This window comes from Phocoena sinus, chromosome 1, assembly GCF_008692025.1.
Source record: "Phocoena sinus isolate mPhoSin1 chromosome 1, mPhoSin1.pri, whole genome shotgun sequence".
In the NCBI taxonomy this organism is placed as follows: Eukaryota; Metazoa; Chordata; class Mammalia; order Artiodactyla; family Phocoenidae; genus Phocoena; species Phocoena sinus.
The window spans coordinates 75,521,291-75,593,379 of NC_045763.1; the positions used below are offsets into that span (position 1 = coordinate 75,521,291).

General features: G+C 40.4%; 2 protein-coding genes across 3 annotated transcripts in view; one reads left to right on the plus strand and one right to left on the minus strand.

The window, feature by feature from the left end:
* Nucleotides 1-3,441: 3,441 nt before the first annotated feature.
* Nucleotides 3,442-31,078, minus strand: MCOLN3 (mucolipin 3). Of its 2 annotated transcripts, XM_032645425.1 has the most exons (12): nucleotides 30,851-31,078; nucleotides 26,959-27,126; nucleotides 20,818-20,971; nucleotides 19,590-19,671; nucleotides 19,417-19,513; nucleotides 13,530-13,629; nucleotides 10,343-10,455; nucleotides 10,110-10,259; nucleotides 6,856-6,957; nucleotides 6,625-6,747; nucleotides 5,516-5,722; nucleotides 3,442-3,823 (listed from the first exon to the last, which is right to left on the minus strand). In XM_032645425.1, the coding sequence occupies exons 1-12, from the start codon at nucleotides 31,076-31,078 to the stop codon at nucleotides 3,689-3,691; spliced, it is 1,659 nt and encodes a 552-aa protein (XP_032501316.1). In that variant the 3' UTR covers nucleotides 3,442-3,688. The 2 variants fall into 2 exon arrangements, with proteins under 2 accessions (XP_032501316.1, XP_032501324.1); XM_032645433.1 differs by lacking the exon at nucleotides 26,959-27,126.
* A 16,417-nt stretch (nucleotides 31,079-47,495) lies between these two features.
* WDR63 (WD repeat domain 63) overlaps nucleotides 47,496-72,089 on the plus strand; it is an 84,400-nt gene continuing 59,806 nt past the window's right edge. Inside the window, exons 1-4 of the mRNA XM_032640918.1 lie at nucleotides 47,496-47,669; nucleotides 58,183-58,260; nucleotides 58,667-58,705; nucleotides 71,475-71,656. Coding sequence (XP_032496809.1) covers nucleotides 58,197-58,260; nucleotides 58,667-58,705; nucleotides 71,475-71,656 — 285 coding nt within the window. The 5' untranslated portion in view covers nucleotides 47,496-47,669; nucleotides 58,183-58,196. The remainder of the gene's footprint in view (nucleotides 47,670-58,182; nucleotides 58,261-58,666; nucleotides 58,706-71,474; nucleotides 71,657-72,089) is intronic.

Here is a 72,089-nt window from a genome sequence, read left to right on the forward strand (position 1 = left end):
GCCACTGCTGCTCTTCCCTTCCGGAACTTCAAAGGAAGACGCCTGTCGGAAACGGGACATGAATCTTAGAGATGAGGGTCGCGGTCACTTACCCAAATGCCACTTTCAGCTGTGGGTGATGTTGACTTGGAAGTTCCGACGAGCCAATAGCCTCTTTTCCAGGGAGGCCTATTCCTATTGGTGGCAGCAGCAGCAGCAAAGTCCGCAGAGTTCCAGGCTGTTTCAATCAGCAAATGTTTAAAAGTTCTCTGGGTTTAACAAGGCAAAGAATATTCTGCCAGGTAATTATTTTAATATGCATCTCCAGGTAGAAGCAGTTGGAAATACATAAGGTATATAAAAGCATACATAACTGACACCCCTGTCCACTGAAAGACAAACACACGACTCAAAAGTTGTGAGTTAAGTTTTATTCAAGGATCTTACTGAGGACTAAAGCCCTGCAAACAGTCCATCAGATAGCTCCCAGTAGCTGATGCGAGGTAAGGGAGGAGCCAGGATATGCCTGAATTTTTTTGCTGTGGGAAAAAACAAAACAAAACAAAAACATGTCCTGGAACATCCAAAGATTACTGCTAATCACAAAGAACAGACATATCAAGTTAATGATTTTAGTGCTTTTCTATGTATGAAAAGAATCTGGGGTCACTGAAATTTTCCCTTAGATATGCATCTTAACTATCTAGGTGCAAAGCCCAGAATGCTCCCTAGTTTTCTCCATCCTGAATTCCCCTCAGGGGGCACTGCCCATGGGCCACTGTAGTGGCTAATGGCTTGATCCTTGTAAAACTGAAATGGCAGGCAACATTTTTTTCTTTTCTTTTTTTAAGATTTATTTTTTTTAATTAATTTATTTATTTTGGCTGTGCTGGGTCTTCGTTGCCACATGCAGGATCTTTTTAGTTGCGGCATGTGGACTTCTTAGTTGCATGCATGCGGGATCTAGTTCCCTGACCAACAATCAAACCCTGGCCCCCTGCATTGGAAGCGCGGAGCCTTACCCACTGGACCACCTGGGAAGTCCCAACATATTTTTTCTTTACGCCCCCTTTTGAAAGTCACTTCCAGTAGGCTATTAGGCAAATGCCTTATTTTAGAGTCCATTTCATCAGAGATGCCCACTGGGTACAGACAGGCTTGGAAGTTCCCGTTTGTGTAGTCACAGTCCCTGCAGGTGGGTGCCACGGTGGCATGGCTCCTTTTTAGAAGAAAAGGAGAGGAAATGTTACAGCACTGTTCTTGTGGGAAGGATGTGGACTCTGGTGTAAAGAGGCAAACTGTGACTTCATTGGAGAGTGTTGGAGGAAGCATAAGAAATACTATATTTATACATATAGTATATATAGATACTATATATATTATACATATAGTATCTATATATACAATTTTAATGCTAAAGAATTTTTAAGCCTTTTTAATTCAAAGAAAAGCCACTATAAAGGGACAACCCTTAACTTCAAAATACTAGGACTCCACTAGGGACCACAGTCCCTTTAGAAGGGGATTGTAAACTGGGATAACATTTTTTTGTATCAGCAAACTTCTCGTTATAAGTGTTTTTTAAAGGCAGGGCAATTCTACTGAATAACTTACCAGTGGGTAGTTAAAAGGAAAATCCATTGTCAACGTTGCATTTATTAAGAACATCTACCATGTACAAGGACCCTGTGCCTGAGCCCCACTAGGTACCAAGGTTGATTTATACGTTATCTCACTGAATGCTCAGCGTTCTGTGTACTGTCATCTCCCTATCAAAATGAGGACATGGGTTCAGAGAGGTTTAAGTTACTTCCCTGAGGTCACCCATAGAATATGTAGTAGGTCCTAGATCTGTATTCAATCTTTCAGTTTCCTAAGCCTTTATTCTCACCACACCACTACACTGCTAAGACATGATCTCTAACCACTGCTACACTTCAGTAGCTCTCCTAATTTGGAGCAGTTTCTGTAAACATTTTCACATCTGTAATAATCTACAACTAGTTTCGCAAAGTAGAGAAGAGATACGTGTACATAAATAACTGTAATTGGTGATGCATATATTGTTGATAGACATAAAAGTATCATTTAAAAAATAAACCGTAGGTAAGTTCTTATAAAACACTATAGAGGGAGAAATAGTTGTAAAAGGCAGCTCTAAGTATCTCAGATTTGAATGTGCACATGAAACGCCAGGGGATGGTATTGAAACGCACTCTGATTCAGTGGGTCTGGAATGGGACTTGAGGGCTTGCATTTCTAACTAGAAGATGTTGCCGGTACTGCTGGTCCACTCACCACTCTTTAAATAGCAAGGCTCTAGGAAAGATTTCACCTGCATGTTTGAGGGAACTGGGGATGGGGAAGAGGGGAGGAGTATGAGACTTAAGGATAGTTGAAGTCAGATCGTTGAAATTTGTGAATATCACACATACTAAGATATGAATTATAGTTTCTAGGCACCAAATCTAACAATTCTAAATTAGTAAATTAATTCACAATAGGTATTATGTTTCTCACTTTCAAAAAATCATTTGTTTATGTCAAAGATCCTGGCTCATTTCTCACTGGGTGGTAATAGTCATTGTTTTGTGCTGTGCTTTGTTCCTTTCAAATGTCTATGTTCTGTTCTGTACATGACAGTACAAAGAGTTCTGTACCCTGATTCACATTTATAATGACCAATAACCAAATAACAGAAGAATCTTTTGCTCAATAATGTACTCTAACATGGAAGTTTAAACTTACAAAGCTTTTTCTTGAATTTCTCTAGCAGGTTGCCTTCATATAAAACTTTCACTGATTTACGATGTTAAAGGGGATTTTTTTAAGTAGTCTAGAAAACATGAGACAGGCTAATAGTAAAAATGCAACAATTTTCTGGGATAGGCAGACAAGAACAATATTCACAGTGAAGTTTATGTGGAGGAAAAAAATGCTACCCTTTTCTGTGAGACTGAATGTGCCTAGGAGGGGCACAGCACATCATGCACTTTTCACAAGGCAGTGCAAGTACTAATAAAACAATCCTTGTGGGATCGAATATGCATTTGGTATGCAGTTTAGTTTTCATAGGTGTATAGAATACTCCTTCAACTTTGTCCTTTAACACTAAAGGAAAAGAGAAAACTTATACTAAAAAACCTGATCTTCTCCAGAACTAAAAGTAGTATCAAATAACAGTTGTCCTTCATAGCCAAATACAAGACTGTTAGCTGGTGATGGTTTTTTCTTTCTTATTCTTTCCTTTAAGAGATTTTACAATGCAATGATTACTGGATATACAGCAATCATCCTCTCTCTCAAGGACAGCCCCTGAGAATGGTCCAGGCCAGGGTTGGTGAGTTTTCTGAGGTCAGATCAGGCATTGTTTCCACTGATGACACAGTCAGCACAGTTAGAATAACTGGAAGCAAGGGTAGAGAAGGGTATGGAAAACACATTCTAAAGCTATGGCAAAAATAAACAGGACAAGAATCCAACAGTTTCCCTCATCAAAGTTAGGTTTAAAAAATAAAAATAAGCCCAGCCTAAAGCTGCAAAGACATTATGCTTTAAAATATAAACACAGTTCTTGATGAATTACAGCCATCAATTTGCTCAAAATAGTAGTCTTCAAACATACTACATCTGATCTTAAAATATCCATTTTGTCTCCCAACTCAGCTACACATTATAGTTCCCTCCAGGGCATAGATTAGCCTAATAGCTATTTTTTACAACAGCAGAATATAGATACTGCAGGGTCTTCTTCTAATCTGTACTTTCCAGAATTGGGCAGATCTTTGCACTCTGATATAAATATACGAAGTTCAGTCTCAGGGAAGCCATCTTGTTGGTAATGCTGTACAGAATAATAAAAAAAAGTTTTCATTAATAAGTCCCTTGAAAACACCTTTATTTCAAATTCAAAGTAGATCATTTGGCTACACAGGTGGGGATTTTTCTAAAGGGATAGTTCACTTGCTTCCAAGTATTTTCATGGGGATGTAGCCTCTAGAGCCAGTCTTAGGTTTGACTAAGGAAAAGTGGGTCTAGGATTCTGCAGTGCCTTTCTGGGCTCTCTTTTGTGGGTCTGATTCAACCCCAAATGGGCATGTTGAATCTGAGAGCTCCTTCCAGGTAAAATCCAGCCTGCACACCCTTATGGAGTCTGTCTTCCAGACAGACAGATTTATTTAAAGGCCTAATATTTATATCAGCTTGGGGGTCTAAGATCTCTAGAATGGGCCCTGACCAGCAAGGATCAGAAAGGACTCGCCCATCTGACAAGTGCTCTGAGACCATGGCAGCAGGTTAACATCTAAACTACGAGTTTTAGGCTTGTGTCATCCAGAGCTGTCAACTCATGTTATTTTTTGAGACCTCTGATGTCACCCTCTAATAATATACATATATAGCTCTCTGCATGCAGAGTTGAAGGTAGTGAATTTTTAGAGCACCATGGAAAGGGATTTGTACAGGTACAACTACATTCTTTCCCAGTCTCCTTGGTGACTCTAAGCAAGTCTGCCAAGCAAGTATTGAGGACAGTCGGTTCCTGACATCTGCTTCGGTAAGAATGAAGTCAGAACCCTGGCTTCGTGAGCAAGGTATTTGTAATTATCAATACATAATCCACCAACTCCTGATGGCCTTTCTCCTTATCCATTCGCATGGCATCATGTTTCATTACCCCTTTCATTGTCAGAAAGAAAAGTCCCCAAGTGGAAGTGTCTATGCCAATAGTATACCTAACAGTATAAAGTTATTAGAAATTTAAATACATATGAATATTTACTCTGCCTTTCCATATTTCAAAGGGCTCAAACTGATTTTTAAATATTCAATGTGGAGCGACAGTATGAATGATAACAGCTTTTCAAATCATGCCCTTGACTGTGTAACACACACAGGGCTCGTACTTGACACATTAATCCCCTGACTGTCCTGGAGACCAGGCCTCTGGGGTAGTCCCATGCAAGGGTTCATTCCAAATGAAGAGGTCAATTTTTCTTTATGAAAAGTGGATTTTAAAAGCTCCCACAAAATTTTGACTGTTGTTTCACTCACTCAGTATCTACTGATCCTTATAATTCTAATAAACGATTTGAAACCCTGTCTGAAAAAGCACAATTACTCAGAGACAAAACTTTCAACATTCTAGAAATTCTATTTCTCTTTCATTTCTGTTTTTAGTATCTAAAATTGAGATCCTTCTTCTCTACCCTGAAGAAAGTACCATTCCATTGATCCCCTCCCCCTCAGGTACTGTATTTTTTTTTTTTTTTTGCAGTACGCGGGCCTCTCACTGTTGTGGCCTCTCCCATCGCGGAGCACAGGCTCCAGACGCGCAGGCTCAGCGGCCATGGCTCACGGGCCCAGCCACTCCGCGGCATGTGGGATCTTCCCGGACCGGGGCACGAACCCGTGTCCCCTGCATCGGCAGGCGGACTCTCAACCACTGCGCCACCAGAGGAGCCCCAGGTACTGTATTTTATTGCCACTCTGCAAGTTCTAGGAAAATGCTGCTCCTCCTTGTTCTTGATGAACCTACCTTAATTGTTTCATACGTATCAGTGATCAGTGCAATAAAAAGACTTAAAATCATGTATATAAAGAGGCTGATGAATGAGTAGAGGTAAATCCTGCTAAAGAGCCAGACCAAGTAACTCTTCTGCTGCATGTTTGCAAATGTGGCAAACATATCATCTCCATTTATCAGCGAGAAAAGGCACTCAGAGACCATGTTCAGAGAACGGAACTGGAAAAACAAAAAAGAAAAGTTCACTTTCCTAGGTGTTCCTTCCCATTGGAGACTTTGATCATGACACCATATTAAAAATAGTGGGACTAGATATCTCAAGTTACCCCTTCAAACAAATAACCTGGGGTAACCACAAGCATTTTTTTTTAACAAGAGAAAATCACACCAAAGTTTGATAACATGTACACATTGGAGACACCCAGGAAAATGGAGTCATTCCTCCAGGCATTTGTCTTGTGATGTACCTAACATGTACATGCCCACTGTTTTTCTTGGAACAAGCAGCTCCTTCAGATGCTCCTTTTAATAGGAGCAGCCTGAACTGGAGATAGGAGAGCTGGTCTGCACCTTCAGTGCTTTTCTGAGTCAAGCTTTACCCTCCCATTTACCTTGGTAGAAAGAGATCCTTGAAATGCTTCTGTGAGAAGCGCAGGTCCCAACCATGCACACTCATGCTTCTCATTTTAAAGTTCATGCCATTTAAGGTGATGGCATTACACTCAAGACTATAACTCTGGTGAACAAAATATTCAATATTTCTTCAAGTTTCTCCCTATACTACTTTTTAAAATAAAGTCAAACTTCAATAAGACGTAACTAAATAGCCCACTCTAGTATATATCGATGAATCAAATTGGCAAGTTTGACTTCGCTGACGGTAAGAAAGACTTAATTATCTGACATATCCCACAAAAGGAGTTGAGGCAGTCAAGTGAATCAGTTATCCTCTCAAGGTCGTCTTACCTTACCAATTTATAAACTTGGCGATAGATACATTACCTACAACATTTTAAGGCTGAGCCAAAAAGTAAAAGGAGCTTATTTTAAAAGGATAACAAGCCACTGGCACTACTCTGAGAGCTTAATAACAACAAGAAAAAAAAATTGTTTCTCAGTACCTTATCGTGGTAAGGCCCCAGCACAATCCATCCACAGAAGCAGTAGCCTAAATAGATCATGGCTGCACAGCAGCAGAACCTGATGACGTTGGGCAGCGCTGCCTGAAGGGTGAGAATTAGGAGCTGGGAAAGTAAGAGACGTCATTAGATTCCCTTTGGCCTTTAGACAAAGCGGTGCAATAACTTTGAAAGAGAAATACCAGCAGCTTGGAGAACTGTGGAATTCCTTACATTGTATTTCTGAAAGAAACCAAGGTATCGGATGACTCCTAGCCACACCAGCATGGTAGAGGTACCAAGAAGTATGCTACAGACATCATAACTTGTCAGACTCTAAAACAGAGTGGAAAAAAATAATCAGTTATGTAGCAGAAATTCATTTGGGGCAAAAATTATTTGTTGAGTAGCAATGAGTCGGCACTGTTCTAGATGCTAAGGACAAAGCAGTGAACAAACAAAATTCCCTGCCCTCGTGAAGCTTATATTCTAGGGTGGAGAGAGAGATGATAGAAATAAATTAGCAAAACCCTCAGTACATTAGCTGATGGTAAGTGCTGAGGAGACAATTCAGGGGAGGGGATGAGGGAAGGCTGTATGTTGCATTTCAAATAGCGTGGACTGATCACTGAACAGGTGGCCTTTGAGTAAAGACATGAAGGGAGTGAGGGAGCAAGCCAAGCAAAAATCTTGTGGAAGATTTCCAGGCACAGGGACCTGTAAGGGCAGAGGCCCCAAAGCAGGAGGGCGCCTCGCAAGATAGTGAGTCTGGCTGGAGTGAGCTATGGGGGAGAGTGTGCAGTCACAGAGGTGAGGGGGCAGGTAGTTTCGGGCCTCACGAGTGTAATTTTAAAATTTGACCTTTTATTCTGAATAGACTGGGGAGATTGAGGCTCTGAACAGGAGTGATATGTTGGGAGCAGATTGTTGGAAGAGTGAGACGGTTACTGCAATAATGCAGATGAGAGCTGACGGTGCCTTGGACCAGGATGGCAACAGTGAAGGTGATGAGGTGATTTTTTTAAGGGAGACAAATAGGATTTCCTCTTGGATGAGATATGGAGGAGAGGGGATTAGTGAAAGAGAGGAGTTGAGGATGAGGAGTTGAGGCTTTTGTCTTGAGCAACGGAAAAGAGTTGCCATTAACTGAGCTTAGAAAGGCCATGGAGAAGCAGGTTTGGACTGTGGAGGTGGAGATTTCAGGAGTTCTGTTTCAGGTATGTTAAATTTGTGAGGCCAGGTAGACATCCAAGTGAAGATGTGGAATAGACAGTTGGATATTTGAGACTGGAGTTCAGGGAATAATTCCAAGCTGGAGATAGAGATTTGAAAATCACTGGAAAATAGACACTATTTAACACAAGGGGACAGGATGAGATCACCAAGACAGTGGCAGAAAAAGAAGGTGTCCAAGCACCGTGCCTTGAAATACTGTCACTTTCATAGGTTGGTGAGATGAGAAGGAACCAACAATGGAAAGTCAGAAGACCAGCCAGTGATTTAGGAGGAAAACCAGGTAAGTGACAGCCAGTGAAAAAGTTCATCAACAAAGAGGGTGTGCTTGCAGTGCTAAAAACTGCTGATTGGTCAAAATGAGGATAAGTAATTGATTATTGAATGTAGCAACATGAGAGGTCATTGGAACATTGCCCTGGAGTGGCAGGGCAGCCTGACTGGAACAGATACAAGAGGGAATGGGAAGCGCAGAGTCAGAAACAGGATTAAATACTCTTTTGAGGTCTTTTGCTGTATAAAGGGAAGCAGAGAAATGGGGAAGTAGCTGGAGGGGGAATAGGTTGAGATTTTGCCTTTTTAGAAAGGAGAAAAAAAAAAAACACGCTGATGGAAATGTCGTGGTAGAGAATGAGAAATTGAGGATGCATGAGAAAAGGAGGAAGAATAGCTTGACCCATGCCCTGGAGTAAGCAAGCAGGGACGGCGTCTGAAAGGCAGGAGGTGGAGAAGTTGGTCTTGGATAGTAACCTAAATAATATATCTACAGTAGCAGAGAAAAAGCAAAGCATATGGGCACTGATGCTGGCAGGCATATAAGTGAAGTGGGAATTTGTGGAATTCCTATTTTGTTTCCATTATTTTGTGAAATAGGAAGTGAGGTCATCAGCTGAGAGTGAGGATGGGGCAGGGAGTATTACAAGCTTCAAAAGAGAAGAAATATGAAATGATCAGCTAGAAGACAGGGGGAATGAATAGCTTAGAAAAATGCAGAAAGATTGTTGGACACCATTAAAGGCTCATTGAAGTTAATGGTAGGTGAGGTTGGTAAAAATAAAGATTTGCTGCAAATCTCCCCCTACTCCTCCTTTTTTGGTCCCTACAGTTAAACATCTATTCTAATGATATATACTACATTGACATATAGTGACAGCTGCTCCATGGCCTCCTAAACCCATTCTCTCTTTCTGAGGTACATGCCTGGGCTATCTCCCCCAGTTCCCTTGCCGTTAGATGTGACTAAATTCTATCCAGTAGGACTGAACAGAAATGAAGGCTGCCATTCTGAGCCAGGTTATAAGACTGTGAGAGACCTACTACCATACCAGGTTTTCCCTTCCATGGGTTGCAATCTGTTCGTGAGGCAACCCAGCATCAATCATGCAGTCTGGGTGAGCCCTTAATGGTCGGCAGAGAAAAAGATGGGACAAACTTGGATTCCTGAATGGTGTGGAGCTGAGCAACTTGCCAGCACGTAAAATCCACCCTGACTATTACATAAGGGAGAAATAAACTCCTGTCTTAACTGAGTCATTGCATTTGGGGTCTCTGCCCAGGAATCTGAACCGTAAGAGGCTCCCCACGTGGATCATACTCATATTTAGTTGTAGTCAGGCTAGAAAAATATAAATTTGAACAATATTAGTTTGAACAGTATTCGTTTTGTTTTGTCTTGTTTTTGATTTTTGTTTTGGGGGAGGGTTGATATCCAGGCTGGATTAGTCCTAACTTAAAATGGAAAACCTTGTAGTACATAAATAGGAAAAGTAGGAAAATGGGAATATTCTCAATTTAAATGGACAAAGGGAACAACGGCAAGGACTCACACAATAGTAGTTTGGCCTCACTTCCCTCCACCTACCCCCAGCCAACTCTTTTTTTGAAGATTCTGGTATTTCTTGTAAGAACAACAAAAAACACCTTTTACTTTAGTTACCTTGGAGTGTGTATGACTTTTGGTGTGTGTAAGAATTCACAGGCCCCACCCCCAGAGTTCACATTCAGTAGGTCTAACTTGGGGTATTTACCAACTACCCAAATGATCCTGATGCAGAGGACTGTGAATCACACTTTGGAAAACTCAGCCTAAAAGGTTTCTGGACTAGAATTTTACAAGTTACTGTTATTTCAGGTTTACTCAATAAAATGTTTGAAAGAAATAATTTACTCTGTGAATTCTTAACGTTTTGGAAAAAATAAATGATCATTAATGCAAATCTGATACTAACAATGACATAAATAGGAAAAAATTTTACCTTAGCTTGGATTTCCATTTTCAGAATTGATCCAGTAATGGTTAATATGTCACTAATAATAATCATAATATACCATCCATTGACGAATTCCATTCGATCAGAAACAGAAACTTCCTTCTTATAATGGAGGAGGAAAAAATTGACAAATTCCTTTCGGGAAAAGAAGGGAGGCACGGTGAATTTCTCTATCAATAAAAATGTCCATCACATTCCTAGAAAGCAGAGATCCCTACCTGCTGAAGCTGAAGTCCTTTCACCACAGATCGAACACACAGGATTAACGAAGCCAGGCATATCAGAATAACGAAGGCATCAAAGATCATCATGTAATGAGTGTTCTTCTGAACTGGAAGGAAAGTGGATTACTTGCTAATGCAGTGAAACATTAATATGGTGACATATACTTCTTTTTTTTCTTTTCATTTTTAGCCTCATTTATTTTAACGGCTGCATTGCATACTTCAGTATAGATGTACAATACTGTATTTGTAAAGACACTTGGATTGGAATCTGGTTTTCCCTGCTACAAAACATTCTCCGGGTCCTCTTTGTGCACAGGTGCAAGTGATCCCTTAAGTGGATGAATATCTAAAGATGGATTGTTGGGGCAAGGCATATGCATCTTTCTAAAAGAAAATCTAAGAAATTGTTCTCCAAAAAGATCATGAAAGTTTACATACCTACACATACCTCCACATCTGCTCCATATTCTTTAATTTTTGCCAACTAAAAGAGCAAATGATTTGAAATGCCGTCTTTACCATGTACCACATGGCCGTTTGTATTCAAGTACCATATCTTACCCTTCTGACGTTTTCGTGTGTTGTAACGCCTAAGAAAAATACCTCTCATTACTCTTTCCTAGAATTTCTGCTGGCTAGTCTTGCTTGTTATATTTCCATATATTCTTCAGGGCCAGATAAAAATCCTACAGGTAATTTTGGGGGAGAATCACGTTGAATTTATAGATTAATTTAGGAAGACTTGACATATTCATCATGTTGAATCACTTGTCCAAAACCATAGTGTGCCTTTTAATTGATTCAAGTCTTCTTTCTGCATCCTTCAGAAGCATTTTCAAGTTTTATACGGATCCTTCACACTCATGTTTAGAATAATTTAAATAATTCAAGCATTCTTGGCACAGAGACAACAAAGAGAAAAGGCTCTGATACAGATTCTTCCATGAGTATTTAAAGGAGACTAAAAGTCCTTCTTTTAAAAATCATCACAACCATCCATCAAAGATCTTTATTTATCAACTTGTAGTCTTTTGTTCTTAATACCATTAGGGTTCCTGCATATCCTATTTAAATATACTTACCTAGGTATAAAATACTTATTAAGCATCAGGTGTGTTTCTACATGTTGAGAGTATAATGGGTGAACAAGACAGACGAAGCCCCTGACCTTGTGGAACTTCTATTCTACTCCAGCAATATAAGAGAAAAAAGTGAACAAGTAAATGAACTAATTATTTTCTGACAGGAGTAAGTGATATGAAGAAAGTAAATCCAAATAGCTAACATGTATTGAGTGCATTTCCTGCCCGGCATAGTTCTAAGAATTTTATAGGTTTTAACTCACTTGCACCTCACAGCAACACCCACGAGGTAGATGTGATTATCCCACTTTGCAGGTGAAAACTGAAGCACAGAGAGGTCACAGAACTTGCCCAAGGTTCCACGGCCAGTAAGTGGCAAAGTCAGGATTCAAATCTTTGCACTCTGTCTCCAGCAACCATCACTCTGCGTTAGTGGCTCTTAGCAACCCTTGAGAACTTGTTAGGAATGCACATTCTCCTGCCTTACTCTAGACCCAGTGAGTCGGAAACTGTGTTTTCCTAAGCTCTCTAGGTAACACTAAATTTTGACCACCATTGCTGAGGGAGCTTTGGGTGGGGGAATGGGGAAAGGAAAGGTTCACTTATACCGCACAATGAAGGAAGGCCTCACCAAAGAGGCAGTGGGTTTTAGCTGAGACCTGAGTGACAAGGCAGAGTCACCCATGCAGAGCTTCTGGGAATCAGTCCTCCCAGGATGAGCAGAGCCAGGTGAAGAGAGGTGGGCAGAGGGCTGGCCGTCACATGCTCTCTTACAGAGCGTGTCTTTACTTAACAAGTTGTACTGCTCTATGCTGATAGAAAGAACTCAAGACTATTCTGAAATGAAGCATCCCGTAATTTTGTCAAGAGGCATCTAATTGTTACACGAAGGACTAAATCTACTTCAGAAAAACTTAAAATTCAAGAACCAAACATTTGAGAGAAAGCCTATGTTCCAGGCACCTTCATATGCTCTCATTTTCCCTATTCTCAAGTTTGTGGAGAAGTATTACAATGTTTACAGGTGACAAAACAGGCTTGTGTTTCAAATAAACAACTTTGTGATTGAAATAAAAGTTTGTGATTCAAGATCTTCATATATTTGAAGTTACCTATTAGTGAAAAGAATAGTAGAATGAACAAATTTTATTTTATTTAATTTACTCATGCTATCTCATTACTACATCTGAACTTCGTGAATCCATTAGTAGGAAACCCTAAAGCAATTATTATACAAGTATGGTCTGAATAAGGATTCCCTGCACATTCCTGGGTCTCACCCCCAGACCTACAGACGGTCTTGTATGAAGCTGGAGAAACTGTATCTTAGCAGGTACTTAGAATAATGCTTCTTTCCAATAGAATCTGAGACCCTCTGACCTAATCATTAAAGTCTAGCACAACACACCACTACATATCACTACAAGGGACTAGGAAATTAGATCAATTCTTCCCAGTCAGTTTTATCCAGTTCAGCTCCAAAATTCTCATTGATACTCAGTTTATACCTGAGTTTGTGTCCATATTTCCAGGAATGCACCCTTTCCTTATTTCGTCTACTTTTTTGACCTAGATAGAAGATAATTATAAGGTGTGGGATACTTCAGGGTCAAATCCTACCTGACTTCTCCCTGGCTGTAGGACCCCATGCACACCAAAATTCACTGAGCCTTAGTTTCTTCATCTGTAAAAATAGGGATGTTACCTATCTCAAAGATATTTTAAAATATTGAAGTGAGGAAGATGTAGGTGGAAGTATTATACTTATGCAATAAGCACTCGATGAACATTGGTTTGAGTATATGTGATTTTCTTTTTGCTGGGGGGATTATAAGCATTTTTTTCTTTTTGGTAAGGAGTGGGCCAGTGAGGGCACAGGGAGAAGGCAGGAAAAGCCATTGTGATTACCAATAACTTGGGAATTACTTGGAACGTCAGACAACTACAATGAATTGATCTACTTGCAGAGAATTAGGGACTTGGGTATGGTCCAATTCTTTCATTTAATGTTCCACACATCCTTGGGACAAGTCATTTAATAACCATTTAATATTATTTAATAACCACCTTTAAAACTAGTAAAATTCATCACTTACTTGATCCAGATACGTGCCAGTCTTTACATTCTCTGATGGAAATGTCATTATCTAAACTTATCTTAATTCTTCCACTGTGGGCTTTGTTGTCAAATGTTATCTGTGAAGAACAGGAAAAGGGTAAAAAACATACCTATAGTTTTTTGTTTGTTTGTTTGTTTTTATTTTATATTTTGCTGTACGCAGGCCTCTCACTGTTGTGGCCTCTCCCGTTGCGGAGCACAGGCTCCGGACGCGCAGGCTCAGTGGCCATGGCTCACGGGACTAGCCGCTCCGCGGCATGTGGGATCTTCCTGGACCGGGGCACGAACCCGTGTCCCCTGCATCGGCAGGCGGACTCTCAATCACTGCACCACCAGGGAAGCCCATAACTATAGTTTTTAAAGCCAAGATGCCTCTATGCATTAATTAGGAAACAATTCTTCCAAAGTTACAGGAGACCCAGACTCTCATCTTTGACCTGTCGCTAACCCTGCTCAACCTTGGGAAGTTCTTTTTATTTCTCTGTGAGCTGAGAAAGTTGAACTAGATCTTCCATAGAGAACATTTAGTCTCTACAATCCTGCTTCCAGGACAGTATTCAAGCCCTGAACCACTTATAAAACAAAAGAATTTCCCCCTCCTTCCCATTCTAAGCACCTCTAGATGCCCTCTTACAATGGGCAAGAGCGAGTACAAGTATGCTTTCCTCCGCCTTCCAGCAGGGCCTCAGCTAGGGATAGACTTTTTTTTTTTTTTTTTTTTAGGGATAGACTTTTAATGTTGTTGTAATTCTTACTAACACAGATGCTCATTATTTCTGTCTTGAAACATTTCAAATGGAGCTTTTTTGATTTTCCTTCTAGGACCAGATTTCTTCATCACTATAGAACCATATGTATTACAAAAGGTGTAGTCACAGGGAACCAACAGCATGTCTGGCTTCAATGATAAGCATTTTGGGACACCAGGCACCAAAGGGGACAAAGCCATACCAGAACACCTTTCATAGTTCTTCCATTGTCTTCCCCTTCTAGCTCCTTCCACTTTCCCCTTGCATACACCAAGAAGGCAAGCTAAGGAAATGAGTCTGGTTTAGGGGTTTTGTTTTTGTTTTGGGTGCCTCTCCTCTCTCAAGTCCTAAAGAAAAAGAAAAGTTCTTTTAAAGTCTGTCATTTAAATGAGTTTTATTGAAAATCTTCGTGTGGGGTAATCAGATACCACTTCAGAGTTTAGTTACTCTGTTTCTCCTCATGTTGGACTCTAAGTTTCTTCCCTTGACAAGCAACCAAGGACATTGCTAGTGTCTGCCCTTCTCCATAGCTGCTGAGGGAACCAGCCCACAGCCTCACATAAGGAAGATGCTCAGTATTATTTGAATGAGTCAGAAATCCTTGCCAAGGAAAAAACATGCTTTTCCCACACAAAAAGCCTCAGGGTCTTACAAATAGTAGGTGCTTATTAAATAAATTTTGGCTTAATGTCAATCACATCTAAGTAAGGTTTAGAAGAAGCTGAATTCTTTCAATGAAGAAGAAAAAATACTGGGTATAATAACAACAGATTAGATAGTACAGAAAAATAAAAGATTGATGAATTTGAAAACACAGCAATAAAACTATTCAAAATGAAAGAAAGAGAAAAAAAGACTGAAAAAAAAAAAAAGAAAGAAAGAGAGCTGTGGGACAACTTCAAGTGCCCAAATATGCATATTATTGGAATCTCTGAAGAGTGGGGGGAAAGAGACAGAAAAATATTTGAAGAAATAACACTGAGTAAAGGTCAAATATAATGAAAACTATAAACCCATAGATCCAAGATACTCAATGAACCCCAAATACAAAAAACATGAAGAAAACTACATCAAGCCATATCAGAATCAAATTGTTAAAATCAGAGATGAAGAGAAAAATTTTAAAGCAGCCAGAGGGGGCAAAATACATCCCACACAGAAGAACAAAGATGAAGAAGACAGCAGATTTCTTAGCAGCGACAACAGTTTGTATTGTTTGTATTTTTAGTTTGTAAAAGAGCAACATCTTTAAAGTACGGGGGAAAAAACAGTCAAACTAGAGTTCTATACCTAGTGACACAATCTTTAAAAAATAAAGGTGAAATACTTTTTTCAGACATACAGAAGCTGAAAGAACTTATTACCAGCAGATCTGCATTATAAGAAATGTTAAAGGAAGCCCTTCGTGCAGAAGGAAAATGATACCAGATGGAAACCTGGAGCTACACCAAGGAATGAAGCACTTGGAATGATAACTACATGGGCAAATATAAAGACTTTTAATTATTTAAGTTGCTTTAAAAGATAACTGACTGTTTAAAGTGAAAATAATAACAATGTATTGTTCCAGTTTACATCTGGAAGTAAACTGTATGACAACAATAACGCAAAGGCCAAGATGGGAGAAATGGAAATGGGAGAAATGTCAGGTTTTTATGCTATACATGTAGTGGTATACCATCACTTGAAGGTAGGCTGTAATAAGTTACATATGTGTACTAGAAACCCTAAAATAATAAAACAAAGAGTTATAGTTAATAAGGTAACATATGAGATAGAATGGAATCCTAAAAAATACTCAATCCAAAAGAAGGCAGAAAAAGAGAGGAATCATATTAAAAATCATATGAAATTTAAATGATGTAATAAGCACCTTAATTAAAAGGTAGAGATTTTTAGGTTGGACAAAAGAAGCAAGACTCAACTATATGCTGCCTAACAAGAAACCAACTTTAAATATGACACAAATAAGTTTAAAAGGGTGGAAAAAGATATGCCATACTAACAGTAATCAAAAGAAAGCTGGAATGGCTATATTAACATCAGACAAAGTAAATTTTTCAGCAAAGAATATGACTAGGGTTAATGAGTGCCATTTCACAATGATGAAAGAGTCAGCTCAAGTGAACACAGAATCCTAGATGTTTATACACCCAATAAAGAGCTTCAAAACACAGGATGAAAGAATTTATCAAACTACTATGAATGAATGCTAATGCACTACTTTTACATTATAAATCCAACTGGGCACACACAGGATAGGCTTAATAAACAGCTGTTGAATGAATCAAATATCTACTACATGCCATATACTTTGGTAGGTCCTTCATATATGTTATCTTCTATCTCAACAACAATTTTGTCAGGTAGGTAGGCATTAATTCTGTTTGACAAATGAGAAAACTGAGGCTCAAACCAATTAAGTAATTTGCCTAAAGTTACATAGCTACTTACTGATGAGCTGACATTAAAATCTAGGCTTGTCTGACTCCAAAGACCTTGCATTTTATATCAGGCATGCTGTCCCAGTTCATGTTTACTTACGGCAATGAAGTTGCACTAATAGCTTTTATTATCAAACTACCTGATAGGATATAAGTTCCACCACAGTTCTGTGAGATGCACTGCTAAATCCACACTGCACAGATATAGCTTGGGATAATTCTACAAGAATGGCAAAAATATGACATTTGCATGTGGCTAAAGGCCAAGTTGCTTTTACTGATGTAGTGAGTCATGACAAAGGATCTAGTGTTTTGTTTACTCAATCAACAAATATTTGAGTCACCTACTATGTTCTCTGAGGGATGAAAAGATAAAATGGTTCTGCCTTCAGGGAGCTTTCAGTCTAGAAGAGTTGATGATAAAGACCTACAAAATTCTAAAACAAAGGAAAGGCGGTAAGACATACAAAATACAAAAATGAAAACAAAATCTGGGAGTTCAGAACACAGAATGTATTGCTAACTGAGGAATCACAAAAGGGTCCATGAAGGAGCTGTGAGTTGACCAAAGCCTTTAAAGATTATAAGACTTCTGAAAAGTATCATTTTCCATGAGAGACAGAGAGAAAGAGAGAGGCAGACAGACAGACAGAGATACAGAGAGAGAAGAGAGAGGACTGTGTATAATAGCTCAATTTTTTAAAAATCAAGTAATTTTGAAAATTCATAACTTGCTGGTTAATATTAAGATCAAAATCTGTAGCCCAAATAAAAACAGTCTTATAGAATTAGTGCTTTTTCTTATTAAGTAATATGCATAATTATTACATTGTCCTATATTCTGAAAATATTTTTAACCCCCATTTCTGAAAACTTGATTTCTTACAGCCAATCAGTTGAGTATCGTGGACATAACTTTTGATACAAACTACTGCTGAAGTAATAGAAATTTGGACCACATGAAGGCAAGCTGTTATCAAATGCTGTCCTGCATATGCCGATACAGCATTGTGTTACTACTAACTCAGATCCTCGTGAAGTGATGAACTCACATGAGGGGCATCTTGTGCTGCCTAGAGAGCATCAAAAGCTCCATCTGCAACTGGAAGACAGAGAACATAGATGTGATAGGATAGGCTGAAGGCGAGGAAGCTAACCAGAGCATTAGAGGCAGCACAAGGGAGGCACTGTGAGCAAAACCCAAAGGCTACAAACATCCACAGTGAGGAAACTCGGTAGCAAGAACCCTTGGCAATGACCTTAAGCAGACTGCCACCGACTGCTGAGAGCTGACCATACAGAGCCTACAAACCTCTGTTCCTTTTGTATTTGAACACCTACTCTGTGCCAGGCACTGATCTTGGTACTAAAGACACAGCAGTGAACAAGACAAGGTCCCTGCCCTCGGAGAACTTACAATGAGGTACAGAAGACAGATAATTAACAAGTAAACAAGTTAGTACAGTAGCCACCCCTTATCCATAGGGGATATATTCCAAGACCCCTAGTGGATGCCTGGAACCGCAGATAATACCAAACCTTATATACAATGTTTTTTTCCTATACATACATACCTATAATAAAGTTTAATTTATAAACTAGGCACAGTAAAAGAGTAACAACAATAACTAGTAATAAAATAGAACAATTATAACATATACTATAATAAAAGTTATGTGAATGTGGTCTCTCTCTCTCTCTCAAAATATCTTGTACAGGGCTTCCCTGGTGGCGCAGTGGTTGGGAGTCCGCCTGCTGATGCAGGGGACACGGGTTCGTGCCCCGGTCCGGGAAGATCCCATATGCCGCGGAGTGGCTGGGCCCGTGAGCCATGGCTGCTGAGCCTGTGCGTCTGGAGCCTGTGCTCCACAAGGGGAGAGGTCACAACAGTGAGAGGCCCGCATACCACAAAAAAAAAAAAAAAAAAAAAAAAAAAAAAAATATCTTGTACAAATTAAGTGCCTTTTTCCATCTTAACCACACACTTATCACATACTTTGGACATAATTTTTGCAGTTTGGGGTGCAACAGCAAAACTAGCATGGATTTCTTTTTCCGTCTTCACAATGTCATGGATAGAAGATTTCTTCTTCCTGTAGATTTAGCAACCTTAGCATACATTTTTTTTTCTTTCTTTATTAAGTTGAGAGCTTTCACTTTTTCATTTAAAGGAATCTTTTAGCATATCAGAATTGCCAGCATCACTACTCTTGCCCTTTGGGGCCATTATTGAGTAAAATAAGGGTTACTTGAACACAAGCACTGTGATACTGGGACAACCGATCTGATAACTGAGACGGCTACTGAGTGACTCACGGGTGGGATACACTGGACCGAAGGATGATTCATATCTGGGGAGGGTCAGAAATTTTTCATTATGCTACTCAGAATGACATGCAACTTAAAATTTATTTCTGGCATTTTCCACTTAATATTTTCAGACCGAGGTTGACCTAGGGTAACTTACCTCAGAAAGCAAAACCGCAGATAAGAAGGGACTACTTCATAACCAAATAGAGCTAGCTGAACCAATGCTTCCCCTGTGCACATCCAAGTGGGATGGGAACATCCTATACATTTGATCACCCCTTAATACAAGTAAATAAGCCTGTAACTAGATAAAACTATTTTTCTCCAGATAGGAATCAAATTCAGCCCAGCCCACACTTACAGTCAGAGTAAAGTCGTAACAATCCGGGAGCTCGTGATGACGAATAGTCTGCAGATTAATGGCCTTCAATTTAAACTGCAGCTCCACTGTTATGAGTCTAGAAGACAGGAGACTTCAGTGCAGTGAAAACGTATACACACAAACATGAGTTACACTCCCATCTGTTCCCTCACCTGTGAAAGTCCAGCAGTAACTTGAGTTTTTCTTCTAGTGTTCCAACGTGAAAAGGTTCATCTGGCGCCACAAAGAAACATTCTGCCATAGAAAGGAACAAACCATAATATAGCGCCTAAAATAAATATAGAAAACTGCATCTTGAAAGGATCATATGTTTAAAACTAGACACTCAGATTCTGGTAATTTTGTAAATTAAGATTTTTAAAGCTAAACATCCTTACCACGTGGTTACAGTGATTTATTTGTTTTTAATACGTGACTATAACATTTCTGGAGTGGATGGGGGTAGAGAAAGATCTGAACTCTATCTCACTAGTCTTCTATAGAATGCCATCTTCCTTTCTGTCCTTTTAAGCCTGAACTTTGAGGCCCTTCTTCCTTTTTGTATCCTAAGCATATGTTTGAAGCATCTGTAGCGTCTAAGATAAAATTTTCTACGTTTAAAGGGTCTTTTTAAAAAAATATTATGCTGACAATTTTTCCTCAATAAACACTGTTTTAAAAAAGGAAGATAGCATATTAGAAGGTTTTCACTAGTCAGTACTATACCCTTTACTATTCTTCTCAAAGAAAAAGTCCCAGTGGCTATTGTTAAAAGTACTTACTTTTTGACTCGATGACCTAAGCTAACGTTTTAGATACAAACTGCAAATAGAACTTTGCTAATAAGAATAAGCTGTGCTATTCTAAGCTCTGGTTTTCACTCCCTGCCCGGCCCCCCAGGCCCAGCCTACCCCAAAGACACTGAATAGTGAAGCGCTGGTGAGCAGAGAGAGTTTTATATACATCAAGAATTTGCAAGCATACTGTTTTATAAGGACAATATCTGTCTATTTAACTGGCTGATCCAGCAGAGAGGCTGTGGAATAAAGTGGCTAAGGGCATGGCCTGGGTCAAATTTCAGCACTGCCTCTTACTAGCTCCATCACGAGCAGATCACTTAACCTTCTGAGCCACACTTCAGTCTTCTATAAAACAAGGATAATAATAAACTTGCCTCGTTGGTTTTTGTGGGGGGTTTTGTTTGTTTGTTTGTTTTAAGAATCATGAGTTATAGTGAAGTACCTGACACAACTCTGATAAAGTTCTTACTATGACCTAATAGCACAGGCCAAATCAATGTTTTCAGAGATGAAATTAGTATAAATAAGTATAAATTGATTTATAAATAAGTATAAATCAAGGAGTTAAAAATGGAAGTTCTAGCTTATAGAAGAACATCACCAGTTTCAATTTCTGGATCAATGTCAAAGGTATCATTTCCAGGACAGATGTTTCCTTGCTTGTAGAAGTGCTGACAGATGGCCATGGCTGACTGCTCCGTGCCCTTGTTCTCGTAAGCGTGATTCCCAACTGAGATGTTGCGTAGCTGCAAGTACTTCAACGAAAAAGAGAAACAGAAAAAGGGGAACATCCAGACAGGTGGAAGTGAAGCCACGATTCCCCTCCCTCCCTGCCTTTGAAACGGCAGGTTCCCACCTCCTGTCCATGTGGAGACTTGCATGCTAATATGCAGAGTAATTAACATGCTACTGTGCACCAGGACCGCAGAGGTCAAAGAGCACTCTTGAATTAATTAGAGTTCTGGGTTCAGGTCTCATTTCTGTGACCTTGAGCAAGTCATAGACTTTATGAGCTGCTGCTTTCTTACCTGCAAAATTAAAGGCTTAATTTAACCTTAAATAAATTCTCAGGTTCTTTCCTCCTTTAAAGAACTATGTTTAGGAACTGACTTTTACATTTAATGTGAATATAAATTTTATTTATCTTTGAACTATTTCCTATAAAGTCAGAGTTCTGCTTTACTATAGTATAGGAAATGGGATAAAAATTGTTCCAGGGTAACCAGCAAAACTTTGTCTAAAAATAATGTATTTTTAAAATCTTTATCTTTGTAAGAACACAGCTTGGTCACTTTTATAGCAATTTTCTCTTACTGAAAGCCCTCCCATGGCTTCCTGTCTCTTAAAATAAACTTCACAGCTCTTTTCCAGGGCCTGTTAAGCCCTGAGAGACCTTATAGCCCTATCCCTGGCCCTTCCCTTACTCCTTTGCACAGTTGCCTTAAACATACTAAATGCTTTCTAGCCTCTAGGGCCTTTGCTGTTGCCACTCCTTCAGCCTGAAATATTCTTCCCCAGACTTCAAGTCCCCGGAGAGGTCTTTTCTGACCATCCTGAGTCCATTGTTAATATTTTATGCCACTTGATTTTTTTTTTCATAGCACTCATCACTGTTGGAAATCAACTGATTTTGGCTAAACTTGTTTAAAATCCATCTCCTCCATTAGAATGTAAGTTCCACAGGGCAAGGAATTTATCAAGCCCACTGCTCTAACCCCAGCACTTAGAACAGTATTGTAGGTAGATAGGGCAGGGAAGGTCCCTGGAGAAAGAGAACAGGCATGGCTTTCTTGACATAAGAGAAGCCATTTTTGGCCTAAGCTTTTTTGTGATCTAATGCTGGTCCTTGAACAGGTCTCAGTAATTAATAATATTAAGGGAACAATAGAATGCAGAAACAGGCAAGAGAAGTAACAACAGCAAAGATAATACATCAATTGTAAAGATTCTCAGTTCTGTTTCAATGGTAAAGATTAGCCCAAAACACTTAACTGCCAGGTCAACTGAAATCGAAGGGATGATGATGTTAACCTTTTCTGACCCTCGTGACTTCAATCAACTAAAACTTGGACTCTGTTGACCGCCCAAGCCCCTTCATGATTATACACGTACCCTTAGCTTAAAACTTCCCCAATTTTGCTGTTTGAGGAGACACTGCTTTGGGAAAGATCCCTGGTGTTCTCCTTACTTGCTGCAAGTAATAAATCCTTCCTTCTCCTGACCTTTGGCTCGGTTGTGTCTTTTGGTGTGACATCCACCAAGAGGCAAACCCAGTTTTCAGGTAACAGTATGAGACACAGTCAAATTAACAGTGAGGTGAAAATCACTATAACGTGATAGTGCAGGGGTCCCCAACCCCCGGTCCGCAGCCTGTTAGGAATCAGGCTGCACAGCAGGAGGTGAGCAGCAAGTGAGCAAAGTTTCATCTGCCGCTCCCCATTGCTCCCATTACCGCCCAAACCATCCCCAATGCCACTGGTCCGTAGAAAAACTGTCTTCCAAGAAACCGGTCCCTGGCGCCAAAAAGGTTAGGGACCGCTGTGATAGTGGATCTTTGTTCGCTAGAGCTAAACTATGCACACCAAGATGGTAAGCTGCTAGGATAGGATTTGCGATTATGGCACCAACCTTTCTGCGAGCATTGGGATTGTGAAAATGAGCCAGAAATCTACAGTGATATAATTAAGCTGCATAACTCATTAAATAGCATTATGTCCTACATATAGGGGGAAATAGTATAATGCTGGAGATATTCAGTTTTGATCTGTTTGTTTTCCATACAAGGAAATAAGTGTCTTAAATCTTTATAAAGCTACTCTGAGCCAAACTGGTAGTTTTACATCGGGGTGTCGGGGAGTAAGAGGTAAACAGTACATTAAATGAAAAAAGACGTAAAAGATATTGAATGCGGTAAAGTACCAGGGTGCCTGGAATAGGGGATGTGTACCGGGAGGTAAAGCCAGAAAGGCAAGCAGGGGTCATGAAGCAGTCGCACCTACATGGGGCCCTGTAGCCCTTCTGAGCACGCGATCCTTGTGAGGCAGTCCCCACAGGACTTACTTAAAGATCTGAACCTCCTACCTTAGAAACTTGTGTCTTAAACCTTGTAAGACCTCGAGACACAAAAGATCCAAAGTGCAGGGCTTCAGGTACATGCTAACGTTATAAGTGATGCTACAGCCAGACTTCCTTGCTATCTTAATAAGGCTCCTCATGGAGGTCTGAGCACCTGCAGGAGATGGATGTTGTAGGCAAAGAGTGTTGCCTGCCACTCCAATAAACAACAAGTGTTGCCTGCCATCAAGCCTTCAGCCACTGCAGTGGCATCACGGGTGTGCTCTGAGGGGAATTCAGGATAGAGAAAAACAGATTACTGGTCCTGGATAGTTAAGATGCGTATCAAAGGAATAACTGCCATGAGCCCAGGCTCTTGCATCTTCCCATACATAGAAAGGCACTAAAATCATTAATTTGAGATATCTGGGGTTTTTTTTATGATTAGCAGTAATCTTTTGATGTTTCATTACATGGGTTTTTGTTTGTTTGTTTGTTTTGTTTTGTTTCAGCAAAAGCCCTCTTTGGATCAGTCCCTCAGAGCTATCTGAGAGGCCATCTTCCCGGGCTGTAGTCTGCAGCGATGTCCTTGAATAAAACATAGTTCTCAGCTTTTAGGTTATGCTTTTTTTTCAGTTCGGGGGCAAGTGGCAGGACCATGTCCAGCTAAAGGGCAGCTCTGGAGCCTGAGTCAGAGGACTCTGGGACCGGAATGTGGTGTGGGACTATCGCTGAAAGGCAGGTGACCTGTAGGACTGACTGATGGGGCACCTAACTGGCTATGGCCTCTGTGGGGCATTAATCAGGCTGGACATCTGTCCCTACTCGCCTCTGCAGCTCTGCCTTGAGGGAAGTAGTTTTTCACGCAGATCCATGGGCCCCGGGTCACCCTTTGGAAGACAATATAAAAACACATTAAAGATCCTTACCTGAGTAATGTAGCACCCAAAGTAAAGCAGATTAAAACCGACTGCTCCTTGATTATAGATGGATTTTTTGTGGCCCCTCTGTGATCACCTGATCTCAACACATGAATCTTTTGAGCTCTTTCATTCATTCACAAACATCTGAGTGCCTGGGGTGTACCTCCACCTTCCCGGAATAAATATATTCATATGTGGCACTTAACACTGTTATATGTATAAAATGAGGAGTATTATGCAATCAAATCTGTGATTTTAGATGAATCCTTTAGAAAACAGTCAAGAAATGGTAGGGAGGGGAAGGAGGGAAGCCAACCAGAAGTAGGGATATACAGACTATGTTTGAGCTGCAAGAATAAATGGTTCCAAGACCCTGAGACCTTTAAATCTAAGCAAGTGATCAGAAAGAGAAACATGTCTGTGGAGCAGGTGGGAAGAGAACAGGAACCCGTTTTGGTCGGAGTGGTTCTGAGGTGCTCCTGAGCTGCCTGCATGCAGCAGTGTGAGCAAATGGTTCAGGGTCACCTCTCCTGGCAGTGGCTGAGGCTGTGTAGAGGAGGAAATTCTGTACGAAAAGGACAAACTTTTGAGGACAGCCTTAATTGAAGGGGCGGATGAAAGAAGGAACCCAGTAAAGATGGCCCAAACATGACTGATTGCTAAGAGCCAGGACATAGTATAAAAATAACTAGGTCTTTGATATTCAAATACATAAACATATAGACTAAACCAAAGTGATGCTGTTATAACCAGTGTTGGGTCAGGATGAACCCTAGAGGTTATGCAGTTAGATGGCATTTTAGGGCTCTACTGTTCAGGAAAACTAATTAGTCATGGAACGAGCTCTAAGGACTGAGAAGCTACTGTCTTATCTGTTCATTCTCCTTGGTGACTATCACCGCAATTATCAAGAGATTTCCTTACAGAAAACAAAGATCTTTCTTTCATATCAGTCTATATTTTCTCTATTCAGTTCTCTGGAATCGTGTAGAATAACTGAACTCATTAACAACTAAAACTTTATTTATGAATATTGTGATCAAGATACTTTTTTTTTTTTTTTTTTTTTTTTGTGGTACGCAGGCCTCTCACTGTTGTGGCTTCTCCCATTGTGGAGCACAGGCTCCGGACGCGCAGGCTCAGCGGCCATGGCTCATGGGCCCAGCCGCTCCGCGGCATGTGGGATCTTCCTGGACCAGGGCACGAACCTGTGTCCCCTGCATCAGCAGGCAGACTCTCAACCACTGCGCCACCAGGGAAGCCCTCAAGATACTTTTTACCTTCAGTTTAAAATGCCTGAGAGTGATGTAGAGAACAAATGTATGGACACTAAGGGGGCAAAGTGGGGCTGGGGGTGGTGGTGGTGAGATGAACTGGGAGATTGGGATCGACATATATACACTAATATGTATAAAATAGATAACTAATAAGAACCTGCTGTATAAAAGAAAATAAAATAAAATTCAAAAAAAAATAAAATAAAATGCCTGATAGCGCCCAGAAGATGGTAGGGAGTCACTTGCCCTAAGTAAACCCCACCCCAATTAATATTATCTACCTATATACTAGCACAAGGAATCTACATGCAATTCTGTAAAGAACATGGAAATCTGATAAACAGAACGGCCTGACTGTCAAATATTATATTTTTAAGACTGCTCTTAAAAAAAAAAAAAAAAAAAAAAGACTGCTCTTAGGCTTACTATATAAAAAAGGTAAAAATGTTTTAGGAGGAATTTAATGAACTGTTTACATCTTGCCTCTACCCGCCCCTCCCGCCAAAAACCAAACTACCAATTTCATTCAGCGTAGCTTTAGATGAACTTAATAATCTTAAAACAAGAATCTCAAAGCTGAATATCTCCAGCATTTTACTATTTTTTACCTTACAAATTGTAGGGCATATTTCTATTTAACAACATATGCAGCTTACTTGTATTACTATAGATTTCTGGCCAATTTTTGTAATCTGAATGCGATCAGAAAGCCTTAGCGTCATAAATACGTATTTTATCTCACTATGCATAGTTTGTCTCCAGGATAAGGACAGCCATAATTGGACTAGAATAATTTTTTGAAGAAGAGTTGTAATGTTTTTGAAATGTTATCTACAGACTAACTCAGGTTAGAAATACTGACTTCAAGAAAGCTTCCAACGATTCCCACAAAATAGGAGATTTGGGACTTGAGAAAGTACTATTTGTAGCAAAAACAAATTGATCAGAAACTCTGAATAGAAACTTGAATCAGCTATATGAAAAACAAGCTTCCTTTTCAAGGCAGTTAATCAATATTACAATAAAATCATTGTCACGTATGACGTAAAGGCCTTACTTATTTTTTAAATGAAATTTCAGGTTTGGGTTACTATACAAACTCTGCAAAGTTAATATTCTCATTATTTGTTAAGGGTCCCTGAAAGTATAAGCTCTGAAGACTTAATGACTACTTACAGCCAAGGTCATGGTTAATCATTTTAAACCTTTGAGGTTCTTATGCCAAGCCCTAGCTCTGACTCTTTTAATTAAGTCTTTAAAGTTTCTGTCTTTCTGTTACTAAAGAAAAGCTTTTCTCAACTTCTAGTTCTGTTAAAGTTTGTTGGCAACGTTAAAAAAAAATTTAACTGTTTCATACATGTCATTTACATATTTCATTTAAAAATGTTCACCCTTCTACAACTGAATGTCAGTTTCTATTATGTACATTGCTAACAATTTTCCAGTCTAATTTTTTTCCCAAGTGAAGAATGCATGTGTTTGATTTACCTGGTTCACTGCGAAGATGATCTGATCGTATACATCACTTTGTGTATACACTGCATATGTGTCATCCATTCGGTCTATATATCCTTTTAGGAAGAGGTGTTTGAATGCTATAGTGTTCTCTTCCTTGAAAGCTACCACCATCTGGTTACTTAGCCCAAAAAAGATCAGCTTAAAAGAAAAAAGAAAAAGTAAGAGGGTCAAAAAGTAATGAAATAAAAGTTCTCTATAAAATCATCTATTCAAGATTCAATGCCTAATTAATCCTGAATATATTCAATAGAAATTAAAAGTTTGGCAGCTGTGAATTAATTTGTCCTTAAAGATAAGGTGGGTTTCTAGTTTTAAAATAAAAGAAAGCAATTTTGCATACTTTCAACATTTATTTTCATGTATGATCCCACTTATGACATTTTCCCTACCAACAAAAGCTTTAGGAGTTCAGAGAAGCCCTTTAGGAGTTCTTTAGCTCAGAGAAGCAAGGTAACTGACTAAGGAAGTTGGAAGGTTTCTCTAAGGAAGAAAGAATAATAGAAACCCTGAAATATGTGCATAACTTGGTCAGGGGACATTTGAGGAACACGGGGGAAGGGCCAAGAAGGTCGAGTTGAACTTAGCACTTTGGGGGGACGTTGAGGACACCAGCACAATTCAATGAGAGAAATAGTGAGAAAAAATGTGAAGAGAAAGACTGGAGTCAGATGGTGCAGGGGCTTGAATGGCAAATAGAAGAGTTCAAAATGAATTCTGTAGAACAAAAAGGTCTTGAAGCAGGTGTACAATACAACCTAAGAAATATCTTACATAAGTTTAAGTCCTATAATCAAACTAGGTCTAATTACCAAAACTGTGACAATAAGGCCAAAAATAAAAATATTCTTTCAACTCATCTCTAAATTAAAGTATATTAACATAACATATCCTTAACATTCATGCAGGATTGACCCCAGAGTTTTACATGAAACTCAGCTGTCCTCTTGCTCTCTCTCTCCCATACACACACACACATACACACACACGTGTGTGCACGCTGTAAGTTTAGAACATATATTTTGACTTAGCAGAGTAAGGGGGCAACGTATATTGTATACGGAAAAGGGGAACAACACTGAAAACCTATGTTCCATACACTATCGCAGGAAATTTCTTCACACTAATACCACAGCATAGTTCCTAATACACCCATTTTACAGATGCATACATGAAGACTCAGAGAAGTTAAATAATTTTTACAAGTCACATCAGTAGCAAGTATATAGTCAAAATTCTAGCCCAAGTCTAACAGACTAAATCCAAGCTCTAACTATCCAAGCTCATGTTACACAAAGTATCCAGGGTCTGATCAGGGAAAAATAGAGACAGTAGACCAATCTTTTCACCTCTCACCTCCCCTTGTGACGTATGCCCTGTATCCCACACATATCATCACTCTCTACCTAACTCGACTCTCATTTCTAAAGATCCTCTTTAAGCTGTGTCCTATTCAAATCTCAGTAAGATGATAGCTTGATATTCCAGGGATTTTACATCTATCGAAGCTGATGATCAAAAAGCCTCCAGAGAATTCCCAAAGATATTTTTACTGATTCATTCAAATATATGAATACCTTCACAAGCCAGCACCGAGCTAGAAGACACAGTTCCTGCCCTCCAGGGCCTAGGGGCAGACAAGAGTACAACTGGCAGAGAGAACTGCTATAATTCAGAGACTGAGCCAGGCAGTGTGAAAGGGAAACTTTTAGTAGGGTGCCTATCATCATAGTCATCTTTCTTTTGCTGCTGCAGACAGAAATACCACTGTCTTTTCCCTGAAAAGAGGAAATCTGTCATCAAGTCACCCTCATTTGCTCAATTACAAAGTCTTTATGTAATTTTTGTTTGATTCTTCCAATGTAGATTAAGGAAACATCACAGTTAAGAAAAACCCTCAGCTACTAAAAAAACTTACCTAAATGCCTTTTATATGCTTATTACTAACAGGCTTAACATCTTAAACTGTTAGTCAATTTTCCTCTTGACCACCCTAGGAAACACAGGAAAGTTAGATGAGCTTCCTAAATCTTTTAGGACTTGAGGATATGGGGAGGTGGAAGGGTAAGCTGGGACAAAGTGAGAGAGTGGAATGGACATATATACACTACCAAACGTAAAATAGATAGCTAGTGGGAAGCAGCCGCATAGCACAGGGAGATCAGCTCGGTACTTTGTGACCACCTAGAAGGGGTGGGATAGGGAGGTTGGGAGCGAGGGAGACACAAGAGGGAAGAGATATGGGGACATATGTATATGTATAACTGATTCACTTTGTTATAAAGCAGAAACTAACACACCATTGTAAAGCAATTATACTCCAATAAAGATGTTTAAAAATTTTTTTAAAAAAGAACATAAGTCTTAGAGGGAATAGAATCTGAGTTTGAATCTCAGTTCTATTCTTCTAGTTTCCTGACTACGACAGGTTATTTTACTTCACTAAGCCTCAGTGTTTTCATGTGTGTAATGGGGATACTACTACCTAACTCTGATTTGTTTTAAGAATTGAATGTGATGATATAAAATGTTTAGGCCGAAACACAGTAAACACACAAGTGGTACCTATCATTCTAGGTAGAAAATATTCATGTTCAACTGACACAGGCTTTCCCTCCAACTTATCAGAAACAACACAGATAAATATTTTCACTATTGTGACACACCACATTATCAGCTGGAAGTTAAGAATTTCAATTCCAGCTCGCCAAATATACTGAGAACTGAACATCCATTTTTATGTTGATATGTTAGAGGGCGAGAACACGTGTCTCTAAAGTCTTGATTCCACCAGTGGCAGTACTAGTCGGTACTAATCATATGGCTCTATAAATATCAGTTCCTTATTCTGTAAACCAAAGGATTCCAGTATTTATCCAATAGAAGTATTGTTGAAATTAAATGAAATAATGTCCTGGAACAAAATAATCACTCAAATGACAGTTTCCTTTACATAACACCTAGCATCAGAAACGTAGGCAAGAATTTCACCAGCTTCATATGACTGTAGAAATAGCCTTAGCTTCTAACACCTTAAGCATTTGTTCTCAATTATCAGTTAAGATTAGCAATTTCGGAGTTAAAAAAATTCTCCTTGAATACCAGTTGTTTATGTGCTTATGCATTTTTCACCAAATTACGTATCACGTCTATTTTTCCTATTAAAATCTTTTATTTTTGCCCCTTTGCTTTTAACAAGAGATAGTTACTCTCACCAGCAGGAAAACATACCTTCACAAGAGTAAATCATAAGTATATATAAAGAATCACAAAACATAATTTCCTATATTTGGGCTAAAATGTTAAGAGAAGGCAAGGAAATGAGATTCAACAGCTCCTGAAATGAAGTCTCATATTTCACTACCTATGCTACTCCTTTTAATCAACTCCACATTCTTCCACTTCAGGGCTCCCATGATCACAGGGATGTGAGAGTCCAAATAGTCTTAACAAAAATCCTGAAGTTTCTGAAGAGACAGAAATTCTCAGGAAACTAACTAGGGGAAAAAAAAGAATCCTCTGGTTGGGCAATAGCTAGTTTCCACAGTTGATTTAGAAACCTTCAGCTAAGCTTCTTGATTGGAAGCCAAATATTAAAATTTTCTTTTCCTGCAAACCAATTACATTATGTGAGTAAAATTATAACTTCATGAAAGATGAGAAGGAAAAGAGTTAGAGAAAACAAAAAAACCAAAGTTTTCTTTCACAAATATTGAAGTGGGAGGGTTTAAGATTGCATATCTCCTTAATTATTGTTCTTTATTATGCATACAGTTAAAAGCTATAAAAAATAAAACAAAACTGTCCATAGTTCTCTTTGTTAGTAAAAGAAGACTTCGCTAATCTCATGATCTGAGATCGTTACCTGGATGGTTACCATTGCCATTTTTAGAATTTGTATGGCAAGTTTCCACGGTTTTCTACCTCGAGCCCAGAACTTCTCACAAGGATTCATGAAAAAAAATTTGAGTTTTCGCCTCATCTGGTCTTCTAATAGAAGCTCCTCAGAGGGAGATGTATGCTGGTTAAAAGTGCAGCGATTTTCTTCTTCATGAGAGCTGCAGCTACTTATAACAGCCTCAGGATTTGCCATCTCTAGGAGGAAAAAAAAAAAAAACTGTAAATGAAGGCAACATCTATGTTCTTTGCTATTGCAGGATAGTTGATGAAGTCCAGACAAAAGATCAGCTTTCAAATAAGCACCATTGTTCTCAACTGCACTTTTGAAGATCAATGGTACAGGATAGAAAGCCCAGAAATAAACCTGACACACCTATGGTCAATTAGTCTATGAAAAAGGAGGCAAGAATATACAATGGAGGAAAGACAGTCTCTTCAATAAGTGGTGCTGCGAAAACCGGACAGCTACATGTAAAAGAATGAAATTAGAACATTCTCTAACACCACACACAAATAAATGGATTAAAGACCTAAATGTAAGGCTAGAAACTATAGAATTCTTGGAGGAAAACATAAGCAGAACACTCTTTGACATAAATCACAGCAACATCTTTTTCAATGTCTCCTAGAGTAATGGAAATAAAACCAAAAATAAACAAATGGGACCTAATTAAACTCAAAAGCTTTTACACAGCAAAGGAAACCCTAAACAAGATGAAAAGACAACCCACAGAATGGGAGAAAATATTTGCAAACGATGTGACCGACAAGGGATTAGTCTCCAAAATTTACAAACAGCTCATGTGGCTCAATATTAAAAAAACAAACAACTGAATCAAAAAATGGACAAAAGACCTAAATAGACATTTCTCCAAAGACATACAGATGGCCAAGGGGCACACGAAAAGATGCTCAACATTGCTAATTATTAGTGAAATGCAAATAAAAACTATAATGAGATATCACCTCACATCAGTCAGAATGGCCATCATTGAAAAATCTACAAACAATAAATGCCGGCTGTGGAGAAAAGAGAACCCTCCTGCACTGCTGGTGGGAATGTAATTTGGTACAGCCACTATGGAGAACAGTATGGAGGTTCCTTAAAAAACTAAAAATAGAGCTACCATATGATCCATCAATCCCACTCCTGGGTATATATCCTGAGAAAAACATGGTTAGAAAGGATACATGCACCCCAATGTTCACTGTAGTGCTGTTTACAATAGCCAAGACATGGAAGCAACCTAAACATCCATTGACAGATGAATGGATTAAGAAGATATGGTACATATACACGATGGAATATTACTCGGTCATAAAAAAGAATGAAATAATGTCATTTGCAGCAACATGGATGGGCCTACAGATTATCATACTAAATGAAGTCAGACAAAGAAAGACAAATATCATGTGGTATCAGTTATATGTGGAGTCTAAAAAAAATGATACAATGAACTTATTTACAAAACAGAAACAGACTCACAGACATAGAAAACAAACCTAGGGTTACCAAAGGGGAAAGGTGGGAGAGAGAGAGAAACTAGGAGGTTGGGATTAACATATACACACTACTATATACAAAATAGATAATCAACAAGGACCTACTGTATAGCACAGGGAACTCTACTCAATATTCTGTAATAACATATAGGGGAAAAGAATTTGAAAAAGAATAGATATAGGTATATGTATGACTGAATCACTTTGCTGTGCACCTGGAACTAACACAACATTGTAAATCAACTATACTCCAACATACAACAAAATTTTTTTAAATAAAAAATAAAAAGAGGGGGCTTCCCTGGTGGCGCAGTAGTTGAGAATCTGCCTGCTAATGCAGGGGACACGGGTTCGAGCCCTGGTCTGGGAAGATCCCACATGCCGCGGAGCAACTAGGTCCGTGAGCCACAACTACTGAGCCTGCGCGTCTGGAGCCTGTGCTCCGCAACAAGAGAGGCCACGATAGTGAGAGGCCCGCACACCGCGATGAAGAGTGGCCCCCGCTTGCCACAACTAGAGAAAGCCCTCGCACAGAAACAAAGACCCAACATAGCCAAAAATAAATAAATAAACAAATGTGGGGTTTAAATAAATAAATAAAAAGAATGTGGTTACAATTACAAAAAAATAAACTGCACTTTTGATGCTTAAAACATCAATTAGAACATAGCACGTCATTTTTCTTTTTGTTTCAGTTACTGAGTGAATTTTTACCCAATTGAAAACTACCAAATTCAAGGGCTGCTATTAATAAAAGACTATATGTACCTATATAGAGAATGTTATATGCTTTCTGCCTCATTCAGTAACAGGTATAGTTAGAGCAGGGTGTCCTGAAAGCACTGGTAAGGTGTCAGAGAGTAGGCTGGACTCAGAAATTATATGCAAAATTTTGTAGATATATGGATATGGCCACTTTTCCTGGGGAGATACTTACCGTTTCATCAGATTATCCAAAAAAAATGTTTAAACCATTGAGTTAAAGGTAAAAGATGTGATGAAGAGCAGGGGTCCCCAAGCTCCGGGGACCTGTTAGGAACCCGGGCCACACAGCAGGAGGTGAGCGGCAAGCAAGCAATGGAAGCTTCATCTGTTGCTCCCCATTGCTTACGTTACAGCCTGAACCATCTCCCCCTCCCCCCCAGTCCATGGAAGAATTGTCTTCCACGAAACTGGTCCCTGGTGCCAAAAAGGTTGGGGACCGCTGATGTAGAGAACCAGATCCTGTTTGGTTTCTAATCCTGGTTCTACAATGTGACACTTCTGTGACCTTAGGCAAGTCACTCAGCCTGTCTGAGCCTCAGTTTTCTCTTCTGCAAAATGGGAATAAGAATATCTACCCTCATGTGTTTCTAGTGAGAAAATGCAAATAAAACCCTTGCATAGGGTCTAACACTAAACAAGCAGCCTCACTTTCCCTACAGCCCCAGCAGACAGAGCAGCTTCCTAAACAGCCAACAAGGTTCTTAAGAGACAGTGTGAGCTTCAGGGGACTTATAAAGGAGGTCTGAAAAGGAGAACTCAGAATCTCAATTTAAGTCCAAGTCCCGATCAGCAACATCACTTGTATTAGCTTTTTATTGAAGGCCTTAGAGTTATGTAGCACATTTTACTTTTCAAAGCACTTCATACTTTTTTTTAAAAATCCCTTTGCAGAGGATAGGGTTGGTTTTATTGTCTTCATAGTCAGCTTATCCAAAGTGATAAAGAAGTTACTCCAGAAACTGGAAATTGTCTTGGATTTTCCCTCAGGCTAATATGATATTATAGAAACATTTTCAAAGTGAAATACCCCAAACCACCACGGAGAGGAGAGTTCTTTTTTATAGAATAGTAAGGCTGGCTCTGTTTGATATTTTTACTATAACTTCTACTCAGAGACTGGGATGGGGTGGGGGGAGGATTCAAACTGTACTAACACAATATCTAACAAGTCACTGTTTAGGTGCTTTCCAAGTCTAGAATCCAACATCTGGTTCTGAAATCAAACATTCTTAGCAAACCCAACATTTCCAAACAATAGATATTGGCTATAAAAACTATCCATGGGGAAGGTTTTAAAATTCTTGATGAATGAAAAGGTTAATAAGGATAGGGGACTTCCCTGGCAGTCCAGTGGTTAAGACTCCGTGCTTCCACTGCAGTGGGCTCAGGTTGATCCCAGGTGGGGAACTAAGATCCCGCATGCCTCGCAGACAAAAAAAAAGAAAAAAAGAAAAGAAAAGAAAGAAGGATATTGCTGAGTCAATAGAGCATGAAACATATTTACAGTAGCATATGCAGTACCTTCAAAATGAAATAATTATAATAGAACTCATTAAAGTACGGCTGGCGTGGGTGTTAAAATGCCTGTCAAAGTCCGAGTACGATAACTCATAGATAAAGACATAGGGAGAGAAAAAAGTTAATCCCTTAGGATTTTCACTCAAGAACATTTTGTTGCCTTCTTCAAAAAGGTATATTTTTCACCAGCATTTAAGGAGACTTTACCTATGGGATTTATAAGGAAGATGATTCACGTGAGTTCAGGGAAACTCGCATATGAACGGCAACATAATAATGAAGCTCTTAATAATACAGCATGTTGGTGAATGACAGATTTGAGGTCACATTCAGCCCTTTGTATTTTGATACAGGTAAAATTAAACTGTAAACAAACTAGCCACACGCCGTGTAACAGTAACCCACAGGAACAAAGAGAAAAAGAGCCAACCACAATTAATTTATTTAGCACATCGCATCAAGCTGTCCCGAACCGTAAGATGTTTCATTCACAAGGACTGACCGCTAAACTCTCTGCAAACCTTAGTTTACCTTCTGAAGGTGCACTTTAAAAACTGAGACTGTCCAGACCCCTAGCCGCTGACAGAGCGTCGCCCAACACTCCTGCACACCCACCCGGGGGGCAGCGCTGGATACAGGGTCGGTGGAGACGCGGGTCAGGAAAGTCTCTCCGTGATACTATATCTGGTCTTAGAATCTACAAACACACCGAGGTTCCTTATTCACGGCGAGGAGGGGCTTAACTGGAATGAACTGCAGAAAACTAAAGAAAACCGAGGAATATGTGTAAAGAGTAAAAGCCTCACAGTTGACGACAGGAACGCGAGCTCCTTACACGACCCGAGCCCGGCTGGAAGCTGCTTTCGCCCAGCGCAGGGACGCGCTTGGGCCCCAAGTCCATCCTCCCCCTACCCTCTAATAAAGGGACACTGAGTCAAGTCTGGCTTGCACAGTCTGGCTGTGCAAGCTGCAGCGTGTCTCCGAGCTTCCCCCGCCTCCCGCGGCCCCCGGCCGCAGGCCGACGGCCGCCCCTTTCCCAGGCCTCCCAGGTGAGGCCCCGCCCACAGGTGGCTTCCCGGGGTTGGGGGGATGGTGGCGCGTCAGGGTCTCCCGGCGCCGCAGCTTGAGTACCGGCTACTCCGGGCGGGGGGCGCCGCCACTGACCTTGGGCGGGCGGCCGAGGGGGCGCGGGGCCGAACTGCCGCAGCTCGCACCCCGCTCCCACCTGTGTCCCCTCCATGGCGCCGCCGTCCGGGGCCCGACCCTCCCGCTGTGTCTCACCGACGGCTTGAGACGTCGCGGGCTCTCCCTTCGCGCCGCGGGCGCCGTTCCCACGACACCTGATGCCTCCGGGCACTTCGGGGCTCGGTTCACCTGCGGCCGCGGCGCGCGGAGCGGGAAGCGGGGCGCCGGCTAGTGAGCGTGGGGGCGGCCTTCTGTCCGCGGCCGGTGAGCAGCCCTAGATGCCTCTGAGGCTCAGCTCATCCTGGGGCCCGACGTGAGCCCGGTGGTCAGGAGCCGCCGCCTTTGGCATCCTCCCTCCTCCGGCCGATTGAACCCGTGACCCTCCGCCGCAGCGCTCCGCTCCCTTCCACGCCCTTTCTGGAGCCGTCTTTCAGGACTTGCGGCGAAGAAGGCCACCTGAAGGAGCCCGGCGGTGTCGCCGTTCTCTGGGCGCCTCTCCCTTCGCTCCCCTCCCTGTTACCAGTAAGGTGACCCGCTCCACCCTCCTCGGGTTTCTCGGGCTGGCCGGGAGCTGCGGACCCGGGAGGTGCGAGTGCGTGGGTTCCCGGCTTCCACTCTCTGCTCTTGGGGGTAAAAGAGACAGGCTGGAGGTAAAGTGCCTGGAAGCGGGTGAGCGCGCAGTCCTCTCCTTCAGCTTTCTATTCTACGTTTTTTTGTTTTTGTTTTTTAAAAAATTTTTATTTATTTATTATTATTGGGGGGGGCTGTGTTGGGTCTTCGTTGCTGCACGCGGGCTTTCTCTAGTTGCGGTGAGCGGGGGCTACTCTTTGTTGCAGTGCACGGGCTTCTCATTGTAGTGGCTTCTCTTGTTGCAGAGCACGGGCTCTAGGCACGCAGGCTTCAGTAGTCGTGGCTCGCGGGCTCTAGAGCGCAGTCTCAGTAGCTGTGGTGCACGGGCTTAATTGCTCCGCGGCATGTGGGATCTTCCCAGACCAGGCATCGAACCCGTGTCCCCGGCATTGGCAGGCAGATTCTTATCCACTGTGCCACCAGGGAAGCCCTATTCTAAGTTTTGTATACAAAGAAATCAGGAAGGGTAAGATTTTTCAAGCATGAGCCTTGTACCCTCTCTAGGCCTTCCAGTTTGGGAGAATTGCTATGAAATTAGTGGACTGTTGACTAGACTCTTCTAGACTGGATCCCGGGTCTGAAAAAGCCCTGGGAAAGCTCTTAAAACAAATGTGACTGGAAACACTCGAAGTAAAGTTTCTTTGCTTGGCCAGACTTCGGTCAGGCTCCTGAAACTTTCTCTTAGGCTCACATGTGTACTTTCTTGTAAAATCCGCTTTTAGCAAGAACCCTGCTAAGTCAGTCTAATTAGAACCACTCCACGCCCCTCCCACCCCTCCAAGATGTGATCAGGTTCCTCATCCTTCACCACTCCCCAGGTGATGTCTGATCATCCTGGCCCTTTTTCAGCAAGAATCCTGCAAGGTCAGTGTAGCCAAAACTCCCCTTAGCCCTATTGTTTTCTTTGAGTAATTTTCCATCCATTGACCCCTACCCTGCAAATTCTCACTTGCCCATGCTATATTAGGGGTTGAGCCCCATCTCTCTCCTCCACTGTAAAATCCCATGGCAGTGGTCCTTATAACTATCAGAATGGCCACTTTAATAAGTGTCATTGAATATTTATTTAAGAGTAAATCTCCAACCATAACCTTTTTTTTCATAAATTCTCTCTTTTTTTTTAAATTAAACTCATCAGGAATAGATCAGGAACTTTGATTACTTTTAATGACAACCAATTTGGATTTGTTTTCATTGATTTCCTTCTTTCTTTCTTTTTTGGCCATGGGCAAGTTTGTAAAGGTCACTGAATTTCCATAACAGGTAATTTCTCAAATTATATCAAGAGCTTTTAGATATTTTACAAAACCTTTTCCAAATCCTAAGCCAGGATAATTGGTGTGGCTACTTTATAAATGGGAATATCTTTTCTTACAATGGGGTACAAGAATTTTATGCTGTTCATAAACCTGAATTCCAAGTGCTGTGAACAAGGTAGTCAAAAGTGTATAATTGGCACATTCAAACCTCAGGTGCAATTTGGAAAATGTAATTTAATCTCTTATGCCCATATGCCTCCACATGATTTAATACTATCTCCTTACCATAACAGTGATGGTGGGAGTTTGTAATGCTTGATTGTTAAGGAACAATCTGAACTTTAGAAAGGTTTGCAGGCATAAGTGATGGCCCTAGTTAGAGCTGAGTTAAGTAGACTGGTGAATAGAAAAAGCCAGGCGTCAGACAGCTGGGGGCCCACGTTCTCTTCTGTGACACCTACTGCCTGACCTCAGAGAATTACTTAACCTCTCCACCTTCCCATTTCCTTCCAGGTATAATTTGCCTAAAAAAAGGAATGATGAATTTTAATTAATTGGATGCATGTAAAGCCCCCATTACTATGCCTGGCATATTTTTGGAAAATCTAAATTAATGAAAAAATCAACCGTGTTCATGGATTGCAAGACTCAGTATCTTAATAATACTCACCAAGTTCATTTATAGATTCAACCCAATCTCAATCAAAATTCCAGCAAGCTGCTTTATACATATTGACAAGCTAATTCTAAATTTCTATGGAAATGCAAAGAACCTAGAATAACCAAAGCAATTTTTAAAAATAAGGGCAGGAGACTTCCTTGGTGGCGCAGTGTTTAAGACTCCATGCTCCCAATGCAGGGGGCCTGGGTTCGATCCCTGGTCAGGGAACTAGATCCCACATACATGCCGCCAACTAAGGAGCCAGTGAGCCACAACTAAGGGGCCAGCGAGCTGCCACTAAGGAACCTACCTGCTGCAACTAAGACCTGGCACAACCAAATAAATAAGTTAATTAAATAAATAAATATAAAAATAAGGACAAAATTGGAGGACTTACCCTACCTGATTTCAAGACTTATTATAAAGCTCTTTAAGCATGACAGCTTGGTGTTTATGAAAAGAGACATATAAAAATAAAATGGAATGGAACAGACTAGTGGGTCCAGAAATAGATGCGTACATATATACAGTCAATTGATTTTTGACAAAGGTGCCAAAACAATATAAAGGGGAAAATTAAACCTTGACAATCAACATAGTGATATTATTGGCTCAAAGCAATATACTGACATCAAGTCAAAAGGAAGACAGGAAACCTTGACATGCAGAGTCAAAAATTAAGGTCAACATTTCTGGAATCATGACAGGAACATATTAGAAACAGTCAATATCTAAGCAGTCCATCTTGCTTGTAATTTTTGTCATGTTATAAATTGTGTTATTGAGTACTTTTACAAATAACATAAATAGTAATATGTTTAATATATACTTATATAATTAATTTTAATATATATGTATATGATTAATAATTATATACATAGAATACGTTGTGCTAATCCTGTGGATGGTATTTCAAGCAATGACATTTTGCAAGCAAAATAGCTTCATAAATTGGTGATTTCAACATGTTTCTATGTAACACTATTGATCTTGCTAGGAGATCCAAGCGTTACATTGTTTGAATATTATCTAATCCTGTGTGCTGCATTTTCCAGATCACTGAAGTATGTAGTTCTTTGTAAAACAGACCAAATATTTTCATTGTGAAAACAGTAAATGAGCTTATAAAAAGCAACATATGCCCTAATGCCCAATCTGATAATACTTTTGGAAGCACTTTTTACAGCTGAACCAACATCAAATACAGAATAAGGGGAATTTTCTCTTATTTGTCACAAAACAAAGATCAAATCTATTGGATAAGACTATTAATGTTTTATGTGTTTTAAATTGTCATTTGGGCTTCCCTGGTGGCACAGTGGTTGAGAATCCACCTGCCAATGCAGGGGACACTGGTTCGAGCCCTGGTCCGGGAAGATCCCACATGCCACGGAGCAGCTAAGCCCGTGTGCCACAACTACTGGGCCTGCGCTCTAGAGCCCGTGAGCCACAACTACTGAAGCCTGCGCGCCTAGAGCCCATGCTCCGCAACGGGAGAGGCCACCGCAATGAGAAGTCCGCACACCGCAACGAAGAGAAGCCCCTGCTCGCCACAACTAGAGAAAAGCTCGTACGCAGCAACGAAGACCCAACACGGCCAAAAATAAATAAATTTATTTAAATAAAAAAGAATGATCCTAAAACAAATAAAATAAAAATAGTCATTCGAAGAATAACTTTTAAAATATTAAATATTTTTACGTTTTGTCTTTAAAATTGATTTTTATTTAGAATTTATTTTGCATTAATGCTTCCCTCTTTTAATGATTTTTATTATGAAATATCTATAACAGGTAGTATATAACTGAAGTATACCATCTTGTCCAATATATTGGTTCATAAAAATAATAAAAGACACTTTTATTATTATATTTTTTAAAACAGAAAGAAATTTCTGGAACTTTTAGTATAACCCTATAATAATAATAAATTGCTTATTATGTTTACGCATTATATTTTAAAAACATGTAAAAAAAGTTATGAAAAATGCAAAATAATTTATTATTTCAGGAATTCCTTTTTTTTTTCTTTTTGTTCCTGAATCTCAAAGATTGATTTCTTTTGGGAATTTGGAAACACTACTACAATAACCAATGAATCCTTACAGCATTCTTGGTAACTGATGGATGGAAGAGAGCTTTTTTCACATCTTTATCTTCTTGCCGTCTCAAAAATCCTGTCTGTTTCAAAGTAACATAGGGCAGCTGAGAGTCTTAGGTAGCATGAGTATTAAGTCATGCTTGTGTCAATCCAAAATATTTCTTACCTTTCTTTTTACATCTGTGCCACTCATCTTCTTTACCCCTTAATTCCTCCTCTTTTCAATACGTATATATTCAAGTATTTCTTGAGGACCTCCTAAATTCTAGTAAGAGTATTAGGTACTATGGATAGGAATATGAATAAAACACACTTCTGGCTCTTAAAGATCTTGAAGTCTAGAAGACAATTTTTTTTAACTGAGAAAATTTCAAATACAGAAAAGTACAAAAAAATATTAATCTCAATATCCTCAAATGCAACAAATTTTACATTTTATTCTGTTTCCAGTCTTTTTATAAGAAATAAAACATTGTAAAATTAACAATCCCTCCCCTAATGGAACCTTCTGTCATGAATTGGTATGAATCATCTCAATAGTTCATTTGTAATGTTTTTCTTACATACATGTACCCATAATAAACAGAAATAGTTTATGCATGTTTTTGTTCACAAAGATGGCACTGCTCTGCACAGTCTTCAACATTTACCTCACCATTTTGGTTCTGAGCTATATCCATTCAAGTTTATTTATTTTAGCACTTTTATGGCAATTTATTGACTACACCATAGCATTCTATCCATTTCCCTACTAATGGACATTTAGGTTGTTTCCATCTTTTGCCATTACAAAAACATTCTGTAGTGAACATCTGTGAACCATTTCCTCATGCACATGTGTAAGAGTTCCTCTAGGGTAAATATCCAGGAGTAGAATTGCTAGATTATAGGATATATACATTTTCAGTTTTAATAGCTACTGCTAAATTACTCCCCAAAGTGCTTGTTCCAAATTATTTAATGAACAGTACATGGTGCACCTTCTATATGGCAAACATAGATTTAGGCACTGGGGATGCAGCAATGAAAAAGAAAGAAACTTCTGACCTTGTAGAGTTTAGAGTTTAGCGGGCAAAAACAATCAATGACTATAATGAGTAAATTATAGAGTGTTTTAGAAGGTGATAAATACTATCAGAAAAAAATCAACCAGAGAAAAGGGGATGAGGAGAAGTTGCCATTTTAAATATGGTGGCGGTAGGCCTCACTGAGAAGTTAACGTTTTAGCAAAAACATGAAGGATATTTGGTTTAAGTGTTCCAGGCAGAGGGAACAGCCAGTGCGGATCAGGAGCCTGCCTAGTGTATTCGAGTAACCCAAGGAGGCCAGTGTGCCTGCAGAGGTGTGAGCCACAGGCAAGAGTGGTAGGAAATGAGCCTAGTAACAGAGGCCAGGTTAAGCTGGATCTTATAGGCCATTGCAAGGACTTTGGACTTTGGCTTTTACACAGAGTGAAATGGGAGCCTTTGGAGGGTTTTGAACAGGTGATTGGCATGATTTGACTTATGTTTTACGAGTGTATCCCTCTGATTGCAGTGTCGAAAATATATCCCAAAAGGATGAAAGATGGAAGCAAAGGAGTCAAAGGATGACTCTTGGGTTTTTGCCTGAGTAACCATAAAAATGGAGTGGCCATCAATTCAGGTGAAGACAGCAGGATGAGCAGGTGAGTGGAGAGAATCAGGAGTTCAGTTTTGAACATGTGTTTGAGATGTCTATTAAGTGCTTCACAGACTGTCCGTTGGAGGCGACTTGATTTGGTTTTGTTTCCATTTCTCTCACAGACTGATGCTTATGTGAAATACAGTACAAATAAATTGCTAGAAAATGCAATAAAGACATTTAGAATACAAACCAGTTTTGTTCATATGTAACATAAAACAGTTACTCTATTAAAAATGCTAGAAAGTCTTTAAGCGTTTTCAATTTCTGTACTTCTTTTGTTGCAGACAAGTAGCAAACATTTCGTGGAGGGGTAAACTAGTAACAAATATTTCCTGGCTGGTTCTGATCTGAGGGGCACACTTTGGATAACTCTGTGTTAGACATCTGAGTGGAAATGTCTAGCAGACAGTTGAGTATTCAAACCTATCTTTAACTGTCACCAAATGGCGGAGGCAATGTCTATCATTCACTTTGAGCAGTATTTCAGATAATGTTAATTCAACAACTGTTCATTGAGCATGTACCATGTTTGAGGCACTGTGCTGGCTTTTTAATGGCAGTACTGTGGGGAAGGAACAGATTAAGATCTGTGGGTAGTCTGGATAGGCTAATAATCTGGCATCCCTTCATACTAATATTCTTTAAAATTTTATTTTACTATATATCTAGTGGAAATAGGGAAAAACTGATTTCCGCTAACAAACATGTATACTCTTTCTGTACATTTGGAATAACATATTAAACACAATTTTCTAAACTAGTTATTTCTAAATAAATTGTTATTGGGAACATATTGAACTGTTCAAAATTTAAATATTAAAACTGGCTGAACTCAGGGGTGGCAACATTGCCTTTTGTTTTAAACCTTGTAATTTGTACCCTCATATGGCAAAAATATTCAACATACACTTTATTTCAAATCTGAAACTGGCTACTTGGTTGAGGGAAGCATCAATTTTATCTCTCTCCTGGTATGTACAAAGTCCCCTGTGGAAACCTGAACTAATTGACAACGTATTTCCAATTCACTACGGTGAAGTTTCATCTCTTTTGAAGAATGCCATTTACAGCAGCAGTGTGGTTGCCCTTTATTGACTTGCCTCTGAGGGAAGCATTATTATCCCAGATTTTGCAGATGTAAAACAGAGGTATAGAGAGTTTAATAGCTTGTCTGATGTTACTTATCCAGAAAGTGACAAATTTAGGCTCCAACATAATTTTCTAACTTTAAGGACAGTATTATTTAAAGTGTCCTAATGGTAATAATCATTATACATGTAGAACTGATATTTCACTGGCTCTTTTTTTTTTTTTTAAATATGTATCACTTAATTAATTATTTATTTACTTTTGGCTGCATTGGATCTTCGTTGCTCTGTGCAGGCTTTCTGCAGTTGAGGCAAGCCCTCGGAGGCTACTCTTCGTTGTGGCTGCAGTCTTCTCATTGTGGTGGCTTCTCTTGTTGCGAAGCACAGGCTCTAAGCACACGGACTTCAGTAGTTGTGGTGTGTGGGCTCAGTAGTTGTGGCTCACGGGCTTAGTTGCTCCACAGCATGTGAGATCTTCCCGGACCAGGGCTCGAACCTGTGTCCCCTGCATTGGCAGGCGAATTCTTAACCACTGCGCCACCAGGGAAGTCCCCCCATTTCTTTTTTTTTTTTTTTTTTTTGCGGTACGCGGGCCTCTCACTGTTGTGGCCTCTCCCGTTGCGGAGAACAGGCTCCAGACACGCAGGCTCAGTGGCCATGGCTCACGGGCCTAGCCGCTCCGCGGCATGTGGGATCTTCCCGGACTGGGGCACGAACCCGTGTGCCCTGCATCGGCAAGCAGACTCTCAACCACTGCGCCACCAGGGAAGCCCCCCCCCCGCATTTCTTATTGAAGTTTTAGTTCATGTTTTTTTCTAGAATTGCCACAATTGGTCCTCTCCTCCAATAGCTAACGCTTTGTTCCCAGGTCAGACTTTTTTGTCTATTTTCTCATTTCTGAAGCTGAGTTCTCTTCTGGGATGCTCCTCAGTTCCTCATGTAGTAGGTTATGATAGTTTCCCTAAGCACTGTGCAAACATGTCATAATCCTAGCAACTTGGGGCTCAAACAGAGACACTTCCTTCTCTCCCACCCTCTCTCGCTCCCAGGCATACTGTTGCAGACAAACAAAAGGCATGAAGACTCCTATTCAGGGTCCTCAAGCCCTAGTTTCTGAACTCCTATTTTAAAAAATTCTTAAAAGGGGTGAGGGAGTCAAGCACTAAAGTAATAAATAGTAAAAAGCCATCTCATATTTAATTTGTCAGATTACCCTTCTGTAAACCCAATCTAAAACTTATCAAGATGTCCTTAAATCATCAGAGAAGTATCTTTAGTAACAGCTTCTTGACTCATTACATTTTCACCCAACTAATAAAACTAAAAATAATTTTAAAATATCTTCAAATTTCAGGCAAATTTAACTCAGCATCCCCTGGAAGAGCATAGAAGTGTTCACTACCCACCATGGGGATGTTTTGTTTCTGACCACTCCCATGAAAGAACAGATGTTGGGTCATTCATTTATAATTTGAATTTTTAAAATGAAGAAATTACTAAACATTTTCCATTTGATTTCTAACTTTCTTGGTATCGGGATTTATGACTCATTCCTCCAAATGGACATCCCTTTGTTGTGTCTGTAAGGATGATTTGGTTTGTCATCCAAATCACAAGGGCATAATATTACTTCCTTAAATCTGACTGCAATGGATTATGAATCTTTTTAAGAAAAGGAAATTCTTTGGAAGAATACGAAGAAAATTTTTTTAGAGAGCTTTTTCTAGATTTGCTATCAAGAACAGTCAATCAATTAAATGATTCAACATATATTAAATACCCATGTCAGATACTGTGCTAAACAATGGAGTTAGAAAGGAATGAGACACCATCCCTGCCCTAAAATCCAGTGGGGGGGACCTCCATATCAACAAGCCATTGCAACACAATGTAATACTTGCTATAATGGAAAAACAGAAAAAAATGACTAATTCTGTTGGGTGTCTGGATGGCTTTCAGAGAGGATGATATTTGAGTTGGGTCTTGAAAAATAGGAGCTCACCAAATAATGAAGATGAAGGAAGGCATTAGAGGTTGAGGTAGACATAGAAGTAGATGCACAGCTATTAAAGGGCAAGGCATCTTTAAGGAGCAGAGCTCCACCACCTCTCATCCTGGGACACTCAAACTCCTGGGCCTGTGCAGCAGAATGCCAGGAGCTGTGGAAAGTCACAGGATGAGCATGTCACAGCTGCCTGGGGCTTCTTTGAGTTTATTCAATTTTAGTTAATAGTAATTTTAGACATTTTCCCCCAGTTGATTGAGATATAATTGAATAAGGATTTTAGACATATTAAAAAATGAAAACAAACGTGAACACATTGTGGAGCAGAATACAAAAACCTCATGAATTCTTTGTATGAAACAAAAATATCTCAGTTGCAGAAGTCTATTTCAAGCTGTAACCCCTCTTACTATCAGCCTATTATGAACTGCCAGCCCCTATGGTTTCATGCCTCTCAGCTCTTAAGGGGTTCAGTTGAGAAACACCACGCTAAAACGTGGGTTGAGTTGAGGCGAGAGGCAGGAAGTGAGGTTAGAAACATAACTCATTATCTTCCAGATTTCTTTAAGTTATCCTTCAGAACCCTATTTGTACAGGGTTTCATATGCCAGATTGAAATATGTAAACAGGGTGATAACAGGATTGAATCTCTGTTTCAGAACACTCCATGGCACCGTAGCAAATAAATTAGAGAGGAAGAGGCAGAACAAGTCAGGAGACCATTATTACCAACTAAAATAAGTCAGAGGCAGTGAAGATCGCCAAGAAGAAATGAATTATTTGAGATAGAATTTAGAAAAGGAAAATGACAGGATTTAGTAACATGTTGACTGGGTGGTAGGAATCATGGATGACTCAGATTTCTTGCTTTGCAAAATAATGGACAGTGGATACTATTACCTAAGGTAGAAAACAAAGAAGTTAAAAAAGTTTCCCAAAGATACCTGAAAGATACATGAAAAATAATAAGTTGATTTTTGCTTCTGCGAAACTGTGATACCTCTGGTATAGTAATTATTCATTCAATATCTTTATTCACTTATTCACTCAATATCTTTACTTAGCAACTACTAAACACCATGAACTAAGCTAGACATGTTTGGATATATCCAAGAAATTCAGTGGAATTTCAAGACTGGAATTTAAGAGATGTACTAGGCTGAGAGTATAGAAATGGAAGTCTCTGATCTGTTTGGAGGATGGTTAAAGCTAAGGGGAATAGCTATGATGCCACCAGGAGAGTGCAAAGACTAAGAAAAGAAGACTTCAGAGCTGAGGCCAGGGGAAAACCTTTCGGTGTCAGAAAGTCGAAGAGCCTGGGAAAAGGTTTTCACAATGTCACAATAATAAATCCTCCTCCCAGTTTTATTTTTTTAATGATTTCTTTAGTAAAATTTATTAGTATTTTGCAAGCACAAATTCTTCAGATATTTGAAAGAATGTACATGATCTTCCTACACACCATGTAAAATCATCTTATTTAGGGTCACTAAATTTCAGATATGTTATGAATCTGTAAGCCTATTGCCAAATATTTTCGTTTAAATTGGGTGTAAAAAATTAATTGAGATCAATTACAGCAGTCAATTGAATTACTTTATTAAATTCTTCCAGATTACAAATTAGGCAGTTTTAATTATTTTGTAAAGGAGGGGAGGGAGATGAGCTTGACTGTAAGAATCCCATAGGACCCATAATCATAGATAAAATTAATTTTTGTTTTGCTGAGGGATTTAATCTTCTTACCTGAGATTCATACTGCCAGTTTGTCTCAAACTCTATACAAAAGTTATATTAGCAAGAAAAAAATGTAACACATTAAAAGTTCTAGGATATCACGACACCCAATCAGACCGGATTTTCTCTCAGACGGGAATCTAGGGCAGGCTCCTGGGACGGCCCCGGGTAGTAGCTGGGGTAAACAGAGCAGCAGCCCTAAATCTTTATCTCACCCTCACTCTCTGCTGCTGGAGACCACACCCTAGAAGGGTTTTCCTTTGATTACGGTTGCTCTCGGTGCGAAGCATGGACCAAGCCTGACGGCCCTGGAGTCAGGCCAGGCTGCAGCCCTCGATACAACTCCCTTGCTAGGGGGAAACTGGGGACTTAGTACCAGTTCGTGTCAGCATCATAGCAACCAATCACAAGCCTACCCTGGAAGAGACTGTTAGGAAGCGGGCATTTTATTGGTGAGGCTGCTTTGTCAATCTCAGCAGAGGACTAGCCTCTTTTCTCTTAGCAACGGATGCGTTACGGCAACAGTCTGCCGGGGGAACTGCAGTTTGTGTTCTTGGGACTTGTTTTTCTGTGAGAGGAGAATCAAAATCCCATCTCCAGCTCCCGAAGGAATTTTTCTCCAGGGTATTGCAAAGAGGCTTCTTTTCGCTTCAGTTTAGCAGTATCAGGTAAGGAGAGCTCTGAGTGGGAAAGGAGGCCTGGAAAACAAGTATTTCACTTAATCTTTCAAAGGCGTTTGCAACGCTCGCTGTGCCAGCGAGGTACTAGATGCAGTGAAGACTACAAAAATGTACAAAACTTTCTCTGACTTCAAAGAACTTCTAGCCTAGCCAGGAGACAAAAATATCAACGAGAGAGCAGTTGACACTCTAAGAGCTTTGAGGGCAGGTAACTGTTCACAGGTTTTACATTCCCAGTGCCTATCACATTGCCTGACACATAGTAGAAACTCAATAAATACTGGATGGATGGAGGGAGGGAGGGATGAAAAGGAAAACAGTATGATCCTGGTACAGGACATCAAAGAAGCAATGATTAATGTGAGCTGAAGTAATTAGATGACTTCAGGACTTAAGAAAGGGCTGGAGTATATGAAGAGTGAGGAAGATAAACAGGGGAACATTAGCCCTTTGAAAGTGAGGACTTGTCTTATTCCTTATTGACCTGCAGGACTTGATTGCTGCTCAGTAATTTCTCTCTCCTTCTCCACGTGTGTGCTGAGTGCTGAATGAACGCACAGCTATCTTTCAGGCAGCTCTGAGTTTGGGGCCCTCTGCCTTTGCAGAAGCCTGGCATAATTTACTATAGTGCAGCATGATTAGAAATTGTCAGGGAAAACAAGATTGTATCAGCCTGGGTGAGAAAGTTGCAGAGGCTTCAGACAGAAAGTCATATTGGAGTTGAGCCTTTAAGAACGAGCAAGGTTTAAGCAAGCAGAGAAATGCGTGCATCGTGTGAAGCAGGAGGGGTGGGGAAGGAAGGGCATTCTCCCCCTCGGTTTGGAGAATGCATAGTAATTCTGTGAGGCCGGAGTAGAACTGGAAGGGTAGGTGTGGCGAGGCAGACTGTGAAGGCTGTTAAAGGTGATGCTTACAAGGTTGGACTCTATCCTGTTTTGCAAAGTCTGGTCTGTGGACCACGAGTGCAAGACTTCCTCACAGTGATTTTTAAAATGCACTGTTCCAGGCTCACCCAGATCTGCACAATTGCAGTGGAAGTCCAGGAAATTTGCATTTCAAATGAATTCCATTTCTGTACTACTGCAGGAGAATGCCTCTATGGATGATAGGGACCCACATTGTATTCCCTAGTATACAGGAAAGTGACTTGTTAAGATCTGCATTTTAGAAAGAGAACTCTGAAGGCATGCCCTGTGGGTGACTGTTCTGGTTGGAACAGAGGCAGGAAGGTAAGCTAAATGTTCATGATCTTGTCAAAGGGTAGGGGGAGAGAAATCTGTGGTTAGAAAAAACTTACATGTTTATTTTTACTAACTGCTAATTGAAATGTATGCATTTGGTAACAAACCACAGTAGTATAAGCGGAACCTGTGACTTTGTCACCAAAAGAAATTATAACTCTTTTCATATATCATGGATGTTACAGATATATTATTTATGCTCATCACTTCTTCAAAATTAAGGCAGTAATTAGAACCACTGCTATATCTTATTTAATTTACTAATAAAGAAGCACATACATTATTATTTCATAATTTTTAAAATAGTTTGATAATTGTATTTCAATATCATCTGTCTCCCTTGTAATCCCATGCTTTTATTTGGCAGCTTCACCAGGCTGCCAAAGGGGTTCATGGCACAAAATAGTTAGGAACTCCTGGTATAGAATAACATGTTGAAGGCCTAAGCCAGAGGATGCTATGGGAGAAGGGAGCTTGGAATTTAGGGGATATTTCAAAGAGAAAAGTGATGATTTAGCATCTACTTAAATGAGTAAATATCTAATCTTAAAAAAGAATGGGAGTAGGTTACAAGGGGAGAAACAAGAAGAGAAGACTAACAAATATCGTAGGAACAGTTATCTCTGGAGGGTGGGTGTCGTGTACTTCTCAGAAGATGGCGGAAGAACCCAGGAGAACCTTGAAGCTTAATCAGGGTCTTGGTGGAGATTGACCAAGAAGCAGCAGTTCTTGGAGACATTTTTACAAGAATCCCAAGATGTTAGTCTTGGATCTTATTTTAAATCTTTGTTTAAAAAAAAAAAAAAAGATGGGAGGCAAACATGATGAGCTTACAAATACTTTGGGAAGATAAAGAGGATGATGGCCACCTAGACAAGGTCAGCTAATTGAAGAAGACTCAAGGAAGTAATACTTTCTTAGGAAGTTGTTAGGTGAAGATAAGGTACCAGTGCTACAGGTCTTAGAATTAAAGATCTCGTGGCTAGGAGTAAGCCACACACGCATACGGGTAACAAATGGGAACATGTAAACAGGCGTGTGCAATACAACAGAAAAGTGAAGCGAGGAAGCTAATAACTTTAATTCGCTGCTTTATGTCAGTTATAATTCGCATCACTTGTCCCTTCATCTGCAGTAGTTATCCTCCTGAATAATAGAAGCCTCGTAAGAAAACACAGTCACAAGCAAGTCTTGAAAGTTAGTTTGGAACCAGGTCATGGACAGCTCTGAATGCAATGTCCCTCATAGTCAGTGGAGTGGCATTACAGGTTTTGAACTGTTACACGGAGCATTTACCCAGTACAGGTGTCCCTTATTATCCCCGGGGATAGGATTGCTTTCAGGACCCCCGTAGATACCAAAATCTGAGGATGCTTATATAAAATGGTGTAGTATTTGCATAACCTATGCACACCCTCCTGCATACTTTAAATCATCTCTAGATCACTTATAATACCTAATACAATGTAAATTATATGTAAATAATTGTCAGTGCATGGCAAATTCAAGTTTTGCATTTTGGAACTTTCTGGAATTTTTTTCTCAATATTTTTGATCCAAGGTGGGTTGAATCCAAGATTGTGGAACCCGCAGATGTGGAGGAGGGCCCACTGAACTCATTTCTTTTGTTACCCCCCTAACGTCTTTTGCTATTAGTGTGGAAGGTAAAAAATGTGTCCTTTGGTACACTGCTAGCAAAAAAGGTATTCTGGAATGGGTGAGTTAATTTGCAAAGAAAACAGACGGTTTTAATATCAACAATATTTAAATGGAATGCTTAAATATTTGTAAGTATTATCTTTCACAAATTCTGTTTTGAAATTCAATCAGCTATGGTGGCTTTGAAAACCAATTGTAGTACAATCCCCTGTAGTAGGCATAACCTTTATTTATTTATTTTTTTTTTTGCGGTATGCGGGCCTCTCACTGTTGTGGCCTCTCCCGTTGCGGAGCACAGGCTCCGGACGCGCAGGCTCAGCGGCTCATGGCTCACGGGCCCTGCTGCTCCCACGGCATGTGGGATCTTCCCGGACCGGGGCACGAACCCATGTCCCCTGCATCGGCAGGCGGACTCTCAACCAGTGCGCCACCAGGGAAGCCCCATAACCTTTATTTTAAGAATAGATGAAGTATCTCTTCTGCTACTCTTAATCATAATGAATTTACTTCAGTTTGGAAAAGGAAAAATGAGCATTTCAGAGTAATCTTAGTAAAGTGATATCTCTATTAAAAACAATTTATTTTTGGCTGTGCCACACAACTTGTGGGATCTTAGTTCCCCGACCAGGGATAGAACCCGGGCCCTCCGCAGTGAAAGCACAGAGTCCTAACGACTGGACTACCAGGGAATTCCCTGAAAATCTTTCATGACCTTTTAGCAGTCAATTTAATGGGAAAATTTTGGAAAATATAATATAGCACATTCACTGCATGAAGTATGCCATTAGTTTTATGAAAAAAATTTAGTAAGACCTGCTGTAATTTCAAATCTTTTATTTGGGATTTGTTTTTAAAAGGAAAATCTGCACAAAAAAATAAACCTTGAATAGTTAAGTGTGTTTATTGAAATTAATGCAGGACTACATTATTCATTTGATTTTTTTAAATAAATTTATTTATTGATTTATTTCTATTTTTGGCTGCGTTGGGTCTGCGTTGCTGCATGTGGGCTTCTCTCTAGTTGTGGCGAGCAGGGGCTACTCTTCGTTGCAGTGCGTGGGCTTCTCATTGCGGTGGCTTCTCTTGTTGCAGAGCATGGGCTCTAGGCACACGGGCCTCAGTAGTTGTGCCTCGATGGCTCTAGAGTGCAGGCTCAGTAGTTGTGGCTCATGGGCTTAGTTGCTCCGCGGCATGTGGGATGTTCCTGGACCAGGGCTCGAACCCGTGTCCCCTGCATTGGCAGGTGGATTCTCAACCACTGCGCCACCAGGGAAGCCTTATTCATTTGATTTTGATATTTGTAATTAAAAGTGATTTATTTTCTAGACACAATGTAGGTAGGGCTTTTGTTATGTGCAGTTACTAAAATAAACTATAAAATTTTGCCTGAAACACAAATACAGTATAAGGTAGGTACTCCCAAGCTAGCCATTTTCTTTTAGTTAAGACTGTTTTTCCCAGGCTGACCTCAGCTAATGAGTTTTTCCATCTATTGTGCTTTTTAATCAAGAAGGATTAGAACCTCTAAGAACCTGTAGAACAACCTGATCTTCCCTTTTCCTTGGTCACCAGTCAATATTTTAGACACGGGAATTAATATTTGTGAAAGTAGTAAATGAACTGTTCTGGTAAGGCACCACATATTTAATGTTTGTTCCAATTTTGTCACCTGATATACTGCTGGAAAATTAACTTTGTTTTCCCCCAAAATTGGAAATAACCGAATTACCCACATCATTTAATAGCAACATTTGAAAAGAACTGGGCACATGTGATTATTTTGACTATTTCTTGGGATGATTGTGTTAAACTGATACCTATATATTAAAGCAACACCTGGTAATCCCTGAACCTGTGAATATTTTACTACACATGGCAAAGAAGAGTTAAGGTTGCAAATGACATTAAAATTGCTAATTAGCCCACCTTAAAATAGAGAGGTTATCCTTTATTATCGAGGTGAGTCCAAGGTAATCACAAGTGTTCTTAAAAGTGGAGGAGGGGGGCTTCCCTAGTGGCGCAGTGGTTGAGAGTCCGCCTGCCGATGCAGGGGACACGGGTTCGTGCCCCGATCCAGGAAGATCCCACAGGCCGCGGAGTGGCTGGGCCTGTGAGCCATGGCCACTGAGCCTGCGCGTCTGGAACCTGTGCTCTGCAACGGGAGAGGCCACAACAGTGAGAGGCCCGCGTACCACAAAAAAAAAAAAAAAGTGGAGGAGGGTGGAAGAAGTGAAGATCTGAGTACCCTATGTGAGAAGGACTTAACCCACCATTGCTGGCTTTGAAGATGTAGGAAGAGGACCTACAAGCCGAGAAATGCTGGGGGCCTCCAGAAGTAGGAAAAGGCAAGGAGACAAGGCAAGATTCTCCCTTAAAGCCTCTAAAAAGAATGGAATGCAGCCTTGTTGACACGTTGTTTTGATTTGATTTATTTTTTAATTTATTTATCTTTATTTTTGGCTGTGTTGTGTCTTCATTGCTGCACGCAGGCTTTCTCTAGTTGCAGCGAGCGGGGTCTACTCTTCATTGGGGTGCATGGGCTTCTCATTGCGGTGGCTTCTCTGGTGTGGAGCATGGGCTTTAGGCACACGGGCTTCAGTAGTTGTGGCTGGCGGGCTCTAGAGCGCAGGCTCAGTAGCTGTGGTGCACGGGCTCAGCAGTTGTGGCTCACAGGCCCTAGAGCGCAGGCTCAGTAGTTGTGGCACATGCGTTCAGTAGTTATGGCTCGCAGGCTGTAGAGTGCAGGCTCAGTAGTCGTGGCGCACGGGCTTACTTGCTCTGCAGCATGTGGGATCTTCCCAGACCAGGGCTCGAACCCACGTCCCCTTCATTGGCAGGCTGATTCTTAACCACTGCGCCATCAGGGAAGCCCTGACATGTTGATTTTAGCCCAGTGAGATCCATGCCAGACAGAACTATAAGATAATAAATTTGTGTTGTTTTAAGACACTAAGTTTGTGATAATTTGTTACAGCAGCAATAGAAAACTAATAAAGCATGCATACAGGTTATTCCACAGGCCATTAGGTGAAAGCCTTTTGTTCAGACTGGAAATTCACAAACTAAGAGTGGAAGGGGGAAGGGAGGACCAGGGAATCATTAAGTTAACAATTTTTCTCAGTATGTATTGATACATTTGTCAGGTACAGAGGTTATAATAATAGGAAAGAAAACACAACCCCCATCCTTCCAGAGTTTATAGTCCAGTTTATGGTCTAATTTAACATGCCCCAAATTGAACCCCTGATCTTCTCTTTCAAATCTGTTCTTCCCAGGGGATCCCCATCTCAATAAACAGCAACCCCATACTTTCATTTCCTTAAGCAAAACTCACTGAAGTCATCCTTGATCTCTTTCTCTCAGACCCTACATCCATGTCATCAGCAAATCCTGTTGGCTCTACTTACAAAATATACCCTGAATCCAATCACTTTTTCCATCCCACTCTCACCTCCCTTATCTAAACTGCCATCATCTCTCTCTTGGATTATTGACTTGTCTCTTAATTGGATTTTCTGCTTCAGCCCTTTCCTTGCTACAGTCTTCGAGACACAGCAGCCATAGTGATCCTTAAAATGTGAGTCAGGTCAAGTAAAGTAACTCCCCAGCTCAAAACCATCCAAAGCTCCCCACCTCGTTCAGAGTAAAACCCAAAGTCCTTATCCAGGACATAGCTCCCTTGTGGTATATTACATAATTGCCCTTATTACCTAACCTTCCTTTTAAGAGGATCACACATTCCGACCCATTCCTATGCAAGTATACATTCTTCTCCCGTTATCAGGATTGGCTGTATGAGTTGCTTGAGCCAATGGAATGTGAGCAGATAAAAGGACAGTGTGCCAGTGCCAAGGAGAAGATTCAGAAATCATCACACGGTTCTATTAGTTCTCACTTTTTCTTCTGCCCTGAAAGTAGTGTGTGTCAGATAGGCATTGCTCCTTCAGCCTGTGTCCCAGAATAAGACTTGAAGGAGGAACTCACCCACAGCCATAATGCAGAACATGGGAAGAAATAAATGTTTGCTGTTGCATGTTACTGAGAGTTAAAGGGCATTTGTTACTACAGCAAAGCTGACTGCAGTGAGTCCCCTACATATGAACCTTCGGGTTGCAAACTTTCAAAGATGCGAACATGCCCCTGTATGCCAGCTTTTGTACTGTACTACTGTACTTTTCAAGGTACTGTACTGTAAGATTAAAAATGTTTATTTTTTGTGTTTGTTTTTTATGTATTATTTGTGTGAAAAGTATTATAAACCTATTACAGTACAGTACTATATAGCCGATTGTGTTAGTTGGGTACCTAGGCTAACTCTGTTGGACTTACGAACAAAATGGGACTTAAGAATGCGCTCTTGGGACAGAACTCGTTCGTATGTTGGGGACTTACTGTAATACATACCCCTTTACCTCTCTGATCAACTTTACCTCCTAGTGTTCCCCTCAATCACTCCACTCCAGCTATCTCGTGTTTTTTTAAAAGTGCCAAGCATACTCGCCCCAGAACCTTTACACTTACCATTCCCTCTGCCTGGAAATACCGTTTTTTTCCCTAGATATCTGTATTTCTGGCTCTCTCCCTTCTCTTAGGTCTTTGCTCCAACGTTACTTAGGTGACCTGACCTGATTGTGACCTCCCCACTCCTACACTTCCTCTCCCTTCCTACTTGATTTTTCTCCTTAATAGTTATCATCATCTGAAGTACCAATTATTTTGCTTCTTTCTTTGCTCTCTCCCCACTAGGACATAAGCTCTATCAGGACAGGGGTTTTGCCTATTTTTTCACAGCTGTATTTCTAACACCTAGGAAATCCTCTGGCACATTATAGTCAATAAATATTTGTGGAATAAATAGTGGTGGGGGGTGACTGTGTGTGTGTGTGTGTGCACACATGTAGGGTGGGTTTGGGTAAGCTTCACAGTGTTTTTGTGTATTTTAAGTCAAATACAGCTGAAATAGAATGTGGAGATGGGTACATTGATAAAGAACCTTCTGAGAAAACAGATTAGTTTCAAGGTTTGAAATTACACCAAGTCTGGGAAGTGGGATGAAGGACACTTGAGAGGCTGAAATGTTGGATCAGAGCCGTCCATTGCACAACGTTTAAAAAGTAGAAATTCCTTAACTGTCAGAATCGTAAAATGCTGATTAAATAATAAAATCATACCTTTCAAGGTAAAGACAATACTTTTAAGTAGCTTCATTTGTAATGAAACACAGTAACTATTTATCACTGAAATCCAAGGGATAGTCTCATACAAAGGTTAAGAGCATGGACACTGGAACAAGACTGCTTGGGATCACACCCTGACTCCACCATCCGCAGTTTGCACATACCCTCAGGCAAGTCACCTGACCTCTTGGGGCCTCTGTTTTCACATGATAAAATGAGCATGAATATCATAGTATTAATAAAATGCCTATCTAAAAGAGTGGTTAAAATTAAATAAAGAATGCAGGTAAAGTAGTTAGAGCTGTGCCAGGCACATGGCAGTATTCAATAAACATGAGAATATTATTACTAAAATCATTACTGCCATTTGAAAAAATACATGTGAAAAATCTGAAGGGAAAAGTGTATATACACAAACACACAGACACACGCACCCACACTTTAGTCAAGATTTAGTAATCAAAGGACTAGGTATAAAGCAATACGTGTGATATTTTGACTGTGGGCTATGAAATAATATCCCACCTGGGGTTGGCTTATTATAATGAGGCAAACCAGTCTCAGATGACTGAGTTGATGATGATGCAAATTTTTCTCAATTCCTAACACCCTACCTACCCTGTGAGGTAGGTTTTATTATTATCCCCATTAGACAGATGAATACACTGTGGCTTAGAAGGTAAATAATTTACCTAGGGTCACTAAGCTGGTAAAAAGTAGAGTCTGTTTTTAGCTCATGCAGCTCAATATCCAAAAAACAACCCGATCAGAAAATGGACAGAAGACCTAAATAAACACTTCTCCAAAGAAGACATACAGATGGCCAAGAGGCACATGAAAAGATGCTCAGCATCACTAATGATTAGAGAAATGCAAATCAAAACTACAATGAGATATCACCTCACACAGGCAGAATGGCCATCAAAAAATCTACACACAATAAATGCTGGAGAGGATGTGGAGAAAGGGAACCCTCTTGCACTGTTGGTGGGAATGTAAATTGATAACAGCCACTGTGGAGAACAGTACGGAGTTTCTTTAAAAAACTACAAATAGAACTACCATATGACCCAGCAATCCCACTTCTGGGCATATACCCTGAGAAAACCATAATTCAAAAAGACACATGTACCCCAGTGTTCATTGCAGCACTGTTTACAATAGCCAGGACATGGAAGCAACCTAAATGTCCATCGACAGATGAATGGATAAAGAAGATGTGGTACATATATACAATGGAATATTACTCAGCCATGAAAAGGAATGAAATTGGGTCATTTGTAGAGATGTGGATGGACCTAGAGCCTCTTATACATAGTGATGTAGGTCAGAAAGAGAAAACAAATATATTAAAACATATATGTGGAATCTAGAAAAATGATACAGATAAACCAATTTGCAGAGCAGGAATGGAGATGCAGACATAGAAAATGAATGTGTGGACACAGAGGGGGAGGGGGAGGGGGATGAACTGAGAGATTAGGATTGACATATATACACTACCATGTGTAAAATACGTAGCTAGTGGGAACCTGCTGTATAGCACAGGGAGGTCAGCTTGGTGCTCTGGTGATCTAGGTGGGTGGGTTGGGGTGTGGAGCGTGGGAGGGAGGTCCAAGAGGGAGGGGATATGGGGATATATGTATACATATAGTTGATTCACTTCATTGTACAGCAGAAACTAACACAACATTGTAAAACCACCATACCCCAATTTAAAAAATGTATATTAAATAAAAGTAGAGTCTGTTTTTAAACCCTGCTGGTCAGACTCGTGAAATCACACTCCTAATCATTTAACAAGATGGGACACAGGTGACCATTGAGGAGACAAGGATTTAGTGTCACGGCAGTGATCTTGGCCATAATATGTCCTGTCAGAATTGATGAGTAATTCCATAGCAAACCTTTGGAGGTATTCTCTGACAGGGCAAATTAGGACACAGTGGTTACATGTACATATGCTAGGACAAAATTATGTCATTTAAATGTATGTATGTGCACATGGTGAGTCTGTGTCTGCCCATGGACTTTAAGCCTGTGTTTTTAGCTGGGTCACCTGACAGGGAGCTAGGCACAGGACAGTGCAAAACAGCTCCCTGGAATGGAAACAGGAGCATGAGGCAGGGGATCCAGTGTCCTCTCTTGTGGCTCCATGGCAGGGCCTGTGGCGGAAACCTTGAAGTGTTGGCAGGTCACCTCCTTGTGCTTCAGTTGAATGGCTCTGCTGGAATGGCAAGATCTCATTAGGAACGTTGTTGTTGCAATAAACCTGTGGTCACAGAACACCCATTCTGTGAAGATACATGTTGATTTAGCTGAGGGCAAAACTTAGAAAACATATTCTTATGTTTACTAAATGATAATGCTTACTATTTGGAACTGTAAACCAGAATTTACTAATGATATTCTCTCTTTATGCAGCCTAAGTTAGAGCCATGGCTCCAAAACGTCAAAAACAAAAGCGCTCAAAACGTGGCAAAACCAAAATAACGTTACCTGGTAGGACTGTTTTTTCATCAATGGGATTTTTATGGATTTAGTATTCGTATATATATTAGCAGCCAAAACGATCATGGTTTTATGTCTCAAATAAATGTTTTTGCTGTCATAAAGTCAAACACAAGTGGAATTCAAAACACGGGGATTTATTATTATTTTTATTCATTTCATTACAATATCAATTAAATGTCATATAATAAATGTCATAGCAAATATATCACTATGAGATAATTCTGTAAGAAAGACAATTATTCAGTTTCTATTTAATTATTCATAAAATAGCTTAAGTCTTCACTGTGTATTTGCCTTATGTTTTATGTTTTAAGCCTTGGTAGAAGATTGTAGTAAACTAAGATACATATTCGACTCAAAAATGTAAAGTTGACATCATTTTATTATATTCTAGTTAGTGAAGAAGCAGAACCTGTGAATATGGAGAGCATGGGTAAGTGGAAATACAATTTAGAATTTACGTCCCCAGTTCTACAACATTTTAATATGCAATAAGCAAGGGAGAATATTACAGATTGAAATGATTGATCAAAATGTGCATGGACTAAAGTTACATCATGTCATTTGGAATATAAAATAAATTTTTTAAAGAAAAAATAAAAAGTAAGAGTGGAAGAGAGAATTTCAAACTGAGAAATAGACTTGGACCAAGCAGTCCCTTAAAAATCCAACATTGTATGATTATTGAGAGACCTTTTATAACTGTAAAGTGTGTTGTCTGCAAGTCATTACTTTTATTATAATAGTATTTTTCAAACTCTGATCATGGGCAATATTTATCTGTACGCTACGGTGGGGTTCCGCTATTTCAAGGAAAGAGGCTGATTTTTAAGCAAATAAACTAGAACTTAAACAACCGAACTAATATGGTTCCTACATTTAGAGGTTAAATAATCTTATTCCAACAACTTTTATTTTTGTTGTTGTTGTTGAAACTTTTTCTCAGAGTTGCCTTAGATGATGCACTTCATGTTTAGAAACAGAGGGGAAACAGTGAGGGTGGGGAGGAAGAATCTCTAAAAGCCTTGCTGGTCATTGTAAAGATTTTGGCTTTTAGGATGGGGAGCTGTTGGTATTTAAGCAGAGAGGTAACATGATCTGACTTACTTTTTTAAAATTTATTTAACATCTTTATTGGAGTATAATTGCTTTACAATGGTGTGTTAGTTTCTGCTTTATAACAAAGTGAATCAGTTATACATATACATATGTCCCCATATCTCTTCCCTCTTGCGTCTCCCTCCCTCCCACCCTCCCTATCCCACCCCTCTAGGTGGTCACAAAGCACCAAGCTGATCTCCCTGTGCTATGCGGCTGCTTCCCACTAGCTATCTGTTTTACGTTTGGTAGTGTATATATGTCCATGCCACGCTCTCACTTTGTCCCAGCTTACCCTTCCCCCTCCCCATATCCTCAAGTCCGCTCTCTAGTAGGTCTGTGTCTTTATTCCCGTCTTGCCCCTAGGTTCTTCATGACTGCTTTTTTTAGATTCCATATATATGTGTTAGCATACGGTATTTGTTTTTCTCTTTCTGACTTACTTCACTCTGTATGACAGACTCTAGGTACATCCACCTCACTAAAAATAACTCAATTTCGTTTCTTTTTACGGCTGAGTAATATTCCATTATATATATGTGCCACGTCTTCTTTATCCATTCATCTGTCGATGGACACTTAGGTTGCTTCCATGTCCTGGCTATTGTAAATAGAGCTGCAATGAACATTGTGGTACATGACTCTTTCTCAATTATGGTTTTCTCGGGGTATATGCCCAGTAGTGGGATTGCTGGGTCATATGGTAGTTCTATTTTTAGTTTTTTAAGGAACCTCCATACTGTTCTCCATAGTGGTTGAATCAATTTACATTCCCACCAACACTGCAAGAGGGTTCCCTTTTCTCCACACTGTCTCCAGCATTTATTGTTTGTAGATTTTTTGATGATGGCCATTCTGACCAGTGTGAGATGATATCTCATTGTAGTTTTGATTTGCATTTCTCTAATGATTAATGATGTTGAGCATTCTTTCATGTGTTTGTTGGCAATCTCTATATCTTCTTTGGAGAAATGTCTATTTAGGTCTTCTGCCCATTTTTGGATTGGGTTGTTTGTTTGTTTGATACTAAGCTGAATGAGCTGCCTGTAAATTTTGGAGATTAATCCTTTGTCAGTTGCTTCATTTGCAAATATTTTCTCCCATTCTGAGGGTTATCTTTTCATCTTATTTATGGTTTCCTTTGCTGTGTAAAAGCTTTTAAGTTTCATTAGGTCCCATTTGTTTATTTTTGTTTTTATTTCCATTTCTCTAGGAGGTGGGTCAAAAAGGATCTTGCTGTGATTTATGTCATAGAGTGCTCTGCCTATGTTTTCCTCTAAGAGTTTTATAGTGTCTGACCTTACATTTAGGTCTTTAATCCATTTTGAGTTTATTTTTGTGTATGGTGTTAGGGAATGTTCTAATTTCATTCTTTTACATATAGCTGTCCAGTTTTCCCAGCACCACTTATTGAACAGGCTATCCTTTCTCCACTGTATATTCTTGCCTCCTTTATCAAAGATAAGGTGAACATATATGCATGGGTTTATCTCTGGGCTTTCTATCCTGTTCCATTGATCTATATTTCTGTTTTTGTGCCAGTACCATACTGTCTTGATTACTGTACCTTTGTGGTATAGTCCGAAGTCAGGGGGCCTGATTCCTCCAGCTCTGTTTTTCTTTCTCAAGTTTGCTTTGGCTATTCGGGGTCCTTTGTATTTCCATACAAACTGTGATTTTTTTTTTTGTTCTAGTTCTGTGAAAAATGCCAGTGGTAGTTTGATAGGGATTGCGTTGAATCTGTAGATTGCTTTGAGTAGTATAGGCATTTTCACAATGTTGATTCTTCCAATCCAAGAACATAGTATATCTCTCCATCTATTTGTATCATCTTTAATTTCTTTCAAGGATCTCATTCAGATTTCATGAAGAAATTAAAACCTCAGCAAAAGCTAAGAGAATTCAGCACCACCAAACCAGCTTTACAACAAATGCTAAAGGAACTTCTCTAGGCAAGAAACACAAGAGAAGGAGAAGACCTATAATAACAAACCCAAAACAGCTAAGAAAATGGTAATAGAAACATACATATCAATAATTACCTTAAATGTAAATGGATTAAATGCTCCAACCAAAAGACATAGACTGGCTGAATGGATACAAAAACAAGACCCGTATATATGCTGTCTACAAGAGACCCACTTCAGACCTAGGGACACACACAGACTGAAAGTGAGGGGATGGAAAAAGATACTCCATGCAAATGGAAATCAAAAGAAAGCTGGAGTAGCAATTCTCATATCAAACAAAATAGACTTTAAAACAAGGACTATTACAAGAGACAAAGAAGGACACTACATAATGATCAAGGGATCAATCCAAGATAAAGATATAACAATTGTAAATATTTATGCACCCAACATAGGAGCACCTCAATACATAAGGCAAATACTAACAGCCATAAAAGGGGAAATCGACAGTAACACAATCATAGTAGGGGACTTTAACACCCCATTTTCACCAATGGACAGATCATCCAAAATGAAAATAAATAAGGAACCACAAGTTTTAAATGATACATTAAACAAGGTGGACTTAATTGATATTTATAGGACATTCTATCCAAAAACAACTGACTTATGTTTTTAAAGGGCCACCCTGGCTACTCTTTTGGGAATTGCAGGGGCAAAGACAGAGGCAGAGACTAGTTAGGAAGCTATTGCAACAATCTAGGAAAGAGATGATGGTGGCCAGGCCAAGGGAGCAAAGGGGTTGCAGGTGTGGTGTGTGAAGGCAGGGAGGTGGTGGGAGGATGTTAGCTAACAATAAATAGCATTGGGACTGGGTGTGCTGCCCAATAAATGTTTAATGAATGCACCACCCAGAAACTTGGGAGCTATCTTTGACCCTTCTTCCCGTCAACACCTCCTCCCTTGCATCTAAGCCATACCAAGTCCTGTCAATTCAACACCTAAAACATATCTCAAACCCATTCAATTCACATAATCTCCACATCAGCAACCTTAGCCTCCACATCCCTCACTTAGCTTAGATCCTTAATCCCTAACCAGTATCCCTGCTTCCACTCAGCCTCCTTCAATGCATTCTGCACACAGAAACCCTCTGACTTGCCTCTTTCCTGCTTAATCTCTCCCATGGCTTTTCTTTGTCCTTATAGTGGTCCTGGCTCCACCTTCCTCTCTGACCTTGTCTCTCTATCCTTCACCTCCATCTACAGCTCATCAGCCTTACTTAGCACAAAACATAGTGAATTTGTTCCGGCCTCAGGACCTTTGCTCTTGCTGTTCCCAATGCCTGGATAAGCCTTCCATGCACCTACCTCCTACCTACCTCATCATTCAGATGCAGACTCCAATCTAATCTCTGCAAGAGGCCTTCCTTGAAGGCATTTCTTTCACCTAGTACCCTATTTTATTGCCTTCATAGCACTTATAATTCTGAAGTTAAAGTACAGTCAATTCTCATTATTCATGGAAGTTCTATACACTTGCTGCAAACGCTGAGTTAGCAGGTACTGAACCATTGCTCCTAGGGAAAATACAGGATTAGGTTCCTCCAAGCCTCTGGTCACAACATTTCATTAACCAATTAATACATAACCTTGTTTTATGTGTGTTTCTCTTTAAAGACGACTTATTTAATATATATTGCTGATTCATTAACATTGAACTCACAGCCAACAGCACTATAATTCATGCCTGACTGATGCTTATCTAATACACATGTTTTCTTGTAAAACATATCACAGCCTTCTTGCACTTAGGAACACTAGAGAGCACTTTAGCAGTAAGCTTGGGGACCATTTTAAATAGGCAAATCACCAATACAAAGCACAAAAATGTGAAAAATGTGGTACTATATAGACAGTGGAAAGACACTGTTTGCAGTATGAGAGCACACGGAAGATGGTAGAGCATCATCTTGTTTGACCTTACCTGGCAACGTGCACATCAGGCAATTCACATTTTTTGTCACTTTAAGCATGCCCACTAATGAACGTGAAAGTGCCACAACTATCGATCTTGGGATTACAAATACATTTTAGCAAGTGAATTTGCAAATATAAAATTTATGAATGAGGATGGAGCATATTTATTTGTTTATGCATTTATAACACGTAGCTGTTTACATACCTACCCATGCTGGCCCTCCCTTGTGTGTGCGCTCTCTCTCTTTCTTTCTCTCTCTCTTTTTTTCACACACACAAGCTTCAGGGGAACAGAAACTCTTGTTCACCCCTCTACCCCAATGCCTATCTTGATACAGAATAAGCACTCAATAAATATTTGTTGATTGATTGATTGAATAAATGAATGAATTGCTTTCCCTGTTCTTCCTGTTTAGACAGACCACCAGCACTACCACCCTCCTTAGTTCTATGTTCTATCTCTCACCCTGTTTTCTCCTAGATAGCACTTGTCACCATTTGTCCTTATGTATTTCTGAGTGTATTTATCTATTTAATGTCTGTCTCCCCCTCTAGATTGTATACCCTGGCACTAGCACCATGCTTTTCACATAGTAGCTGCGTAGTAAATATTTCCTGATTAAATAATTAACTGGTAAGCAAATCCATGGACCTGAGAATGGGGCATGGTGGAGAGGTTTCAGCTGAAAGTAAATGGGCTGAAAAATAGATGTGAGTATGTTTCTTTAAGGAGAAAAAAAAAAAGAGAAGGAAATCTTAGCACTTTGTAGTGAGACTTGAGGGTAGGTTTTGACTTAGCATCCCCTTATTTTACAGCCTCTCTCTCTACCCCCAGACTCCCCTCAGGCAACACCAGGACCCTCTGACTTCCTTGATGTGGGGTCTGACATTGTCAGCTGTCACTCAGGACTTGTGGCTGTTATGCTGCAGAGGACTAGGTTTCCCTTTCCTACCAAGGAACCAAGGGAGCAATAGACTAGCTAAAAACTGTCTCCTAATTAAGGCAACGTCTGGAGGTTTCTAGAGAAGAGGTATGATTTTTACATGTAGTTAACATTTATGGAGCAACAGCTTTGTGCCCTGCATACTCCTCTCATCCCTTCAGCTCTAGGAAGTAACATTGCTGTGGCCATTACAAGATGGAGGTGCTGTGACTCCCAAAAGTTAAATAATTTACCCAAATTATAAGTCACACTTTAATACAGGTTAGAGTATCTGTGGTGTATTAATGGTCTATTGCTGCTATAACAAATTACCACAAATTTATTATCATACAGTTTTAGAAATCAGGAGTCTGAAATTACTTTCACTGGGGTAAAGTCAAGGTGTTGGCAGTGCTGGTTCCTTCTGGAGGCTCGGAAGGGATAATCTGTTTTTTTACCTTTTTCACCTAATGGCTCCCTGTGTCCATTGACTCTTGGCCCCTTCCTCTGTCTTCAAAGCCAGCAGCATGGCATCTTCTAATCTTTCTCCGGCGTAGACCTCTGGCTCCGTGTCACATGTCCTTCCTTGGCATTGACCCTCCTGCCTTTCTCTTATAAGGACCCTTGTGATTACATTGGACCCACCTCAGGAGCCCAGTAATCTTCCCATCTCAAGATCCTGAACTTAATCACACCTGCAAGTCCCTTTTGGCATGTAAGGCAACATATTCACAGGTTTCAGAAATTAGGACATGGATATCTTTGGGGGGACATTATTCTGTTTACCACAAGTGATTAATAGCACAGTTTTTGGAATTAAACAGATGTGGTTTGAATCATAATTCTGCCACTTAATGACTGTGTGACCACAAACAACTTCACCTCTCTGGGCCCTGCTTCCTCATCTGAAGGATGAGGTAGTGATACCTACCTCATGAGCTTGTTGCAGAAGTTAAATTAGGTAGTACATGCACATTTCCTTACAGAGGGCTGTCTCAAAGAAGGTTTGCATTTTACTGTTGTTAGTATAAAAACAAAATACTATAAAGATAGAGAAATAGGGAATTCCCCTGCGGTCCAGTGGTTAGGACTCTGCACTTTCACGGCCAAGGGCCCGGGTTCATTCCCTGGTCAGGGTACTAAGATCCCACAAGCTGCACGGCGCGGCCAAAAAAAAAGATAGAGAAATAGATCAGTGAATGAGAATAAGGAGTCCAAAACTATATTCACATATATATGGTCGATTGATTTTCAACAAAAGTAAGTACAAAGGCAGTTCAGTGGAGAAGAGATAGTCTTTTCAACAAATGATGCTGGAACAGTTGGATATTTACATGCAAAAAAGTGAACCTCAATCCATATCGCACATTATATACGAATATTATCTCAAAATGGATCATAGACCTAAATATAAAACCAAATATTGTAAAACTTCTAGAAGAAAACATAGGAGAAAAATTTTTGTAACCTTGGATTAGCAAAGATTTCTGAGATACAACACCCCAAACTGTAACTCTTAAGAAATCTTTGCCTAATTCATTTTTTCTTTTATGAAATACTAGTCAGAAATATAAAGGAATGAGCTACTGCTACGTGCAGCAACATGAGTGAATCTCAAAATAATTGTGCTGAGCAAAAGAAGACAAACAAACAAAAAGTGTTGTGCAATTTTTAAGGAAATGTGCGTGGACTACCTAATTTAACTTCTGCCACAAGCTCATGCGGTAGGTATCACTACCTCATTCCTCAGATGAGGAAGCAGATGCCCAGAGAGGTGAGTTTTATAACTATTCCATAAAAAACAAACTACTTATCTATAGCAATAGAAAGCAGAGCAGTGGTTACCTGGGAGTGAGGAGGGGTGCTGGAAGAAGGGGCAGGAGGAAACTTTTGGGGATTATAGATTTGTTCTTTATCTCTATTGTGATGATGGTTTCATGGGTAAATGCATATGTTTATCAAATTGTACACTTTAAATATATACAGTTTATTATTTATCAATTATATCTCAATAAAACGGTTTTTTTTAAAGTAAACAACAACCAAAATGCTAAAAGATGAAATACACGGGGCTTATTTACATACTCTGGTTCAATATGCAGGACAACTGATGTGTGACCTATGATTTATATTGCACCGGCCTCTTCCTTGCGCGCGCAGCAAGATTCCGAGCTAGTTAGTTGTGTGGAGCTTGAGTCTGTCTTTGGCTCCTGCTCTACCAAGTGAATAACTGTCATTTACTGCATCCTATACAGTGTCTCTCTTACCTCCCTGACTATCTGTGAAGGTGGAGGAGGACCATCTCCTGTCCTCTGCTGTGTTCACGTTTTTTGTTTTTTTTTTGGCGGTACGCGGGCCTCTCACTGCTGTGGCCTCTCCCGTCGCGGAGCACAGGCTCCGGACGCGCAGGCTCAGCGGCCATGGCTCACGGGCCCAGCCGCTCCGCGGCATGTGGGATCTTTCCAGACCGGGGCACGAACCCGTGTCCCCTGCATCAGCAGGCGGACTCTCAAGCACTGCGCCACCAGGGAAGCCCTGTGTTCACCCTGTGTTCACACTTGTGAGAGAAAGTATGGCCTGCTAGTTACAGTGCAGGGACCTTGGTTTGGATCCTAGCTCCCGTTATTTCTAACTCCCAGCCCCCAACCTTGGATACCTTACTTGGACTCTGTGGGCCTCAGTTTTCTCAGCTAAAAAATGGAGACAGGGCCTTCCTGGTGGCACAGTGGTTGGGAGTCCGCCTGCCGATGCAGGGGACACGGGTTTGTGCCTCGGTCCGGGAAGATCCCACATGCCGCGGAGCGGCTGGGCCCGTGAGTCATGGCTGCTGAGCCTGCGCGTCGGGAGCCTGCGCTCCGCAACGGAGAGGCCGCAAGAGTGAGAGGCCCGCGTACCGCAAAAAAAAAAAAAAAAAAAAAAAAAAGAGACAATTACAGGAGCGGCGTCTGAATGTTGTTATGAAGCGTAAATGAATTAATAATCCATGTAATGTGCTTAGAATAGCGTCTGGCAGTAGGTGCTTCACAGAAGCTACTATAATTAACATGCTGTTATTTACTCACACTGTTATTCAGTCACTGCACTGGCCTGGCCCCCTATCCAGTAGGTCTTGCACTCATGGCAGGCACTCCTGACCTCTGTAAGCTTCAGGAGTCCCTGCAGCCCTTCTCCTCCGCTCCAACATCTTTCTCACCCTCCTGGACCACTCTGCTGGAGGCACAACTGAGCCCAGAGCCCATCTCATCGCTAATCACCAGAGCCTCATTGTTATATACCTACAGTGCTATCTTCAGTGCAGGCCTCAAAGCCTAAATAACAACAATTCTTACACTGAATTTAGCCAGAGACCCTTGGGGTGGCCAGTAGCATCAGGCCTTGCTCTGTTTAGTTTGGCCATTGTTCAGGTAGGGCACGGAGGTACTAGACTCTAGGCGTTCTGTGTAGTCTATTGGCTGCTAGTTGCCTGAAGTTATTACCGATTCCCGACCCCAGCCAGAAACAGGCTACTACTACTGCTAACTTCTAGATAAAGGAATGTTAGAGCCTCTATTAAAGTTGCCTTGAAAAAGCCCAATTAGTGTAAAAGGATTATTTTTTTGACAAATATCCATCCAGTAGGATTTGAAGTATGTTTAGTGGGAGCAGGTGACATAGAACACCATCTTTGTCAGTGTCCTTCCAGTTTCGTGGAGGGTAGGAAGCTTTCTGGTCTTTGTGAGCACCTCTGTTTATGAAGGGCGGCCACCGCCTTTTTGGCTTCAGCTCAGTGTGGGTCTCATAGTTCCACCTAGTGGTTTTCCAAGACAAAACTCCAAGGGCTGTTATGCATCGGACACTCTACAAATTACGGCTGGCAGTGTGATTTTAAAGGATAACTTGCATGTGAATCAAGTCAACAGCTGTTTTGAGGCAGACCCCGAGGCTGTGACTGCCCTGCATCGTCACCTCCGCCTCACCAGCAACCAGGATCTGGGCCCTGAGGTCCCCCCAGAGGACGTGCTGGGGGCCTACTGTGTGTGAAGCTCTGGAGACCCGCATCCCAGACGCCAGCACACTGCTTCCTGTCATAAGCACCCCCGGGATCCTGCGTGCCCTCTGGCCCTGGACCATCCCGTCCCTGACACCCGGACAGCTCCCGCAGGCACATCGAGAGCGGCTTATCCCGCCAGCCACAGTTGCTGCACTCTAACCCCAAGATCCCCACCCCTAACCCCACAATAAATATGATCTGATGCAAACAAACAAACAACAACAACAAAAAAAAAAAACAGTTGCCTTTGAGCATCCTCTACATGCAGGTGTTAGGGTTAGTATTTTAAGGAGAGATAAAAATGGGCAATTTGTCCCTAATTTATGAACCGCTTGTATTCCAAATGTTTGTTTATTATGCCAATGGATTGCAATTTAGAATATATTTCCATACATAATCAGTGTTATGCATAGAGTCACTAGTAATCACCTGAATAATCATATCATAGAGCTTCCAGGGTGAGGGGTCAATGTTTCTGTGGGAAAATAAGCTCAAAATTCCTACTTGAGAGGCTGCATGCACTTTTCCCCTCGATGACGCACCTGTTGAGCAGTGGGAGGGAGGATGTTGGGACATCCAGGTGTGGGGGGCCCGGAGAGGATGCGAGTGGGTTCTGGGGCCCCCGGAGCATAGAGTTGGGGGAGGGAGTTCTGGGGATAAATGCAGAACTGAACCTGGGGTGGTAGAAGCTGATGGTGATAAAAAAGGATAAGAAAATGAGAAGTAGGGTCGAGAGAGAAGATTGAGGCAAAACGATACCTTGTCTTCTTCCATCTGCTGTCCCAGGGCTTGCTGCTGCCCAGGACTGACCTGGGGTGGGGGGCAAAGGGACAGGAAGAACAGGAATGGAAGCCTGTTGAACCTCCCCTCCCTCCTCTTTTGAGGGCAATTCTGGGACTGGGGAACCAGAGGAGGGAAGAGGGATTCCCTACCTCACCTTCCTCCCCAGTTCCAGGTTTACTAATACAACCTAATTGGAAAGTCAGTAGCTTTAAAGTGTGAAGAACTAGGGCTTCCCTGGTGGCGCAGTGATTAAGAATCCGCCTGGCAGGACTTCCCTGGTGGTGCAGTGGTTGAGAGTCCGCCTGCCGATGCAGGGGACACGGGTTTGTGCCCCGGTCCGGGAAGATCCCACATGCCGCGGAGCGGCTGGGCCCGTGAGCCATGGCCGCTGAGCCTGCGCGTCCGGAGCCTGTGCTCCGCAACGGGAGAGGCCACAACAGTGAGAGGCCCGCATACCACAAAAAAAAAAGAATCCGCCTGGCAATGCAGGGGACACGGGTTCGAGACCTGGTCCAGAATGTTCCCACGTGCCGCGGAGCCACTAAGCTCATGCACCACAACTACTGAAGCCCGCGCTCTAGAGGCCGTGCTCCTCAGCAAGAGAAGCCACCGCAATGAGAAGCCCCCGCACCGCAGTGAAGAGTAGCCCCCGCTCGCCGCAACTAGAGAAAGCCCGCGCGCAGCAACGAAGATCCAATGCAGGCAAAAATAAATAAATAAAATATTTTTTTTTAAAAAAAAAGTATGAAGAACTGAATAACAAGTTTGACTGAAAAAGAGCCCTAGGGAGCAGAGGTACCTCTCTAGGGTCAAGGGAAGGTTTCTTTAAAATGGGAGACCATTGAGCAAATCAAACATGCTGAGGTAGGAAAGGTTGACGGGAGAGGAAGAGTTGATGGGCTGAGAAGGGTGGAGAGGGGCAGGCAGGTCTTCGAACTGGAGGGAAGGGCAGAAAGACGGGGCCTGTGCTGATGAGCTGGTGGGCAGGGCTGTGGGACCTCACAGGATTCTTTGCTGTACAGACACAGAATTGCCTCTGTGAGAGGAAGCAGGGTCACCTGGTGAGAGAGAGCAGGGTGAGGGAGGAGGTGTTTTAGGAGAGCAATACAGGTTTGATAGAGCCTAAGGTAGTGATAATACCTTTGAACAAATAATTTTACTTTTTTTTTTTTGCGGTACGCGGTTCTCTCACTGTTGTGGCCTCTCCCGTTGCGGAGCACAGGCTCCGGACGCGCAGGCTCAGCGGCCATGGCTCATGGGGCCAGCTGCTCCGTGGCATGTGGGATCTTCCTGGACCGGGGCATGAACCCGTGTCCCCTGCATCGGCAGGCGGACTCTCAATCACTGCGCCACCAGGGAAGCCCTAATTTCACTTTTAAAACCTATCCTGGGAAAATAATTTGAAAAAGAACAGATACATGTATATGTATAACTGAAAAAAAAATATGAACTACTATTTCAACTGTCCTTCAGGCCATTTCTGTACATTCTCATCATATATAACTGTCTTGGTTCTTATACTTTTGTTATTCATTAGATCTTAAGTATTAGTTTTGAGAATTTGACCTTTGTCTTCTTTCAGATTTAAAATATAATGTTAAACCACACACACAAAAAAATTTTTAAAACCTAAGAAAATAATTTGAAATGTAATAAAAGTTTATAAACTATATATTTGTTTGTAGAGTTATTTATAATCACTAGAAACAAATGAGAAAAAATGTAATGCTTACCAACAACAGAAGTTAAAAATTATGCTATAGAATTACATTAATTTAAAATGATGCGTTAGAAAAATTATATAATGTCATAGTAAAATTCTAGTGACATAATAGTAAGTATGAAAGGCAGGATTTAGAATTTCATTTAAGATACTATATATGGAGTGACTGGAAGGAAATAGAGCAAACGATTAATAGAGGTTCTCTCTTGAGAGATAGAATTATGGGGAATTGTTATTTTCATCTTTTTATCTTTTTGACATTAAAAAATTTTTTATTTTATGTTGGAGTATAATTGATTTACAATGCTGTGTTAGTTTCAGGTGTACAGCAAAGTGATTCAGTTATACATATATCTATTCTTTTTCAGATTTTTTTCCCATTGAGGTTATTATAGAATATTGAGTACAGTTCCCTGTGCTATACAGTAGGTCCTTGTTGGTTATCTATTTTAAGTATAGTAGTGTGTATATGTCAATTCCAAACTCCCAGTTTATCCCTCCCTGCTGCCACATTTCCCCTTTTGTAACGATACATTTGTTTCCTAAGTCTGTGAGTCTGTTTCTGTTTTGTAAATAAGTTCATTTGTTGACATTTTTTATAATGGATAAACTTACTTTAAAAATATGAACAATGATTTTAAAGTCTTTTAAAATTTTAACCAAGACAATTATTTAAAGCAAACAATTGAATGTTTCCTAGTGTTAATATTTTAAATGGTTATATTTAATGTCCAAATTCCACTTTGCCTTTCCCAGGTCATCCAGAAATTTATCCTTTAGTGTTAACTAACAAGACCCAGGAGATATTTAACTGCAGAATAGATGAAGATGTCACAGATGAACAACCTTATAAACTTATCAGAAAAGAAGATATTTTTTCAGACTTTGAAAACAGAGCTGCAGTGTCTGATTTCTACCCAGTCAAAAAAATTATTCAGGTAAGTACAGTATCCCTCTTTATTTTTCAGTCCTACCTCAAGAGGTTCCTGATACATAATCACAAAAGTTGGAGAGATTTCTGAGTTCAAATCTGGCATTTCCCATTACTTTGGGCAAATGCTAGCTTGCCCATCCCTCCTTGGGAATCCTTCTTGATGACCCTTTGTGAAAAGCAAACTCCTATCTGTGACATTTTGTCTTACTCCACACCCAGAAAAGCTCATCCTTGCCCAATTTTAGCTAGAAAGGGAACCTACCCTTATTTTCCCATACTGCTTTAATTGTTTAATTCATAATTTTAGTCCTGATTTGTCCGCAAACATGCTACAGAGCACAATACCAAATAAAAGGAATGCTTCCTTTTTTTCCTGTTAGAAATAAAATTGCATGGTAAGTTTCCCTGGACGCATTGTGTTTTAAGAGCATTTGTAA

Bases quoted from the DNA above. Each gene is read 5' to 3' on its own strand.
- MCOLN3 (XM_032645425.1), bottom strand. From the start codon at position 31,078: ATGGCAAATCCTGAGGCTGTTATAAGTAGCTGCAGCTCTCATGAAGAA. The intron at 10,260-10,342 runs GTAGGGATCTCT...TTTTCCCGAAAG, and splicing joins AAGGACTTCAGCTTCAGCAG to GAATTTGTCAATTTTTTCCT. The intron at 6,748-6,855 runs GTAAGGAATTCC...TTACTTTCCCAG, and splicing joins GTTTCTTTCAGAAATACAAT to CTCCTAATTCTCACCCTTCA.